The sequence below is a fragment of the Dermacentor andersoni genome, chromosome 4 (genome assembly GCF_023375885.2).
Source record: "Dermacentor andersoni chromosome 4, qqDerAnde1_hic_scaffold, whole genome shotgun sequence".
NCBI classification, from domain to species: domain Eukaryota; kingdom Metazoa; phylum Arthropoda; class Arachnida; order Ixodida; family Ixodidae; genus Dermacentor; species Dermacentor andersoni.
The window spans coordinates 154,311,731-154,383,819 of record NC_092817.1 but is presented as its reverse complement, the minus strand read 5'-3'; the positions used below and the strand labels follow the sequence as shown (position 1 = coordinate 154,383,819).

The 72,089-nt window shown below is 47.5% G+C and overlaps 1 protein-coding gene across 1 annotated transcript; it reads right to left on the bottom strand.

Annotated features, from left to right (window-relative positions):
• Window positions 1-49,049: 49,049 nt before the first annotated feature.
• Window positions 49,050-58,078, bottom strand: LOC140217389 (uncharacterized). Its single transcript, XM_072287960.1, has 5 exons — window positions 57,587-58,078; window positions 55,176-55,318; window positions 54,147-54,215; window positions 53,011-53,091; window positions 49,050-50,694 (listed from the first exon to the last, which is right to left on the bottom strand). The coding sequence occupies exons 2-5, from the start codon at window positions 55,222-55,224 to the stop codon at window positions 50,582-50,584; spliced, it is 312 nt and encodes a 103-aa protein (XP_072144061.1). The 5' UTR covers window positions 55,225-55,318; window positions 57,587-58,078; the 3' UTR covers window positions 49,050-50,581.
• Window positions 58,079-72,089: the final 14,011 nt, after the last annotated feature.

Here is a 72,089-nt window from a genome sequence, read left to right as displayed (position 1 = left end):
CTTTCACAGGCGAGTTCTCGCCGCCGCTGGTCGAACGTTGCCCGTTCCTCGAGCGAACGTACAACGCGTGGCCGTCCGATCCGTTTTCCGAGAGTGAACTGAACGGAAGTCGGCGCAGCGCGCGCGATAGCCTTTCCTGCCCTTTCGCTCCCCGTCAGAAGCGAAGCGGCTCTGATAGGCTGCGAACGTCGCGTGAGCGCGCGCCTGTGAAGCTGGAATTATAATGGCTCATGCTCCGGTCTCGGCGCAGCAGTTAACTCATCAAACCGCTTTTTCCCACAGATGATCTGCTCTGCTCTGGGGACTGGGTACTGGGAACTGGGACAACAACGCTACTTGTGAGCCAATACAAGCTTTGTACGAAAAAAGTTTTGCCTTTTTTTTTAATTGAGAGGGCAAATTTATAGACTACCCAACATGAAACATGCTTAGTCAATCACTAAGCGGCTGATAACTACGGTGCATCTGTGACCTCATCCGTGACGAATATAAGACAACTTCAAATGCGAAATTTACGGATTGAGTACGAATTGAATAGCAGTGGCTATTTCATTAGGTGTTTTTTTTTTTTTTTTTGACAAGCGCTGCTCCACCACGGTCCACACCCCGTTGTTCAGAAATGCTCACAGCCGTTAGGGGAGACAACCGTGCTGCGTGCGGCCATGACAGGATTTTGATGGCGCAGACTCTTTCGTCTTGCACAGACACGCAATTGCTCGCATGCTCATGATAGCGACGATAATGATGGCGGTTTCTTGGCATCTCCTGTGAAACGGGGCAGATTGCGTGCCCTTGGGGTGTCATATTTGTTGGGTTTCGTACAACTGCAGACTGTAGGCCTTCAGTGGCCGAGGCCTTCTCCGTACACGATGCTCGTAAATATCGATAAAACGTTTTTTCAACAGACGCCCACAGCAAACAGCTAATCAGGAGACCACTGGAACAATCTTTCAGACTGCCATGAATAAGATTGATGTAAAAAAATATTACTGAAACCTAAATAGCTTTGCTCTCACTATGTGACATTAGTTGCAGCTGAAGAAATGGCCTTGTTGGGAGGCCGCCGAGGCGGCAAATGAAAATGAGTGATAACATATTAAAAGCAACTGTGGTTATCGGCTTACACCCGGGACGCACACAGACAATGAACATATTCCAGAGGTCGCAAATAATGTTCCCTCTATCTCTGTCGCAAGGACTGACTAAAAATAAGTTTCAAGAGGAAATGGTATAGGACGCCCCAGGGAGTCAAACCGCAGCCTGCGACTCGGCGTGCTAAGAAAGGAATAAATGATAGGAATAAAATGACGATCATGATAATGGATACAGAAAAATGAAACGGCATGACTCACACAAACCATCGCCGCGCGCAGTCCACGTCCCCAAATCACGCTTTGCCTCAAACTCACGCCCGGTCACATTTGTCGCACATGATGTTAGTCAACGCGGGAGTGAGTGGCGATTGGTACCTTTTCTTACACGGAAGTCACTCTAGCGAGGGCACGGCGCACTATGCATCAGGAAACGCAACCACTGCAGCCGCAATTAAAGCACGATAGTGTGCCGACCGTTGGCTAGGTGGCTGCGTCGGCACACGTAGGGACAAGGTCTCCCGTGTTCGACTTAAGGCAGCGGAGAGTTCGGTCTTTTCCGGGGAATGCGCGCATTGGGCTCATGGGAGAAGCTCCCTCAAAATCGGGCGTTTGGCGAAGGTGCGACACAGAATTATTTAGTCAACTCCCTTCAGTGTTCCAAAACGTCGGCTACCTTTAGGTATTGACGAATGTGAGTCCAGCAGTCGTAGTGCAATCGGTCCAACTGCATGCCGCCGTCGTGCCGGACATTGCACTCGACCCGTGTCTTGACGACGCCAGTCAGGCGCATGTACTCGTGAACGTCGCCAACGGCCAGATACTGCACAACGCCTCCGACCATGGCAGCAGCATCGACCTCTCCTCCTAGAGACGCCCTGGTTCGAACATTGTCGACGAGTACAGGGTGCTCCGAGAGGAGTTCGAAGGGCCGCGCGCAGTAGGGGTCGCGGTCTCCCAACACGAATCTGGTTGCTCGTTCGACGAGACTGCAGTTACGTCGCACGATGTCTTGGGCAGCGAACATCTCGGCCTTGGGCTGTACGCAAGTGTGCATCTCCAGGCGAAGCAGGTTGTACTTCTGAGCCAGCCCTGGCAATAGACACCCCAGGAAGGCTGCGCAGAAAGTTTCGTCGAAGGCCCTAAGAAAGAGCTCGTAAAGACGGGGGTTAGTAGCAGCACGGGCAACCACCGAGTAGTCTTCGTCGCGCAATGGCACCGTTGACTCCAGCATGATCTTGCTAATACCGAGGTTTGAAGAGAAGGCTTCGCACAAGTCAGACATTGCACGATTGAAAGTATCGTCGTGAAAGCCGCTGACCAAGACACGGAGCTCAATTGCTTTCAGCGCGGACGCGCTTCTTATGTAAGCTGACAATGACGCATAAATGTCCCTGTGAAAGAAGTCGAGAAATACGCTAAGCGATGTGACGTGGTTGCAAGTAGCCAGGACATCCAAGGCACTTCGAAGGTCAGTCGTGTGCGGAAGGTATCCGTAACTGAGAACGACGGCCGTCACTTCGAGACAGCCCGAAAGTGTAGGCAGATCTCGTGGTCCAACGCAATGGTCCCCGATGCAGACCCTGAGGGCCAGTGCGCAATCTCGTATCGTGCAACAGACTTCGCGCAGGCCGCCCTCGTGGGGAAGGCTGTGCAAGGTCAATTTCTGGACGGAGCGGTTGTGCGCCAGTGCTCGCAGTAAGACGCAGCACTCTTCGGTTGTGGACCACGAAACGTCGAGGACCAGCTCCTCCAGAGTTGTATTTTCCTGCAACGCCGAGGCCCAAGCGTGAACGTTGACGGTGCCCACGCGTTGAGGTGGGTGAGCATTAATCAGTCCGTCGCCGAACTGCGTGAATCGCAGGCTTAACGTACGGATACTCCGGCTCTCGGCAATCACCCTCGTGAAGAGCCCGTAGTCTCGGCTGCTCGCGTGAAAGTGCACCGCCAACTCTTGCAGCGTCGTCATTGCGGAGATGGCCTGCACGACGATCTGACACCCGGGCATGGTATCGAAGTAGACTGCTCTCATAGTAAGTTTACGAAGCGTCGCTTGTTTCTTGCTCAGATACTGCGCAAACCGCTCTGCCGGTCGGTTCCGGGGGCCGCACGTAAGGACGCAGGCTCCGACGCCGAGTTCCGTGATAGTGTTGTTCTCGATGAGCCCGTCTATTAGCTTTCTGGCCGTGGCGCGGCTGATTACCATTTCGGCCACGTCCAACGACGTCAGCGTAGCACCGTCTCGAGTGAGCAGGCGGAGGGGGATCGTCATTCTGACAGCGGAATGCCCGTAAACAGGCTGGAACACGAATTCGTCAGTGTAGTGCAAGGGCCAGAACCTATCCGCGAACGGGTTGAGGACTTCCCGCTGGTCGCCCGTGGTTTCAAAGATTCTGAGCCTTCTCAGACTCGACGAAGACGCCAGGACTCCGACCAGTGGACCTGTGTTTACCACTGAGTAGTTCATCTCTGCAGACACAATGCACCGATGCTCTGTGAGTAGGCTTTTCAAAAGGACGCTCGCCGGCTGCTCGGTGTGGCTCAGTAATCGGTTGCAATTTCCCGGCACCATCGCGACGCTCACGTCTCCGAGCTCGTCTCTCTTGTCTTCTCTGAGCTGAAAGCCTGCGTGCCGCAAGACTTTGTTGCAGGCTGTCAGGTGTCGCAGCAGTTGACAGACGCGGTTCTTTCCTCGCGTGCACTTCAGACGAAGCCGCTTGGCAGAAATTAACTCGCCCTCCATGGGGATTCCGCGCTCCAGGCAGAGCTATCGAAGTGATCGCTGCGGTGCCGACGTGGCCACTGCGGCCACCATCTCTCGTGCGGACAGGTGTCGGCGATAGTCAGCCGAATGCCAGCTGCTTTTCACACGCCTGTAGAGCGCAGCCTAAATTTTGTCCACTCATATGACGCATAGGTAACAAGACCTTTAATACATGGACAACGTCAGGGGGGGGGGGGGGTGGAATTGATAAGGTATATCGTTTTGGCGGCTGTTACTCGCGATGGCTAAATATTTTGCACGGCGTTGATGTATCGATTCGAAAATACGCGTTCTGCACAAAAGAACTTTGGAAATTGCGAGGATGAAAAAAATAAAAACGAAGAAAAACGAAACGAAAAGAAAGTTGTAGTTGCTTCTGAATGGCGAGGCAGTGACAACGCTACAGCTCACTTTAAGATGTGACGTGAGCAACGTGCTTTCGCCTGGGGTAGGTTTGCCGTCATTGCGATTAAGTGTGCGCTCGGCGGTCTGGATTGTCAAAGATTCAAGAAAAGAGATGCTTACGTCACATCTTAAAGCCAACGTAAGCGGACGACGTCCGCCTTCAACTTTATTTTGAACCAGGCTTCTGATGCGGGTGCCGATACATCTTACTTTTATGAATTTTCGTTGATCGGTGACCATTTTTGTTTGTTCTCATATATTTTCCAGATGAGACGGGTATCCTTCCAATTCTCGATTTCAAGCAGACCTTGCCCCGAGCACGACAATGTGTTCGTAGTGCTAAGCAACCAACTGCGCACGCATATATAATAAAGTAGACCGGGAACGGCCTATACACAGATAAACCTTGGATGGTATCAGAGTCATTGAGTTTCATACAAATAATACTAGAGGGAGCTGTGGCGCTTGTGTCTACGGGAACTGCAAGCAGGGCATGCGAAAAAGCATGGGAATGGTGGGGAGTACTTGCATTGGGCACTTCGTCCTTCTGGCTTCGAACGGCTTCGTGACTTTGCAATGTGATCATTTTAACAGCGGAGCTGTTTAAGCTTTTAGTTCCGCCGTGGAGCATTACCAGAAAGCTCAGCCAAGCTGTGCGCCACCTTGCGTTGCCCAGCAAGGTGGCGCCTTGCGTTGCCTGCGAGAGCACCGAGCCACGCAACCTTCTTCGCACTCCACGCGCGTAGGGCGGAGTCGTGACGTCACAGGCGAGTAAAACCTCGGAACAGCCGGCAAGGCGACACACCTCTCGCCTCTTCTACTGCGCACCTACGTGCTGGTGCAGTGGGAAGTCCGGACACTCGAACATGACGCAGTTTACCAGGAAGAATGTCGTACTGCCAAGCGAGAAGCGATGCATCGCCGCCGAGCTGATCCGGAACACCGCATCGAAGCTTTGGCTGAGAAGAAGCGATGCCGAGTCGAGGATCCCGAGTTTCAGTGCAGGGAACATGAGAATCGGCGCCTGAATGCTCGAGGTCGTGGAAAAAGCCATCGCGGCCTGCAACTGTTCGAAAACTTCCAGCGCCAAGCCCTCCGAGACAACAAGCTAGCAAAGCCTAGCATAACCTCAAAAAACCTAGAAATATATCTTACCCAAGCCTACCATAACCTCGCAAAACCTAGAAACAACTTAGGCAAGCCACATAAAAGCTAGGTGACCACAAGCTCCGCTGTTGACTCCAGCCTTGCGCCACTAGTGCAAGCTGCACGCGTTTTCTTAAGTACTCTTTTATAAATAATTAGGTAACATATATAAATCTGTTCGACGGTAGGATTAGAAGTCGGGACCATTAGCACAACACCTATATTGCAAATATTGCGCCATGGAGGCATGATCGAGCCAGAATCTCATAACGTTCTGCATTAAAACTATATGCTGCTTTGAAATTTAGTCCAATTTAGGCCTGACGATAAAGCGTGATAAACGAAGCCGCAGGAACGTTGGAATCCACAAGCATGAAGATCAGACACATCTATGCACTAGCCATCATTCCCATTGTGGCTGAACAATCGGCACGCTAGAGTTCCCTCGAGTAATTGTTGCAGGAAACTCTAAGGTGGGAGGGGCTATATATATATATATATATATATATATATATATATATAAATATATATATATATATATATATATATATATATATATATATATATAGATAGATAGATAGATAGATAGATAGATAGATAGATAGATAGATAGATAGATAGATAGATAGATAGATAGATAGATAGATAGATAGATATACTTTTACATTAGTGTTAAGTGGTGCACAGTTTTTACCCTGATACATTATACAAGGGATGTCTGGCGGCCACCGTCCTTGCAATTCGAATAACGCCGTGTGTAATCATGGCAATTCGGCCTTTTGGTGTTTGGGTGTAGAGCAGTTTTGAGAGGTTATAGACGTGTTGACGTCGTCTTTCGTGAATATTTCTTGAAGCACGAGATTATCTTCTCAGCATAACTTTCACTGTGACATTATTTTAGCTTGAGTTGAGTGAATTCATTATTTGAATGCCTTAAGGTGAGTCTAAAAATATGTTTAGTGTATAACATTTTTTATCTATTTGCATAAGAGAACCAGAAGTGTATCCTTACATACGTTCTTTAGCATGAGAACGAAGACCCTTTATAAAAATCTAGAAATTATCTAGCAAAACCTTCATCCCATTTAGGGGAAAACTGGCTTCGATGGTTGGCAACACTCATGTCAGGTTTCCAAAATTTAGATTACATGGCTTTCAACACTGCACTGTAAAATAATTTAAACCCTTCAAAGTTAATACCGGCCTAAATTGGTCTATATCACGCACCTTCAGAGGAAAGATAGGTGTGAGGGTGGGAGTTACAGATTGATTATAGAATATGATTCTGGAAGTTCTGGAAGTTCCGTTACAAGATTTTATAGCACCTTTTTTGTGTTATCTTTACCTCGTGATAAGTACAGCGATCATACTGCCATTATCTTTTTTCTATCTAAACATTTACCGCAACAGCTTCTGAATTGGTTTTAAGCTTCACTTTGCGCACTGGGACTTCTTGGAGCAACCACTATAGCAACTCCACCGGATACGACTGAAGCCTGTTCCCTATCTTTGCGATAGATTCTATATCGACGCAGAGGTTGTTTATGCAAACCTTTTAAATGAGTTTCTTGCAAACGTAGAGCAGAAGCCTAAGCATATAGAAAAGATCGTAAACGTCATCAGTATTAGTTCCTAAACCACGGCAGTTGCATTGCACAATAGTAGCCATATTTGATGATGTGGCTTATTAAGTACTTCACGAAGAAATGCTATCTAGAAAGTCACAAAGGTGGCATATGTAAATGAGAAAAAAGCTTCCAAAAATGCCTTTCAGATCACGTCCGCTTTAGGGGGGCAGTGACAGGAAGTAAGCTACCTCTTTATGTTTTCCAGGGGGAATAGCTGAATTTTTTGTTTGCCTACCAGATGTAGACTCTTTTGTTTGATCCGTGTCTGGCGGAAACACTTTCATCATATCATCGCCCTTTGGGCGTTCATCGTTGCTGGTGCTTGGAGAAGGTGCCGTTTTCTTGGAAAGAAAGCCGTCCTTTGGCCGCGACGTTGAGATCTTTGTGGCCTCAAGCACGTGCTGGCTACCGCCAGCCCCAGCAGAAGCCACTGGGCCACTTGGAAGAGGGTAGCGACGTGCATCTGTTTTTTCTCTGGGTGAAGGCCGGAGCGCTGACACCTTTTCCAGCAGCTCCACCTGAATTCCAACTGACGCCATTGGCAGCGCACGCCCTCTATGCGCAGCATGTGCATAAGTGCCTCTGTCGGCAAACGCGACTCTATTTTTTGCTTCAGTGTATGAAATGTCCAGTAGCTTCAATGCAATCACATCTTCTTCTTTTTCCCCTCAGGGTCAGGGCAAAATCTGGAAAAGGCCGCATGCTGATCCCCGCGGTTTGCACAATACCGCTCGTTTGTGCCCGTTTCAACACCATGGTCTGTTTGACAGCATTTAGCACAAGTGGCTCTTCCGCGACATAATTAGGATCCCTGCCCATATTTCTGGCACCGAAAGTACCGGCTGCGATTGGGCAAAAATGGTTTCACTCTAAGGTACAGGTAGGTGGCCTTAACGGCACTTGGATGCGTTATAGTGTTGGAGGTCAGCACAACGTGTTTGGCTGTAATTGCATCGTTATTTTTTGTAAATTTTATATTTCTTGCAACTAGAACACCCGGATCACTCAAGGCTTCTTCTTTTCTCGTCTGTGCATTTTAGGAGTTCCGCATCTGAGACTACACTCTTAGTGTACACTCTTAGTGTGCACTCTTAGATTATACTCTTAGTTTAATGTACGATTTGGGGAGACCAACACAATGTTGTCGCCGATCTTCTCAAGTTTCTTAATCTGTCCGCTATGATCAACCGTCCTAAATTCAAGCAAGTGGTCTCCAGAATCCATTTTCTTTGAAGTTTGACCAATACACATTAAAGATCCGAAAACCCGGCATGGGCTCAACCCCCAGGATCCCCCTTTTTCTAGACACGGCTCGGCCACGCAAGGCTACACGCGGGAGGGTCCGACCCTCATGTGCTCGGGTACGTGGTGTCGCAACCCGCCAAACGCTTGCTTATGCAGACACCGCTGGGGTCATTAATCTCAGATGAAATTGGTGCTACCATAAAAAGTCGGCAGTTTCATCGCAAAGCCGAAGCATTGATAGCGCTAGCAAATTATACAGGATATATAGGATATTTTATAGGAGAGTAATTTCATCGGCTGGAAAAACTTGCAAACATACGATTACTAACTAAATTAGCAAGCGTGGTGTGAACCGCGCAGAAGCAAACATGAACGCACCTCACTCGATGGCCATGCACACTGGTTGTCAAAGTGTGGCCGGGGGAAAGCGTGGCAGTAGCAGCGAGCGAATTCACCTTCCTGCTGCATCTCGCTTCAACGCGAACTAAGCGGCGAGAACACAGCGCAGACGAAGCTATCAGCACTCGGTGCACCCTATTCACATCGCAAATCCCTTGAAGAGATGGGGCCCACGCAGCAGTGCCATGCGCTGCCGTTGTCGAGTAGGATGTTCCCGGTACCTTGAGCGCGTGAAATTGAGCCACTATTTTCGGCTCACCTCGCACGCTTTCACTTGCACATATAGTGTACGGCGCGTGAAGACGGCGTTATAGCACTTGGACTTGATACGGAACATGACGGTCAGGGCGGAAATGCGCCTGGAGTGTCCATATAATTGCTATTGTAATAAAACAGGTCAGATCTTTAGCTGCAGTGCGGCGGCCTTCAGACTTAAACCGAACGACGAAGACATATCGTATAGCTGCCTATCCTGAAGTAACGTGGACTGTGAGGAACAAACATCAATGCTTTGGAAGAAAAACGCATTGAGCAAACACCATTCAAGGTACCCCAAATAGAGATCTCCGGCATTTTTCAGAAGTAAACCAAGAAGGCGCCTACTATGGCATGTACGGATTAGGTATGGGTATGACTGTATCAGAAATGCGTTCGTACAATTTCATTCACAGCTGATGAAGTATTAAATGGGAGTATATTTGAGAGTCTTCTAGCGGCAACACTGAATGTGTAAAACTGTCTCCACAACGATATGCTAAGGTGCTATGTGATTTCACACACCACAGTAACCAGCCCCGCATCATTTTTCGTACAAAAGGCGCCCTAGGTTTGCTAGGAAGCCATGGGTAACGTATACTGTTTATCCTTCATAATATGACTGTTTTCGCTGCCCACTGCAGCGATATCGTGCCCTACGCCAGGAAATGAAAACACGAAGGGGAAGTTGCACATGGATAGTTTTTTTTTCAGCTGTGGCCGATTCACGTGTCCGTTAGAAATACGGTGTAAAGACCCTACAACTAACTGCTATCTCGTTTCTGGATTTACTTTCCACAGCATATCAAGCCACTCATGTCGCAGTTACCATCTTGAAAAGCGTACGTGGGCGTTGTTTCCAATACATGACCTTAGATTGGGTCTTCATCGTATCCATCGTTGTGGTCCTTGCTTTTGTCTAGCAGGAGACTAATAATGTTAGTGTCAAGTTTGCCTGTGTATCTTTGATCGCAGGTTCAATTGCAGTCTTTATATATATATATATATATATATATATATATATATATATATATATACAGGGTGTTTCAGCGAACACATTCAAAATTCTTTAAAGGTTAGTTGCCTCTGGCACATATCCCAATTGTAGTTCATGAGCTGGTCTACTCGAAGCAGCGGTCAATACTTGCACAAAAAATTGAGATGCCAAATCGACTAATTAATAAACATTCACTAATTAACTTTCAGCTAACTATCGCATGATCTATATTGCAATCTACAAATTCTCGCAGTGCACTTCGCAAGGCGGGTCCACTTGGAACGTATTCTCAGGACGACACCAGTTTCGAGATATAAATTCCCGAACTTTGCAGAGAAATGAATTGGTGTTCCAGTTAATTTGTTAAAAAAACGTCGTTTCATGCACTGAAGCACACAAGTAACTGGAAGGGATATGCATTTCTCCTTAAACTTCGGGAATTTATATCTCTAAAATGGCACGTCCTGAGAATTCGTTCAAAGGGGATCCGCCTTGCGAAGTACACTGCTAGGAATTGTAGATTGCAATATGGGTCATAGTATAATTAGCGAAAAAGTTAATTAGTGAATTATTGGTAAGTAATGGATTTCGCATTTTCAAATATTGTGCAAATAGTGTCCGCCGCTTCGAGTAGACCACCTCATGAACTAGAAATGAGCTATCTGCCACAGGCCACCTTTAACAATTTTCGAAAGTGTTCGCTGAAACACCCTGCATATATATATATATATATATATATATATATATATATATATATATATATATATATATATATATATATATATATATATATATACATATATATATTGTACTGTAAAATAGGGAGCAGTGGGGCTGTGGCTAGGAGAGAGGCAACGACGATGAGAAAACAACCTTGCTTCGGTGCTCGGTCGGCTACACTACCTCTCGCTGCTCCAACTTTCTAGTCGCGAACGCTTACTGCTCAAAGTGCTCCGCGACAATGTATATATATATATATATATATATATATATATATATATATTGTTATGTAGAGTTGTGAAGAAATGGTTTTATTTACAGGAGATGGACGATGATCGTAGCGTGATCGTAGCGCAGCCCGTACTCTCAAACTCCTCGTTCTCTTCGTCTTCTCTTCTCTCTTCTTGTCCGCGCCTTTCGTATCCGTTACATTCCCCCGCAAGCAGACGAAGCCCGTGGGGCGAGTCAGGATGGACAAGCAGGGTAGAAAGGCTTCAGGCGAACAATAGGAGTCAGCTGAGTTCTGCTTGATCGCCGACCATTGCACAGGAGGTGAGCTATGACGTAAGTGAGTTCGCTCAGGTGGTCCACGACTACAAATGGGCCTGAATACTGTGACAAGAACTTTTGGCACAATGCACGCTTGCGTTGCGGTGTCCAAAGAAGGACCAAGTCACCTTTTTCCAACGATACTTGTACGTGATGGACGTCGTATCGCTCTTTCGAACGACTTTGCCAGGCCAGAGTACGAAGACGAGCTATTCGACGGGCTACTTCAGCGAGACACAATGTCTTCGATACAGAATCGTCACTGAGCAGTACGAAGGGTAAGAAAGTGTCCAGAGGGCTCCGCGGTAACCTTGCATACAGGAGATAAAATGGACTATAGTTCGTGGTTTCGTGTTTCGCCGTGTTGCATGCGTAAGTGATGAACGGAAGCACGTCATCCCAGTTCTTATGATTGGAGGAGGCGTACATGGCAAGCATGTTGGTCAGCGTTCTGTTCGTCCTTTCAACGAGGCCATTGGTCTGTGGATGATACGGCGTGGAATGACGGAACTGTGAAGTGCACAAACGAAATAACTCTTCAACGGCATCAGCAGTGAACTCGCGACCACGGTCGCTGATGATGACACGAGGTGGGCCATGACGAAGGACCACGGAACGCAGCAGGAAGACCGCTACGCAAGCAGCGGTGGAAGACGGTATGGCTGCAGTTTCTGCATACCGTGTAAGATGGTCTACGCAGACAATTATCTAACGGTTCTTGTTGTTAGAAAACGGGAATTGACCCAAAAGGTCAATGCCTACTTGCTCGAACGGCGTACTGGGTGGTGTCAAAGGCCGAAGGGGAACCGGGGCTGCGGTGGTCGGTCGCTTGTGACGTTGGCACCTTTCGCAACTAGCGACATAGCGCTTGGTTGTTTCGTACATCTTGTGCCACTAAAAGTGCTCTTGCGTGCGGTGTAGCGTTCGTACGAAGCCGAAATGGCCGGAGGTCACACCGTCATCCATGGCGCGTAGAACGTCAGAGCGGAGACTCTCGGGGACAACAAGCAGAAAACGTGCCCCATGCCCGGTGTAATTAGTTTTGTAGCACAATTTATCACGGACAGTAAAGCGACCGCTGCCTTTAGAAGTACGGATGGCGACACTAAGCGGATCGAGGGTAACATTACATGCTGAAAGTCTGCCGCGTCAGGGAAGGTAGAAGTAACAGCAGCGAGACAGTCGTCAAAATTATCAGCATCGCAGTCGGTAGTCGCAAGAGGAATCCGAGAGAGGCAGTCTGCGTCAGCGTGACGACGGCCACTCTTGTACGATACCACAAATTCGTATTCCTGGAGGCGCAGCGCCCAACGTGCGAGGCGACCAGAGGGATCACGCAAAACGACCAGCCAGCATAAAGAATGATGGTCGGTGATAATCTTGAATGGTCTACCGTAAAGATAACACCGAAATTTTTGTATGGCAAAAACGGCTGCCAGGCATTCCTGTTCCATAACCGTATAACTGCGTTCAGATTTTCTCAGGCAACGGCTGGCATATGCGACAACATGTTCTGCGCCACTGTAACGTTGTACAAGCACCGCTCCTATTTTGATTCCACTAGCATAAGTGTGAACTTCAGTCGGGCAAGACCGATCGAAGTGACGCAGGATAGGTGCTGACGTTAGTATAAACTTCAGTTGAGAGAATGATGCGTCACACTTTAGTGTACAATTGAAGGATGAATTTTGTCGCAAAATACTTGTCAATGGGTAAACGATGTCGGCAAACCGGGGAACAAAACGACGAAAATACGAACATAGGCCAATGAAAGAGCGGACTTCTCGTGCTGACTGCCGTGGTTTGAAGGAGCTCACCGCTTGAATCTTACGAGGATCGGGTCTGACGCCATCCTTGTCGACTAAGTGCCCAGGACCAGTGTTTGACGTTCGCCGAACCGACACATTTTTGAGTTTAGAACCAGTCCAGCTTTCACAATGCAGTAAAGAACGAGGCTGAGGCGTTCGTTAAGTTCTGCAAACGTGCGGCCAAAGATTACAACATCATCGAGGTAACACATACATATCTCCCACTTTAGACCACGTAGTACTGTGTCCATGAATCTTTGAAAGGTGGCAGGAGCATTGCAAAGGCCAAAAGGCATAACATTAAATTTGAATAGGCCATCTGAAGTCACGAAAGAGTCTTTTCCTTGTCGGCAGGGTCCATAGGTATTTGCTAGTACCTCGATTGCAAATCAAGTGTTGAGAAGTAAGAAGCAGCGTGTAAGCAATCAATGACGTCATCGAGTCGCGGTAGTGGATAGACATCCTTCTTCGTCACTGCATTCAGATGTCTGTAATCCACGCAGAATCTCCAGGAGCCATCGTTTTTTTGGACCAGGATTACTGGGGCTGCCCATGGACTAGACGACTCTTGAACGACACCTTTGTTCATCATCTCCTTGACTTGCTCGGCAATAAATTTGCGCTCGGACGATGACGCTCGGTAGGGCTTCTGGCGGATGGGGTGTGCTGATCCGGTACCTGTTCTGTGACGAGCGCGGGACGACGGTAAATGAAGGGGTGCATCTCCATGCGTGAAGTCAAATGCAGCCTCATGCCTGGCAAGGACCTGTACTAGTGCTTGCCGTTCCGATGTACCGAGAGCCTTGCTGATCCTGCCAACCATTAGCTCTTCAGAATGGCGATTACGGCAAGGAGAGTAAGCTGTAGAGACTTCCGTAGTTAGTGCCGCTATTGAGCTACATGTGGCTTTATCGAAGAAGGCGATTTTCATACCGCGAGGAAGGACAACCGGCGTGGCGGAACAGTTCAGCGCCCACAACGTCGCGACTCCTTTCGTCATGCACACGACAGAGCAGGGCACAAGTATATCTTTTTAGCACAGTTTATGCGGAGAGGCCTAACTACAAGGTCAACACAATTAGCATCAACAGTAGTTGCCGTAACACGAACGGGCGTCAGGCACCACGATGGTGCAATCACTTCGTCAAGAACTCTGAGTGTGTCTATGTCCCTGTCTTCACCACCCGAGCTTTGTTCGGAATGTGCTGATATAAATAACTTGTTCAATGATATGTCGCCACAACCACAGTCCACGGAAGCGCCGCACTGATCAAGAAAATCGATACCAAGAATAACATCGTGCGAACAACGAGAAAGAACAAGGAATTCCGACACAAACACTTTCCCAGCCAACAAAACACTCACAGCACAAACAACAAGGGGATGAAGCCACTCGCCGCCTACCCCACGAAAGTAATACCGTCGTTCTAAGAAAACATAACTTTGTGGCCTAACCGTTTTTTGAAAGCGAGGCTCATCGCAGACACAGTCACCCCAGTATCAACTAACGCCATGGTCGGTATTCCGTCAATCGAGACATTCACTTTGTTTTTGAACATTACAATAGGCAGGGGTATTTCTTGCAAAGAACGTCCGGCGACCACACCTCCATTGGCCGCGGATGCTAGTTTCCTGGTGGCGGTGCGGAAGAACGTCGCCGAGGGGACGGAGAGCGACGGGGACGGTTATTTGGTGGCGTCAAACTCCGCTCAGATGCTGGCGAATCGTTGCGTCTGGTCTCGTGTGAGAAGTGGTCCATTGTGAGCAAATCGGTCGTCCGCAAGTCATATGAAGTACGGGTTCTGGATGGCGAGAGCAGCGGTGGTGTCCTACGTGATTGACGGCCTTGGCGACAATACCGAGCTATATGCCCTGTGGAACCGCAATTGTAGCACACGGGAGAGTCGCGGTTCACAGCGTGTTCCTCGAAACGATTGGTAGGCGGCTGCGGTCGGCGAGAAAGTTCGTTGTCATGTGGATAACGTGTCTCTGCTGCTTGCTGAAATTCGTTATACCGTTCATACGTCGCGTCGTGGTAGTAGGGTCGGTGCTGTTCTTGTCGCGGCCTGACAGAAGTCGCAGGGCCTCGGGGGTAAAAACGCGGCTGCTCTCGTTGCGGCCGAGCGTCATAAGTAGGGCCTCTGTCGTAGGGACGTGGCTGCTGTCGGGGCGTGAGTTCATAATCCTCAGTGCCCCTTGCCTCAGTATACGGGGAGAAGGATGCCACGTTTGACTCAAAATCTGGTGGTAGGCGGAAGCTATGAGTGCCTGGATGTGTCACTTGCGCGTGCAGGCTGAGTTCTTCCCGAGCAATTTGTCGGAACGTTGATGCAAGATCAAGGGGCTGGTTGCTGTCCACGCTTGCAACTGTCGTCACATTAGCTAGCCTGCCAAACTTCGGCGTTATGCGCCTCGTCTTTAGTTGCTCAAAGGTGCGACACTGCCGAATGATGTCAGCGAATGAAGCCAGGTTGTCTTTTGCGATGAGGAAATTGTAAACATCCTCGGCAATTCCTTTTAGGATGTGCCCGACTTTGTCCTCCTCGGACATTCCAGAGTCCACCATCCTACACAGTTTTATTACTGCCTCAATGTAGGTCGTGCAGGTTTCACCTGGCACTTGCGCACGTTGCAGTAGAGTCCGTTCTGCCCTTTTCTTTTTCGTCGCGGAGTCGCCGAATCGCTCTTTGATTTCCGAAACGAATCTTCCCCATGTTTTGAACGTTTCCTCGTGGTTGTCGAACCACAACAACGCAGTATCCGTTAGAAAAACACGACGTTCGAAAGTTGAGAAGCGCTGTTCCACTTGTTGGCGGCACTAATCCGATGATAATGGATGAGCCATTCCTCGACGTCTTCGTCCGATCTTCCGGCGAAGGGACGCGCATCTCTCAGTTGGAGAACAGAACTTGTCGGGGCAGCAGTTTAATTGGGCCGTTGTTTGTCTGCGTCGTGGGACATTTTCAGCTCCGGTGGATTCGATGGGAGTCCAGCAAGGCGACGGCTCCGTCGAAGAACTTGTGGTTCAGCCTCCGTCTTCGGGTGTCGATTACCCCGCACCTCCACCACAACTGTTACGAAGAGTTGCGAAGAAATGTTTTATTTACAGGAAATGGACGATGATCGTAGCGTAATCGTAGCGCAGCCCGGCCTCTAAAACTCCTCGTTCTCTTCGTCTTCACTTCTCTCTTCTTGTCGGTACCTTTTGTATCCGTTACAATATATATATACATATATATACAGCCTGTACTTAAGGCAAACGATAGGCAGCTCGGAAACAACGATTTCATGAAGGAGACTCATCACTTGTCAAGTTCTAGGCTCCGGCTTAAGGCGTCCGTTAGCCCATAGTATACCGCGATGATGTCCCTGACAGCACTTGACAACTGCTGGTGATACGTGATGCTAAAACCGCCTGCACCAACTCAACATTCGCTCTCTCATTCACTAAATGTCCCGTCGACCACAGTCAGATAGAAGAAGTGCGGATATGTAATACCTACACTTGTCAAATACGCAATGTGCGCGTAGAACAATGTTTCACTTTAAGCGTTTCAGGTCTATGGGCAACTACTTATCTTGTCTCCGCATTCTTTTTTTCTTCCTTTCTTTCCTAAATATGTATCTGCGACAACCCGAATTCTGCGTACAGTATGAACATAAACTACGACGCCATGTTCAAGTGCGCGATCACTTACGACCAAGCGGCGGGTTTCGCCATCACGTTTGAGAACCGAGTGTCGTTATGTGAGAAGGTGAGTACAACGACGCTGTTTGCAGTGACCATCAAAATGTGCTGCACGTCGTCGAAGAGTGGCACCAATATGTACTACAGTGTTCGTCGAAAGTATGGGGACTATTCGGCGCTTTGACTCTATATGTTCTTCGGCTTTTCGGCACCGTTCACGGGGCATTCACGCCACGCCCTAGATCTGGCTGTTTGAGAACGACAGTTGTTGACTGTTAATTTACGTGAAAGTTGTACATTATGGCTTACAGAGAATTTATCACAAACAGCCTGTACATATCCAGCTTACTTGGAAACGTACCAAATAGCGCTCCAAGCGGCCGCGGCACAAAGCTCGCGCGTTTTCAGTGGAATGAGGGGGCTTTTCGCGAATAACTAAAGCTGCAGATCGATTATTGAAAAAAGCAGGTAACAGGACGTGTTCTAGAAGAAGATCCACACGAGCCAAATGCAGTGATCACGCTGTAGCAAGCAAGAATTTTTTCCCAGGGTGGACCTACAACGAAGGACACAAGACGAGCCAGGGGTAAAGCTCTGCTCGCCGCTGCCCACTTGGACAAAGATCAAACATGCTTCGTAGACGCTGCTTCGTACGCTCAAGGAGAAGCCTTCTGCCCAGTGGTCATCGACTGTGATTCCGAAGTCCTCAGCTGCGCTACCATGCGCACTTCTAGTTCCAGCGTTGCAGAGAAGGTTGCAATTGTTCTTGCATTGACGAACAGTGTTTATGACACGATTTATTCAGACTACTATCAGCGCCTTTCAGATGGGAATGGTGGCTCCCCAGGCCCTACGTATCATCGAAAATGCTAGAGACCTCATAGATCACTCATTGACCTGGTTCCCTGCGCAGCTTGGAAACATTTAGGGCGTCTCGATCAACCCCAACGAGGAGGCGCAATCGGCTGCACGAGGCTTGGCTGACCGTGCGTCGGGTAACGGGTCTTCGTCTGGGCGACCCGAGCCTCTCTGCTCGTACAACAAAATTTGCAAGCATATTTATCTATCAAGAAGATTCCTGCCTTTGCCACACTCCTCGCTGTGCAAGGCCCAGGCAGTCACTCTCGGACTTCTACAAAGAAGCACTTACCCGGACCCCGCGGCACTGCACGCAATGTACCCCGAACGGTTCCCAAGCCCGGACTGCCCGCTGTGTGATGGTTATGCGGACTTCGAGCATGTCCTGTGGGGCTGCGCCTCTGCCGGTCCCCCTTTCACCCAAGAGGAAATGATGAAGCTTTTTAAGGTCCAGGACCAGACCTCTCGAATCCTTGCAGTCCAGGGCCCGCGAGAGGGCAGTCAGGCTTCACCTGATGTAGTGTTCCTGTATATGCTCCCGCAGGGAGCAGAGTTGCGCATACCTTTTCCGGCGCCGCTCGCACCGCTATTGGCCGAGCGCGAAAAATGACGTCAAATGATCCGCGCCGCTGCGAAGCCAACTTTACGGGCGCATCGCCGACTCATGCGAACTCGTCGTTTCCGTCAGTGCCATCGCCATTGCAATCAGCGTCCGGGACCGTCGATCGTGCGTTCAGAGGAGCAGCTGCGGGTTTCAGGTACGGTATTCGACGATGTGAAGTCAAGGACCTTAGTGAAGTGATACGAAACACATCGTAATGGCACTTGTATTCCAGCATGACGGGGTGCAGCGCACCACACTGCACAAACCGCACGGAAGGTGGTAAAGCGCTCTACGCGGTGCCAGGGGAACAAAACTTGTCGTTCAATTAAACATGCTGGAAATCTACGTTGTGCTCTGGTGAATGTTGTTTCCTGTGGGCGGGAGTGGAGTGAATGCACTGTTGAATGACGTAAAATTTCCTTGCCTCTGATGCGATAGGTCACAAAGCTTTGTAACCTGGCTTTTTGGCCAAAGCCTGCTTCAGTGATTTCATTGACTTGATACAGTGTCTTCAACTACTGGCTCTTCTCTAAACGGTAAGAGATCAAGAAAAATGTGTTGTCATATTACAGTCTGCACTGTGTGAATAATTACTCTGCAAGTTTGCCATCTTGATGTGATTAGTGCAATAAAAATAACCCGTTGTTACTCTTAATAGCTTATTGCCTTTCCAGGTTCTTTGAATTCTGCCCCCAAGGTTCCAAGAACCAGCACACTTGGCCTGCTGCCAGCAGCCGTTCATGCATTCCCTTGTATGAAATAAATTTGATCTAGAAGCTCTTAGATCTTGAATCTTTTTCTACTTGCAGATATGCTGCTACTAAATAGCTGATTAGTCTGCGGTATGAATGAATCGTAAAAGTAAGCTTTGCTTAAAATGTGAGCATGTGAACATTTGAAATGCGCTTAAATCTGTGTCTGCACCACATGTATCGAAAACGTGCAGCTGTTGTGAACGATGGTTAGTGATAAATGACGCTCTGTTAACGGTCACTGAGATAACTGCAGGCACGATAGCTCTCCTGGCGACGGTCATAAGTCGGCTGGTTTCGGCAGCCAAAATGCGCTAAGTGTCCACCTTACGTGTGTGAAGTTTTCCTTAAACACTCTTTCAAACATTTCTTGCCTTCTGACCATGATAAGACAACTTCATATGCATGCTGAAAATCATTTCACCGCTTTTTGTGGCAACGTATTGCGCGTTTGCGAGCGAACTTTGGAGCTGTTCTAGCCACGGGAGTATTTTATTTTGGGGAATCGAAAGCGGTCCTACCCCCTATTTGTGCGTTCGTTGTGTTTGTATATGCGTGTTTACATAGGTACATACAAAGTTTCGGTTAGTTGGAAGCCCACCCCCTCCCGCTGCACGAATGACACGTTCGAGTGAAGCCTGTATTAACAAGTGCCCTTTGCTAAGCGCCTGCGAACAATTGGCGCTTGTAGCTCGCGACCACTAGAGAAAAAGGCGGAACACCACGCAGCATTTGGCTCCTGCGCGCGCGAGGAGTGGCTTCGCTGCAGAGCTGGATCACGGCGGTGGACCTATGCGCAACTCTGCTCCCTGCGGGAGCATATACAGGAACACTAACCTGATGGTCCCCGAGTGGGCCCTAGCCAGGTGACGTTGAGTTTACTCACGTCTATTGTGGGCCGAATAAAGTTATTTCACTCACCCACTCACTCCCAGAGTGGTTAAAGATTCAACAATGGAAGCCTATGGAAACGACCAAAATTTGTACTTGATTTTTGAGACAAAAGCGATGGCTGTGATAACAATACGGCTGCTATCGTAATAGTCACTACAGTGTGTGTAGTCCCGAGACTCAGCTCCCAATTGATGCCTTTCTCGACTCTTTGTTCATGGCGCAACACTGTTCCCAAAACGAATTTTTGAAACACAGTCGTATATATTCACGTGTTGTCTATAAATATTCGAGTGTATCACTTGATGAAGCGTTCGAAACCGTGGCCGAGTGGTTTAATACCTCGCACCTGTCATTCCGGGTCACGCTGGCGGCGGTTTGATACCGTGCTGAGTGATACTTTTTTTAACGCCACATAGGACAGAGCTCAACAGTCTCCCACCAGATGGCTGCCACACAAAACTCAAGACGTGGTTTAGGTTTTTTCTGGAGGGGTTTTTCAGATATTATATTTCACATTTCTACTGCCTAAAACGTAACAATGGCTGGCTTATTGGTTAAGTCATCGTTTTTATTATCAGATGTTGTTCCTTCAACAACATAACGACAAGCATGCATGTCTTTGTGTTACGTTAAAAAAAAGGGAAACTACATGCCTTGTAGCATGCACATACTCAGGAATTCTGGACATTGCACCTTCTCCATTCTGTGGAACTTCACGGCAGTGCAAATGCGTAACTGAATTGCAACATTTTAAACAGCTTTATTTAACTATATCTACCGAGTATAAACAAGTTTCAACCGACTGCGCCAAGAGGGTAGTCCCCTGCAACAACATATGCATTTATGGCACCTAGTCGGAACATTGGTGGTTCGTTAAAGCAGTGTTTTGTCCGGGGATGCGCGGTGATGTCACACGACCGGAGCGAATGGTTTGACATCCTCTCGGCAGAGGGCGCATTCACTCGATGAAGCACCAAATTTAGAGCGTAAAGTGATTTATTACAGCTGGAGTTTCAACGGTAATTGCAGAGCGAGTGTCATTCAGTCTCTTTGCCCGTGCACGTTGTTGTGAGGCTGCGAGGAAGGAGAGAGTATGTATATGCCTGTGCATTTGCATGTGCATTTGCATTTGCGTGAACGCGCCTATTTGTGTCTGCGCATTTGAATATGCATGCGCACGAGTGCGTGTATCCGTGTGCGAGCATACGCGCGTTTCTGTGTGCGTACAGTTGCGTGTGCATGCGTGGGTACATTTTTGTGCGTGTGTGCATGCGGGTGAACATGTGTCGTATCTCTCTCTCCCTCTTTCTCTGTGAGAGAGAAAAAGAGCAAGCGAGCGAGCATTTCCCCGCTTACACCTACTCTCGCGGATGAATATGATAGAGTTTATTTAAGCCTATATTTGAATCTATGAGACAAGAACGAGGGACGCTGCATTTATCGCATTATCTTTTTCTGAAAGCGAAATCAAAGAAAAAAAACGCACCTGAGCCGTTAATATCGCCGCTACAGATTTCGTCACGATGGCACCGTCACCATTGACATGTATTTGTCAGCAGTTACCTACTGTACTGTATTGCGTGTCAACCAAGGTGGCCCATCACACTACTGCGCCCCATCAACTGTTCCTGCCTAAATACCAGGGCTTCGACCTTGTGCGTATCGACATAATTGGTCCATTTCTTCTTTCGCGTGGCTACCGTTACGTTTTGTCTGCAGTTGACCGTCTCACACGTTGGCTCAAGGCCGTCTCCATCACCGACATCATCACAGAGACAGTGGCACGCGTTTTCATTTCTTCACGGGTTTAACGTTTCGGATGCCCAGCCATTGTAACAACAGACGGAGGACGGCAGTTTGAATCCGCAATATTTCCTGCACTTGCCCGTATTCAGTGCGTGAAGCACTCCCTGACTACGGCCTACCATCCGTTTGCTAACGGCATGGTCGAGCGTCTTCATCGGCCCAGCTCAAGAAATACCTTACAACATACCGTCATCAAGAGCACTGGATCGACCGCTTGCCATTGGTAATGATTGGCCTTGGGGCTGTCGTTCGCCACGATCATGGGTCCTCTACGGAAAATTGTTTTACGACACCCCTCTACGTCTTCCCGAAGACCTTTTCACCACAGAAAACACAACTCCTCAACATCAACCTTATCTTCAACGCCTCAACGACTGCTTCCGTGACCTCCGGCCCCTCCAGCCTAGGTCAGTCAAGCAACACAAATTCGAACACCCGGGCCTCACGACCGACACACGTTTTCCGTAGGCGACATGGTAACAGGGCGCCTATGACGCTGGCCTACGACGGGCCCTTTCCGGTTCTGCACCGTTCCACCTAGACTTTTGAGATTGCGCAGCAAGGACGTGAGGCGACAGTCTCTATAAAAGCCTCAAGCCTGCCTACGTGGAGATACCTATCTGCATCAGCAGAGCACTGATTCCCCGGAGCCTTACCTTGCCTTACAACCTCAAGAAGGTCGGCATCGCGTCCATTTCATGCTTGCCGCCTAACCGGGGAGGGGGGGGGGGGGGAGGCTGTAGCAGGCACATCTGATAACATGCTGGGAGCGCCACTCACCCCAAAAACAACGAAAGAAATAAAGATGGTATTGCGGCGTAGGCTCCAGTGTCAGCTATACCGCTTACGTGTGGGTGATTTCTCTTTTCTCGCTCTAAAAGTACACCTATCAATGTTCCCCTCTTAAAAACCATCGTCTCGATGCTGCAAGCACAAGAGCATGTAGTAAAAACTACAAGAAAGCCCCAAAGAAATAAGGTTCCGACGTTCGTGAGCGGCCATAGAAAGGTTTATGATGCACTACGGGGACGATTTCAAATCGTGCGCAGCTCCGCTGTGATAGCGAAATACCGTTTTGCAGAATCTCCTGTCTAGTGCGCCAATACATCAGCTGATATTGTGGAGTCCATGATATGATCGCAAAAGCTTCTCACAAAGTACTCGTCGGCATGTAGAGGTCCAAACGAAAACCCGGTCGCCAAGCTGATATTAAACGTAGCGCTGTTGAAGATTGTACTGCCGGCTGTCCGTCCCTTACTGGCTCATGATGCGCAGGCGGGCCAGTTGTATTTCACCGACGCGCTACACATAGACGGTGCCGTCAAGATTCTCTTCGTCGTTAACGTGTGGCAGAATGGCGTCGAGAGTCGTCGTCGGCTTCCTTCCGTAAATTAGATAAAAATGAGATTTGCGTTGTTTCTTGCACCGCATTGTTATAAACGAGGGTTACGTAGAGAAGGATCGCAACCCAGGTCTTGTATTCGACGAATACGTACACGGATAACACGCAGGCAAGGGGCTTTTCCAGGTGCTTTGTAAGGTGCCCACGTTTGCGCGTTGTAGGCGGTTGCCCGGGGGTGACTTGTCTACGAGTATTGCAGGATGACTTGAGGAACATCCGCCTTAAAAGCAGTTCCTGTATCAGTGATCAGAAATTCTGGGTCAGCGTTTCGTAACAGAGTGTTCATGAGGAAAAATTTTGCCACTTCGGCGGCGGTTGCTTGGTGTAGGGTTTTCATTTCGGCATTGCGGATAACGTAGTCGTTGCGACGAGTATTCACGTATTCCCCCATGTTGCTTTCAAAAATGGCCCCAACAAGTTCGTTCGGGTCTGCGTAATGCTCGTCAAGGAGACTGGATTGACTGCAGCAATCCAGCTGGCATTGTTTGCGGTGTTTCCTGTCGCTAGAAATTTCGGCATGTCCTTATATAGTGGGCAACGTCAACGGTCAAGCGCGGCCAGTAGTACTTCTCTTGTATCCTGGATAACGTATGGGAGAATCCGAGGCGCCCAGCGATCGGATCGTCCCAAAATTTCCTCGATGTATGCGTTCATCTTGCCCTTGCTGAGGTGTTTGTACTCATGACTGATGCATGTGGGCATTACTTTTGCTTTTCCTCCTGCAGTCCAGTAATTTGTCCTGCGACATAAATTTCACAGGCTACCAGCAAATATTGGTCGCCCTTGATGACGCCTTCTACGTCTGCCGGTGTTATCCTGCCTACGGAAATGATGATGCCGGAGCGAGGCGTAATGCTGACTTCGTCTTCAAGCCCACTCAAAGATTGGTGATTCGGAGAGCTCTCCAGCAACATAACATGGTCTTCGGATAGCGTTATCGACTTGGACTTGAGGTCAATGATTACGCATGCTGGCTAAGGAAGTCTATGCTGAGACTTGAGTCTCGCGAATGCTGTTTGAGGACATCTAACGTCGCTGGGTGGATCTGGTCATGAACTGTAATTCCTGCCGTGCCGATTTCAGTCGGCCATATAAGGTGTCCTCCTGCTGTCCGATTTTGAGGATCTTCCTGTGTATCCTTAACTTTCTTCAACTGGGCCGCGAAGGGTCCACTGATCACTGAGTAGTCAGCTCCTGTGTTCACTAAAGCGGTGACTGCGCAGCCGTCGAGATGCATGTTGACGTCGGTGGTTCTTTACTTTGCGCTGCAGGCTTCGAAAACTTCTACGACTGAAATTGGAGTTGAAGTGTACATTGAATAGCGTAACATTCGACTGAATATTATAAAATATTGTATATTCCCTCAAGCCTGTAGATATCATACACAACACATTTTTTTCACATTCAACAAACTAGCGCACATGGCCTGCTCGGAATGATTTATTGATTATACTTTGGATTTTGTCCTTGTTCAATTGCCTTCACATTGTAGAGCGTCCTATGGGTGGAAAAGACTACTTCAACATTGTGTTTACTAGCGACCTTCTTCGGCTTGTGAGATACTCTATAAATGTATGGTACCACCATGGTCGTGACTAATTGTTTCTAATTTCCGGCTGTGTTGCTTTGCATTTGCGGTTAAACCTCTTAGCAGCTTTTTTGTGTTGTGTCATAAGAATATAGAAGTATCTTGCAAACAGCTCGATGACAAAAACAAGTAAAAAAACAACAAACAAAAATCAGTAATTGTCAGCAAAAAAAGTTCCACGAATAGCTTCTCATCTTTAGCGCTGGTTTGCATACAAGCTTTCCAACAGTGACAGGCAGCTATAATACCAGCTTTCAAAAAATCCCAAATAAATACTGGCCGAAAAATATATCACTTGTGGAAAAAGAAAAAAAAATACTGATGAAGTACTTGCGTGTCGTGCGCAAATGTAGAAAGGTCCTTTGCAAAGAAAGCATCACTAGACGTAGAGTAAAAGATAAAAAAGACTAGACTGTCAAAAGCACTACAGGATAGGCTACAGACAAAAATCACAAGTTGTCATGTAGGCTTCCGCCATGAAACCGCATAGGGAGCTTGAATCACTCGTTGTGTTTCTACACTGCTTCAAAAACTTTTGCCGTCGTTTCACTTCAGATAATCTGAGGCACTTTGTTTAGCGGACGAAGAACAGTAACCATACTTCTGTATCAATAGGCTGTTAAAAAAATATTGGGTCATTTTGATTACCCGAAAATACCGAATATTTCCTTTACGAATACAATTAAGAGCAGTTAGGGCCTAATGTTTCATTCGCACTCGTACATTCAAATAGTCGCGCTACCCTAATTTATGGTGATCGCGTTCTTCACCCATAGGTCAGCAAACTCACCCGTGAGCCGACTCACCCAGCCTCACTGTGCTGACTCACTCGGAATAATAGCAGCCAATGAGTCTGAGTTTGACTGCTTGGGTAGAATTTCGACGAGTCCAAGGGATCCGGGCTGAGTTGAATGTTGGGGAATCTAAACCCAAATGAGCCCGGTTCAATAGAATACTGGTGAGCCTGAGTCCTTGTGAGCATGGCTGTGTAAAATTTTGGCAAGTCGGAGTCAGAGTGGGCAATGCTGAGTAAGATAGTGCTGAGCGTGAGTCCTAGTGACCCAGGCTAAGTGACATTTCGGCGAGTCTAATTCCGAATGAGCCTGGCTGAGAGCCAGGCTCATTTATTAATATAATTATATCAGTGTTTTTGATAAAGCGTAGCCGCTCGTCGCTTGTAAATGACTTATCGTCCTAAGAGCGTTTAGCCGCGTCGGGCGATGAGTTATGTTTTTATGGGTTGCATATTGCAATCACTCAGTTCAGCCCTTGGGCGCGGCCGGGCAGCCACCATTGACCTTTAGCGCAACCACGTGACGTGACGTCACGACAGCCGGAGGAAAAGCTGGGCCCCAACTCGCGCGGTCGCGCGCGGCCGCAGCCACCACCTGACTCCCGCTCCTCCCGCTCCTCCCGAAAATCGAGTGGCGCCAAGCAGTACCTCACCCTCAAAAAAAAAAAAAGAACGCGCAATATGCAACGCATTCTTGGCTTAACCAAGCTGAGCCTGGCCATTTTTTTTCCTATTTGATGCGGCGGAGTAAACAAGCTAGGGTAACCGGGACAAGCAATCCTTGGCAGCCTTTCTTCGGTAGGTACACATTCTGCACGTCTGAACATCGCACAGCGTCTACGAGAGACGCCGTCGTCTACGGCTTTTTATTTTGACCTATCGATTTCGTTAAGGTGCTTCAATTAATTGCGACTTTGCTATCCGCATTCATGGGCTATCGCAGCAGCTACAAATATAGATGTGCTTAAGTGTTAAGACATATACACGGATATGTTGGTTTTGCACTTTGATGCAAAAGACAAGAATCGAGCAAACAGTCTCTGTGTCGTCGTCTGTTAGCATGCTATGACCGAAGCTACTCGCATCATTACATCACTATTACTGGGCGCCCGGCCAGCTACACCCTTGGGTGTGACATATGCAGTACTTGCAGTTAGTCCCCAAACTAGTCTCCTGTCATAGTTATGCACGTGCGTGAAGGAAGACCGCTATATAAAATTAGCGTGCAGTAATATATGCGGGATTTGTCTGTTCTCAGTCTTGTCTATCATGTTGCCGTTCCGCCTTTATAATATAGCCGCAATGTAGACTAATACATATCAAATGCCGTAAAGCCTATACACAAAGACCTCGCGCACAGCTCCTGACACGTACTTGTATTCAAGAGTTGTACGACTGCCACGACATCCTTAACGAATGTTTCGTAACACATTCTGGTGTTTTACGTGCCAAAAGCACCATCTCATTATGAGTTACACCGTAGTGGGCAATTTGGGAATAATTTAGAACACTTGGGGTTCTTTAACGTGCGCCTAACCCTGAGTACTCCGGGGTTCTCGCATTTCACACCCATCGAAATACGGCTGCCGTGGCTAGGGTTCAATCCCGAGACCTCGTGATTAGCAGCCGAGCCCAACAGAAACTAAGCAACTGGGAAGGGGAAGGAATGTTGGCAATTCGAGGAATGTGAGAGCCGGCACGAGAGAGAATTTGTTCACATCCTCATCGCGCGAGAATCGGTACCAGCCATCGAAGAATGACACCGTAGTATGCACTATATTTAAAGTGATCGAGTCGGCGTCCAATATTTCAGACCCGAATCACCATGTAACGACTGAAGACCAGGCATCTCGGCTATACGTGCCGTCGCCTGACTGTTTCCGGGCGCTGGCGTCGGCCACGGGACCTATGAACTTGACCTCTCTTCAACACTTGCCGAAATTATCACCCTATTTCGCACCATCGCGTTTCAGCTGAACTGCTTCAACAACCAATTTATTTGTGCCAAAATTTGGCCACTGCATCAACGTTATGCCTTCTCATTTTATGTCGTCTTTTATATTTATGCTAATGGTGTCGTCATATTTCCAGCGGTTTCATCTTTCCTAAAATTCCTGCAATTTTGTCGACCTCTGTCCATATGTTAGAGCAATTTTAATATACGCTGAAACCATAGCATGGGCCCCTTATAACGCTTATCAAGAAGTCAATTTTTTCCCCTGAGATCTTGCGCAAGCTTTTCCCTTATTGCCGTTCATCAACCTTCTGATTTCCCTGTAACTTGTATCCCATTTTGACGACCACAATCCCGGGCAAGTTGGCAACGGTATAATGGCCATGGGCTTGAAGCCATTTAAACCAATTCTACTGTGGACGCGACAACCGCATTTGCTCACTGCGAATGCAATATTGCATAATTGAGCGCCGTTATTACGCATATAAATTCATAGTCTAAAAAATTATGCTGATCCCACGCACTGCGCGAATCAATGTAAGCGAAGCTTTCTCTGTTGTTTGTTTTCACTGACGTTAATTAGCGGCAATGCTAACTTCGAATGCATGATATCTTCAATGCATAGTGCCGCAGCAGTGAGTTGACAAATGTTACCGTGCGTGCACTACTGCTTTTTGTCTGCGTAGTACACAACATACAGCGAGCCGTGTTTGCTTGAGGCGCTGTTGAGCGGAAGGGTTAAAATTCGGGCCAGTTGGTACATACTTTAAGGGAAAAAAACATTCAAAAAACACAAAGGACAAGAGGGGATCTTCACACCACCACGACTGAGAGGTTCACACCAGTCGTTGTGGTGTGAAACTCCTCTTGTATTTTATGTTTTTTGACTGTTTTTTTCTTAACATTGTTGACCGCTATTGTTAGTAACTTGTGAGAGGGTTGACAATTGTCATTGTTTCACATGGCACATCGCAACGAGGCAGACGTGTTGGCAGAATTATTGTGCTCCACGTGCCAAAACACTATCGGATTATGAGGCACGCCGTAGTGGCGTACTCCAGATGGACTTTGATACCCTGGTGTTTTTTAACCTGCTCCAATGTCAAATTGCACGACTGCTTTTGCATTTGGCTCTCGTCGCAATCCGGCTGCCGCGGTCGGGATCGAACCCGCTACCTCGAGCAATGCCACAGCAGTCAAGCTACCGCAGCGGCCAGAGAAGTGTTGATCTGACATGCGACCGCTTCGGCAGCGCAAAGCCGCAATTAATTACCCTATGGTAATAATTGCGGCATTGCGTCTGCATGGCCTTCGTCAGTAGTGCACTTGACAAATGGCAGAAACTTACTATACCGTGCCTTCAGTTTACCCGCAACCGCTGTCGTGTCTATAGTAGCAGAGTTTCGTTATCTTCTCGCGTCGTGTTTCCCCTGTTCAGTACTTCACCCCTGTATGATAACTCGGAGCGAACAATGGCAAGGGTGTTATTCGCTGTTTCGCGAATAGCCCGGTTCTACCCATTGTTCACTTCTTCTTTCTGCCTCCTCTCTTCCATTCTGTCTACCTCCCTTCATGGCTCTCAAGTTATAAGTGTAAGCGCTGCAGTTTCTGCAATGCTTTCTGCGGGGGGTTACGGATAATTACAGCTGTCAAGAGGCTAATGTTGCGTCGCCCATGGAGTTCCAGAGGGCGCTGTGCGCGTGTGACGAGATGGGAAGGTCCAACGGTGTTTCTTGCCCCGCCTTCCCTCTTTTCGACGTTCCTTCCATGCATATACACGCTCTGAACCTCCCTTTGACACGGCGTGCGAGACAGCAACAGCATCAGTGGAAAAGTCGAAGGATGATGCAAAGAAAGCTTCATTTTTAAAAAGCACAGTAGCGTACAGTGGCGTGTCATCGTGGCGTCATCGCGTCCTTTGCGGCATTTTCAAGCAGGGAGAGCCAACAGGCCGACTTATTCGCCCATTAGACTTTCGGCCTTCAGGAACAACCTTATCCTGTTGCCAAGGCGCGAACGGTGTATCCAGTTTACTGCAGACGTACAAGCCTGTTTTTTAGCCTCTTCATTATTTGCGCCATCCACAGCTATAATGTGATGAACTTCTTTTCTACTACACTGCATTAATAAGTGAACTTGCTTTCGAATTATATTCTCTAATAATGTATTCTTGTTATCAATGTCGTACGTAATCTCCACAGAGTACTAAAGCACGCTCTAATGAAATGCTTTCAATTTGTGCCTGATTAAGCCCGCCATTGTGATGCAAATAAACGTAACCTATACTAATTTTCTCAGAAACAAACCCTGAACGAAACGCTGACGTCATCCTGAGTATAAGGACGCAATATTTCAAGGTCAAGTCTCTGCCAATATGGGCCGACACCACGTATCGAAGAAAGGGCTACACACTGCCAATGCACGCGGCAGGTTACAGAATGATGAAAACAGGATATACGACTGTTCAGTTCTAGAAACTTAGAAACACAAGGTACCCGTCACTACGGCACTTGTTTGACAACAGCGACAAACAACGGTGGACTGATATACTTCTTAAAGGAATTAATTTACGTTTCATGGCAGAGCCGCAAGCGCCGGGAGCGCCGCGCGTATACCGCGGCAACGTACTGTTATAGCCCTGCTCCTTCTCATCTAGCAATATGACCGCCGCCGGCTTCACGCGCTGCCGTAGGCGGCGACTGGGACTGGTAATCGAGAAGTTTAAGTTTATGTATATAACCTCCTTGTATGTTTGGCACGAGGCCCAAGACGGCACCCTGTCTTCTAACACGTTCTTATGTTTGCGTCTATGTCTCAGCCTTGAAGGGACGGGCACCGTAACATGCTGCACTGGTGCGCTCCTTGAGCGTGTGTAAGGCGAGAAACGCTATTCTAAAATGTCTGTTCCCCAACTTTTGCAGCAAGCCCATGTTTATAGTACTCCCACATTAGTATGGCCACGAGTATGGTCATGAGTATTGCAACCGTCACCGGTGCAAGCGGAACAAAAATCTGCTTCCTTCGTGTTCAAATATTATGATTGAACGTAAATTTCTCAGCGATGTCTCCCTTTTCGAGGCCCATATGTCGACTTTCTAGCATCTCGGCTTGCCTTCTTTATTGGCTACGGACGGCGCCTGCCGCGCAAACTTGTGTGATTCCGCTGTTAGGCCATGCTTGGTCTTGAAAGTGCAATGTTCTTGTAATGTCGTGGGTTACACGACACGCTTTGTTGTAGGTTGTTCGGCTCCTAAACGAGCAAGAGCATTCCAATCTGATGAACCAATGCGTTGATCCGTAGATCAAATTCAGAGGAAGCACTACTATGCGGGCTGCCACCGTTGTGCTTCGTGTGTTATGTTCTTCCCCAGCGCATGCTCACCTCATAATGAGGTATATTCGTGACTCACTTTTGCAACTGCCGTGTTCTTCACATTACTACAACGTGAGAGTATAGACGTGCTCCATCTACATGGGGTGAATACTGGGAAACGGACTAGGCCTTTTGTTGCGTCTGCGCTTACACATTTATCGCAACAAGTTATTTTTCATAACTTACGTCTTAATATAGGAGGCTGTAAAAGACAGCGGCCTTATATTGACAGGAGGTCTTAATAACATAGAAAATTTAAATGCTTATGAGTGGGCTCTCACCTCATGGTAAGGAATTTCAATAAAGATGTCCTTATGATAATTAGAAGCCTATCGCTTGACAACATTTCATCTGAGTTCCCCTTTGCAAGCTGATACCCACTTGCAGCTGGCTCGTGCAAACTCACCTGCGAGAAGAGATTCCCCGCCTATCGCCGACCAGACTCAGTGCATGTCATGTAACGTTGACGTGAGCAAGGTCCCGCCTACAATTTTAGTGGGCCTATTTAAGGGGCCCCGCAATGTAGTTTTTCAATTCATTCTTTCCTTCTTATCCTTCACCAACGATTCAATAAACACTGCAAGTTTCGCACTAGAAATCGTCTCGGCCTTCCCTGGTCGCCATGTTCTACCGGACGCCTGGTGCCCGCCGTCAACGCTACGCTACCGAATAGTAGAGTGTTTTAGTTGAGCGTGTTTACGCTCCGCTAAGCAGCTAAGCGGAGCGGAAGCGCGAATGCGCATGCGCCATCCGCTTAGTCGTAAACGGGCTAGCCGAGCGTGGAACACGGTCCGCTTAGAAGCTACTTGAGCGGAGCGTGCCACGCAGCCCTTTGGCTAGCGTTGGCGTCAGAAAGGGTTGGATTGGATGCAGAAAGCTAGCGCACTGGCTATCACGTGGCGTCCCCCAAGACGGCAACTTATTTTCAATTGGATAAAAAGGACTGGTAACGCATTAGAAGCCCACGTCTACATACTTCATGGAGAAATAAGTTATATAATATATATATATATATATATATATATATATATATATATATATACGTTTTTCTCTACAAGAGTGACCAATAGGTGTATTTATTTTCTTTCTTTACCCTGAATTTCGTCAGCCGGCGCTGCAACTACGAAAGGTCCCCTCCACTACGCTAAACGTATAACTAAAACGTGAAAATCACCCGCCGCTCCACTGTGGCTTAGCGGGGCACCTCGGAGCGGAGCGAACCGTAAAGACGCTCAACTAAAACACTCTAGTAACGCTTGTCTAGGTTTGAGAAACCGGACCCCTGGAGCACGCCGACAACGCCACGCTGCCGAATAGTAACGCTGGTCGAGGTTTGAGAAACAGGCGTCGCAAAAGCGCCGCGCTGATCGCCAGCGGAGGGATACACTACCCTGGTGACCCCAACTTTGGACGACATCTAAGAGATCGTCTCCTTTTCGTCCTGGTGACAACTTTCGGAAGGAAGGTGTCAGGTGAAGGAAGGTGTCATATGATGAGTACATGGCTTCCTCTTCACTAAGATACCGCTTGCTTCACCTATTTTTGGGGAAGTACAGAGCAGTGATTTATTTAACCGTTGACAGAATTTTTGAATACGTCGAGGTTGTTATGAAGTGAAGAGTTAGCAGCACTAAGGGCAGCCATGAACTTGAAGGCACTAAAGAAGCAGGAGTTGTTTAGCTTGGCCAGAGAATTGGTCCTCCAAATTGCCGAATCAAAGAGAAAGCCACCGATCATTGGGGCGATCGCAACGAATGGGGCAGACGACGATGAACTAAGGGAATGCCCCGAGAGAATCGCGGATGAGGATGATGATGATGTTTGATGTTTAATGGTGCAAGGGCCAGATGTGGCCAAAGAGCGCCATACTAATGTTAATGAGTTGGCAGTGGACAGATGGGTTCTGTGATCTTAAGGTGCCGTGGCTGTAAAGGGGCCTAAAAGAGTTGATGCAAATTCCATAAAATGTAGAGGTAATAAAATTATGGGAATGACTATTGACGTGTACTATGAACATTAGAAGGCATTGAGAAAGAATGATGCAATATATAAAATACGTGAGATGCTAAAATGTCTGGAGCACTTCTGCCTCACCAGAGCCCTTAAAGCCAAGGACCTGGAGGTATGTGCTATACAAAGAACACTATCGTAGATGTATCCTCTGGAAAGAGGATGCACTACGGAATAATTGGGCTTGTCACGTGTAGCACATCTTTCAAGTAAGCGAGGACTGCTTTGGTCTTAAAAATCGGTTCTACACCAAGAAACACGGCCGGATGCAGAGGGACGTGATGGCTGTATGCAAAAGGAAAATGTTTCCTCCTGTCTCTTTCGGCTTCCCGGCACTCCAAGAAGACGCGTGGAGGACAGAAAGCCTGTCACCGCATATACCACACGTTGGAGGCTCGTTACCGTTCAGGAGAAAGTTATGAGTGCCGAACGTGTGTCCTATTCTTAGTCTAGTCAACAGGACGTCTGTTCTTCGTGTTTTCGTTGTTGGGTTCCAGAAACCTAACTTAGGCTTAATTACGTTAAACTAATTACTCGTTTCTGCGTCCCACAAGCGTTGCCAGTGGCTTCGCAGTTTGTTCCTGCGGAAAGGCTTCATGTCTCTGGCAGGGTCTGCAGCAGAACGAGCACTCTGCGATGCCATTGATTTGACCATCTCGTCAGCAAGCACATTTCCCTCGATTCCTCTATGGTCAGGAACCCAGCATATTACTACAGGTCTATTTGATAAGTAGATGTTACATAAGTGTGTGTAGAGTTTATTGAAGACAGGATTTGTATGCTTTTGTAAAGAAATGAGTGCTTTTACAAGACTTAACGTGTCAGTGAATATTATTGCTGTCAAGTTTCAGTGTCTTTATATGTTTTACTGCAGACAGTAAGGCTTCTGCAGTGAAGATACTTGTTAGGGGGTTCAACACGTCAGATTCAGAAAGAGAGGGACCAACAGCAGCGTAGGATACGCCAGCATGGGATTTGGCCGCGTCTGTGTAAAATTCGTAGCAGGAGTACTTCGACTGAAGCTCTCGGAAGTGCATGGCAATTTCAAGCTCAGGAGCGGGCTTCCAGACCTCTGCAAAGGATATGTCACATTCTATCTCCTGCCACTCCCAGGGCGGTAATAGATTAGCAGGAGCCATTAGGCGATGTTCGAGTATCGGGACATCCATTTCTTCACTAAGTTCTTTTACACGCAGTGACAAAGGAAGTCTCATGGAGGGTCTGTTACGGAAAAGTGTTTCACACGTCAGGTCGTTTACTGTCGTGAAACATGGATGTTCCTTATTAAAGCGCACTTTGGGAAAGTAGGTGAAGCTGATGTATGTTCTCTGAAAATGGAGGGACCACTCATCTGACTCTACGTATAGGCTTTCGACAGGGCTTGTTCTAAAGGCGCCAGTGGCCAGGCGGATACCCAGGTGGTGGACGGGGTCTAACATTTTTAGCGCGCTCGGGGCGGCAGAGAGGTAAACCACGGTACCATAGTCCAGTCGTGATCGAACTAGGCTAGGCACCAAGAAGAAATTGAAGAGCGTAAGCGCCTAGCGCGAGCGGGCAGCACGTGAGGCCCAAGAAGAGCGTGACCTCGAAATGAGGCACCTAGATATTGAGTTTTTGAAGGCTCAAAATACTGAAAACCTAGCACACAGTTACGAGAAAGGGATCGCAGACTGACAGGGTTGATTGCATCTTACGCAGTAGGAGGGGACATAGATCTTTTTCTGGTGCAGTTTGAGAGCACGAGTGAGAAGTCAAAATTCGCGAGAAGCACGTGACTGCAATGCTTGCTTACGTTGCTGCCACGTGAGGTAGCTGATATCGTTGCCAGGATGGGGAAAGAACAAGCAGAAGACTTCGATATAGTCAAAGCGAGTCTGCTTGAAAAGTATAGATTATCAGCAGAAATATTCAGGTGAAAATTCAGGGAGCTCGAGAAGACCAAAAGTAACCCGCCGTGGTTGCTCAGTGGCTATGGTGTTAGGCTGCTGAGCACGAGCTCGCGGGATCAAATCCCCACCATGGCAGCCGCATTTCGATGGGGGCGAAATGCGAAAACACCCGTTTACTTAGATTTAGGCGCACATTAAAGAACCCCAGGTAGTCGAAATTTCCGGAGTCCTCCACTACGGCGTGCCTCGTAATCAGAAAGTGGTTTTGGCACTTAAAACCCCATAAATTAAGACCAAAAGTGAGTCATACTCAGATTTCGCATACACCTTGGAGGTAAACCTGAAAGAATAGCTCGGAGAAAAGGGTACACTCGGCGACGCCGAAAAGACAATGTAATGCGTTGTTTTGGAACAGTTCTACCAACGGCTGCTAGAAAACAAGTATTGGGTTCAGTATAGGCCAGGCGTGGACACTATCACGAGAGCGGCCGATCTCGATGAGGAGTACGCAACTCGCCGTGCGTTCGAAGGCAACGAAGCTCCTAAGAAGGAGATAAATAAACACAGACCCAACAAGCCAGCGCGATGGTCACAGTCGAGTCAGTATAAATCCAAGTAACGGTCAGATTCAGTGAAAACTAGTGAAGAGAACAACAAGGGAAAGGAGAAGTCACCCGAGGAGAGGGCAGAAAGGCAAAATAAAAAATGCTTTCAAGGCAAAGGAACCAGTAGTTTGCTAGAACTGCCAGCAAACGGGGCATATCTCCGTGCGGTGCAAAAATCCCAAACTGGTGTTGAGGTCACTAACTTGCAACGAAGAAAATCTAAAATTGCTAGAACCGTACATCCGAGACCTCGTCGTAACCGGCAAACCGTGTCCGGTGCCTCGCGACTCGGAAGCCACAATGGACGTGGTGCACCCGTCGTACGTGGAGGAAGGCCAGTTCACGGGAGAATGTGACTGGATGAGGCAAGCCGTAGAGGCCTCCAGTGTTTGTCTCCCTGTGGCAAAGATTCGCATTGAAGGTCCTTTTGGAGCACTGGACACTGAAGCCGCCGTCTCGGCACATCTCCCGCCACAGTATCCATATTTGTTTTCTAATAAATCCGAATCGGATTTAGTGAAGGAATAGTGCAAGTCCGTACTAGTTCCAAGGGAAACGAGCTCGCGGCTAAGGCAGTGTACGAGTATCCAGTGGTGGAAGAAACAGGTTTGACGGAGGATTCGTCAACCAGCACCAAACAGTATAGCCCTATAGGGGATAATGCGGAAAGTGCACCGGCTAATGAAGTGGTCAGGAAAGCAGCGGAGCCTGAAATGTCTTGCGAGGCAGAATGCAGACAAAAGTTATTGAATGTAAGCCCTTCCACATTTATTGCTGAGCAGGAAAAATATTCCGCCCTGCGTAACCTAAGGCCAGACGCTAAAGAAGGTGTGGCCAAACAAAACGTAGCGTTCTGCAAGATGGCAGGCGTCCTCTATAGGAAGTACACCAGTCGAAAGGGAGTGCAATTCGACCAACTCGTGGTGCCGCATCCCTAGTGAGCAGCTCCTGCGCCTGGTTCACGAGGGCTTTTGGACAGGGCATATTGCCATTCGTAATACAAAGGACCGCTTACTTCAAGAATTTTACTGGCACGGCTGCTTTTGAGAAGTAGAAGCATTCGTAAGAAGCCGCGACACATGTCAACACATAGGAAAACCCGGAGATAAGGCTAAAGCGCCAATGAAGCTTGTTCCCGTTATCACGGAGCCATTTCGCCTGCTCATACTAGAAACAGTGGCACAACTTCCTGCAATGCACTGTGACTATTGACATATTCCTAATGTACTATGCCCCGCAACGAAATTTCCAGAGGCAGTGCCCCTCAAAGAACTAAGCTCGGTGGAGATCGTTAACGCGCTTTTGTCTATCTTCGCGCGAGTAGGGTTTCCGCAGAAATCCAGTCAGATCCATGATCCGTCTTTACGAGCGCACTGACATCCACGTTTCTGGAAAGGTGCGGTATTAATATCATTCAAAGCTCAGTGTACCACCCCCAGTCAAGAGCGGTAGAGAAACTCCACTCAGTGATGAAACGGCTTTTGCGAGCCCTTTGTTTTGAACACGGAGCCGATTGGGAGGTTTGCTTGCCTGCAGCAATGTTCCCGCTTCGAACTGCACTGCACGAATTAACATGTTTTTCACCTTCAGAGCTCGTTTACGGTGGCTGCCTGCGGTCCCCTCTTCGCATTTTTCGAGAAGCCTGGGAAGGCCGGGCGGGCGATCCTTCAGTTGTGGCCTACGTGCTAGAGCTGTTAGACCCACTGCACACATCTAAAGAATTAGCAGTACAGAAAATGCGCAGGACCCTAAGCATTGCTAAGGTATACTATGACAGGACGGCTCGAACGCGACGCTTAGAAGATGGGGAAAAGGTAATGATCCTGAAACCCTCATTGAAAAACAAACTACAGGTTCAGTCGGAAGGACCCGTCGACGTAATTCATAAATTACCTGCAACAAACTACGCAATCACAGTAACGGGAAAGCGAAGGACACCACAAGTGTACCACAGCAATTTCCTTAAACCCTACCGGCAGAGGGAGGCTATTGTGAACATGTACCTTAACCAACCTGAGGAGATGCCTGTCGAACATCAATATCAGGGGAAAAAGACCTTCACGAGACCATTGACAAGCTAGTAGAGCAGGCACAGTTGAATCCCAATCAAAGGGCCGTACTGAGGGAACTCGTGTTTGAATTTAAAGATATATTGTTACGGAAGGATGAACGAAGACAGAGGAAGAAGACCACGAGACGCTGGCTGCTGCATGTTGTCGGTGGTCAGCTATCTTGTCTACGCTGACTCATCCTGTATATATATTGTAAATACAGTCTTTATATACTCCTAACATCCCCGTAACATACTGGTGGCAGGTGTGGGGTACTACGCCTGGAAACGGAGCTCCGCAGTGCACGTCGCATCACCGTCCGCACCATGAATGTCGGTGTGCACGCGCGATCAACGTTGTTGCCGCCTCCAACGTTACCTAGGCAGTGAAGGGGACACCCGTAGCAGATCAATCGAGGTCGAGCCATGTCGGATGGACAGTGGATAAAACCGTACGAGATTGGAGAGGATATTGCCTTATTCTTGGTTCGTTTCAAGAGAACCCTTGAAAGGTGTAATTTCGCTCAGGGCACCTGGTCACAACGATTGCTGGATTTGTTGCTTTGTGAGGCAGCGAACGCAATCTCAAGATTAACGGCGAATGACGCGGAAGACTACGGGAAAGTAGAAGCAGCGCTATTGAAAAGGTACCGAATTTCCCCGGAAGTATTCAGGCAACGATTCAGGGAAGCGAGCGAAAAGAGCGACGAAGGCTACTCAGAGTTTGCATATGGTTTGAAAACAAACCTTGTTGAATGGCTTAAGGGTATCGAAGTCTACGAAAGTCGAGAAAAAATTATAGAGTGTATTTGTCTCGAACAATTCTACCGCAGCATTTCACAATCAGTAATGTTTTGGGTGCAGGATAGAGATGCCACAGACACGGTAGATAAGGCAGCTCGGCTAGCTGAGGAGTACGCGACGCGACGGAAACTCATTACCGATGACGAGCGTTCAAATGGTAGGGATAATCTGAGAAGATATGCCTACCACAAAAAACAGACAGGTAAAAGCTACCGAGAGTGCCGAGTCGATGAAAAAAACTCAGGAAGAGAGCAACGATAAAGGAGTTAGCAGCCCTCCCAAGGAGGGGACAAAGAACGTTGATACTACAGAGTTCGAGAAGAGGCGACCGGTCCGATGTTATCAGTGCCAGGGCCTAGATCACTGTGATGCAAGGTTCGTGTACTCAAAGGTTTTTAACCGTTCTCCTAGGCCGAGCCTCTGAAAAATCAATTGAGGACAAAGCCGTTGGTTTGAAAAACACACACACACAAAGACTTTTAATCAAACTAGAAGCGTAAAATAAATGATAGAAAGAAATAGAAAGAATTAAATAAACACTCAAATAGACATCACGGCAGTAAGACACACATTTGGGGCTAGTATGAAGCTAACTAGTGCGCGAGTCCGGGCTTGCCACGATGGCAGGGACACGTAACAGTCGCGACGCGGCGACAAGCTGACGAAAGGAGTTTCGCCGGTCTCACCAAAGGTGGTGGTGTAAGTTGGTTGACCGGGCGATCGGAGCGCGCCAGCTCTGGCTTGGAGGGGTAAAGCAGGCGGCTGGTGGCACGAGCAGACGGCGGCGGCGTTCTGGCCGGGCAGCTGGGTGTAGAGCTCGGGCCCGTAGCCCGACTGCTCTCGTCCTGCCCAGGGGCACAGAAGCTCGAACGCCGGCCTCGGGCAGCAGGCGGCTCGACAGACGGGGTCGGCGTTCTGGCTGGGCAGCTGGCGTAGAACTCGGGTCCGTAGCCAGACTGGTCTCGTCCTGCCAACGGGCGCAGAAGCTCACCGGCCTTGAGCAGCTGGTGGCACGCTAGGGTAGACGGGCGACGCACAGGAACGGGCTGGCAGGAGGCCCCGGTCGGGTAAGTCCTGGTGGCTCGGTTCCGGAACCCGACGGCCCGTCTTCAACTCCCTGTCCGGTGGCCGACCTTCTCCTGGCGTCGCTTCCTGGAACTCTCCCGGCGTCTCCCCCGGCGTCTCCCCGTTCTGCCAGCGCACCACGCGTTTTCTTCTTTCTGGCCGATTCGTCGTTCTCTCATTGGTTGGTTGACGCTCCGTGGATTTTCTTAATTGGTTGGCTTTTCTTCTTTTAGGTGCTTTTCTTGCGCCGCGCGTTCACGTGCTGGACGCTCCTCGGCGTTGTCGTTTTTCTCCTTCCAACACGGAATTCGCCTCGGCGCGCGCACTACTTGTCATCTGCTTCTGACCGTCCCGACACCGTACCATGTCGCGCACCACACATTACAGTTACTATGCCTCGGATGGCAAAAAAAAAAAAAAAAAAGAAACGCCGGTAGTCTTTCCTACGTGGGCTGAAGCGACGAAAGCTTGGAGCTTCTCCATCCATACATCCAGCAGCTACGGATTAGCGGAAACATTTGTAAGGCATTAAGGCAAAGTGGACCATTCATGGACCTAGATCACCCTTCTTTTGTAAACGCCAGGGACTATACAGGGAAGGTAATTTGGATCAAATCATTGCTATAGGAACACAGCGTGTGTCTGCCAATAGCACGAGTGACAATTTCTAGTCCTTTCGGAGAACTAGAGACAGAGGCAGGCGTTTTCAATGCGCTACCAATGGACTACCCGTATCGCTTTTCAAACTATTCGAAGCGTTTGTTACTGTATCGCGGTCAGGAGTTCGAGGAAGGCAGGGTGCAGGTGTTAACCCGCTCGCAAGCATGCCAAGTCACCGCTCAACTAACCGAGCACCCCAGTGCAGCGGTGGCGGAACGCCAGGAAGTGCCTTCCCTAGTAGAACCTCGGACAACGGAGGAAAAAAAAACAGCATGACAGCAGAGGTGCCAATTAAAATGATCTCGCTAGAAAATTCGCGTAGCGAAGAACGGTCGTCAGTGGAAGTAACAGAAAGGGAGAGCAGCTCTGTACATTCACCTGCCTCTGGGGGCCTTGACAGGCTTCTCCAGGTGGACAGGGAGTCGCTCAGCGTGGAGCATGAGAGAGACCAGACTGACACGTTTACACTACAACGCGAAAGAGGTTATAGCTAGGCGCAGCGTTACCATCCACGAAAAGGGAGGACTGCTGTACAGACACTACCGAGATCGTAGGGGCCGTATCCTCGTTCAGTTAATCGTTCCGAAGAGGTATCGAGCGGACCTCCTGACTTTTTGTCACGGAAATAGCTGGTCGGGCCATTTAGGAATCAACAAAACGAAGGCGGAGCTCTTGTTAGTATGTAACTGGCCAGGATGCTTTAAGTATGTGGAAAATTATGTAACGTCCTGTGACGCGTGTCAGCAAGCTGGGAAGCCGGGAGATGCAAGGCAAGGCACCTTTAAAGTTGGTTCCTTTAATCACGGAGCCATTCCGTCAGTTGCTGATCGACACAGTCTGTTCTTTGCCACCGAGCCGAACAGGGTTCAAGTACCTTTGATCATGCTCTGTCCCACGACAAAGTTTCCTGAAGCGATTCCTTTGCAGGAACTCAGTTCCACCGAGATAGTCGACCCTCTATTGTCGGCGTTTGCGCGAATCGGTTTTCCTGCAGACATTCACACTGACTAGGGGATAGTATATACAAGTGGTTTAACCACGACGTTCCTAGAAAGGTGTGGTGCGCTGCTGATACGTAGCTCCGTGTACCATCTAAAATCAAACAGCGTTGAGAAGATGCACTCGGTGCTTAAGAGAGTGTTACGTGCATTGTACCATGACCACAAAGCAGACTGGGAAGACTGTTGACCCGCAACCCTGTTCGCGTTGAGAACTGTCTCACATAAGGTAACGGGGTTCACTCCTTCCTACCTGGTGTACGGTCGGACGATCCGTCCCCCATCAGAGAAATGTGGGAAGGAACAGATGAAAGCTAGATTGTGGTGAGTTACGTTTTAACATTTCTGGATCGCTTAAGTGTCTCGCGAGGACTGGTTGAAAAAAAACAAAAAGAGGCCCAGGAAACCGAGTAGGCGTACTATGACAGAAATGCACGTAGGCCAATATTTAAGGTAGGCGACAGAGTCATGATTCTAAGGCCATTACGAAAAAACAAACTTGAGGTACAGTGGGACGGACCCGTAAAGGTTACGCAGAACATATCGGACACTAACTACACCCGAAACTTCCCGGAAAAAGGAATAAAGGTATGATTTACCACTGAAATTCAATCAAACCTTATTGTGGAAGGGAAGAGGTTGTTAACATGGTGGTAAACGCGTCTGAAGAAGTAGAGATCAAACCAATGCTTGAGTTTGGAACCATTGAGCCAGTAGACATTGATTACACTTCCCCGAGGATTCTCGTAGAGGAGAGCGGGAAAGAGCCGCGTCCATGTGTGCACTATAAGAAATTGAATTCGATTACAAGGAACCAACCTGACCATATGCCTAACATAGAAGAAGGAGTTGAACGGGTGAGCGGAGCCCAGTACATTTCAACATTCGACTTAGTTAGGGGGTACTGGCAGATGCCCATGTCACAAAGGTCAAGATCGCTACGCAGCATTCACGTTCCCGCTTGGCACATTTCGACCACTAATATAAAGTTTCGGGCTTAAGAACGCACCGTTTAGCTTTTCCAAGCTGATGGATATTGTTTTGAAAGACCTACAAGATTACGCAATCCTCTTCTTAGATGATGTAGCCATCTTTTCTAACAGCAGGAAGATCACATGGACCTCTTAAGGAAGGTGCTGGGACGTCTACGAGACGCGGGTCTCACGGTACTGGCGAAAAAGTGCAAATTCGGGTGTTCGTAAGTTATCTACCTAGGGGATGTCGTAGGACAAGGAACGCGGTGGCCCTCCGAACTAAAGATAGGGCATTATCAGTATCTTTCCTGAACCACGAACTAAGACGGATGTCAGAGCCTCTCTGGGGTTCATGGGATATTACCAGCGGTACATTCCAAATTTCTTACCACGTTACCGGACCCGTCAGACAGGCTGGCAACCCCCACCCCACGACAGACGGGCTCTCTTTGATGGAATGAGGCCAAAGAAAGCGCATTTAAGCACTTGAAAGGGGTTCTGATCTCAGGACCAGTGCGTTGGACCCCCAATTATTTATTCTAAGGAATTTATCGTGCAGTACGACGCTAGTGACAGAGGGTTGGCAGGAGTCCTGAGCCAGCTGGGCAAAGACGCGGAGGAGCATTCGGTACTGTATGCTAGCTGAAAATTAACGTGCAGAGAAGAGGCGTACACTGCTTCCGAAAAAGAATGCGCCTGCTTAGTTTGGGCGGTACAGAAATTATCTTGTTATCTGTACGGAGCGAAATTCCCTTTTGAGACCGACCACTGTCCTTTGACCTGGCTAAGACATGTCATCCAAGAACGGACGCTTGCTTAGATGAAGTGACAAAAGGGACAGGTTAAATGGGAACGCAGATGGTTTGAGCCGGTTGTTTCGGTAAACCGACGTATTACCTTCCTTCCTTTTACTAACGAGGAGGAAGTGTTATTATGGGCTGGAATTCACACTTGTAGTTTCAAAACTTTGCTTGTGTATATTTATGATATTTGTTTTCATTATTTGTTTAACTTTCTCGTGTTTGTTTTGCAACGACAATATCCCTCTGGCCATGTCGGCATTCAGGGAGATATGGGAAGCTGTTTAGAAAACTCGTTCGAACGGATTTATCAAAATTGGGAAAAGGAAAAAAACCCGGGGTTGATTTGGACATTATAATAGTCTGGCGAGTCAGGGGTGAAGAGCCTGCGCTTGCACATGGTGCAGCGCTACGTTGTTTCGTTTGTTTCACGTATGTTCTCCAGGGCCTGGGATCCAAAAATTCGTCACACGAGGCTCGTCACCAGTACACTACATGTAACATCAGCGTTCCTCATGGCCAGCGAATTGAGTTCACCGGCCCTTTCGAACTTCCGGGGCGAGGAGGAGCTGTTGGATATGGACGCTTTTCTTGGCATCTCAAGTTACCTGACCACAGCCAATCGCCGTCGCATTCCGGTTATGGTACCCCGAGGCGCGTCTACCGCGTTACCGGACCCGTCAGACAGGCTGGCGACCTCCACCTCATGCGACGCACGTAGAGCTATTGTCTCCCCCCCCCCCTGCTTGACTCTCCCCGAAAGCGCAACGGGAGGTTGGCACGGTTCCAAGTAGTTGATCTTGGTCCCGAGCAAAGCTGTTTCGCGGCTCTGGAATGTCGTTCGGGAACCACCCGTCTCCTCCAGAAGACGGCTTCCAGGCGAGGAGGCGACGCCGAAGGCAAGTCAGCCATCGGACAATGGAGCCCTTGGAGCGTCCCCATTCGCAGATTGCGACGGCACTTGCACGGGCGCCTACCATCGGTGGAAAATCATGACACCTGAGCTGGCTCGACGATTGGCCGAAAATAACGTGACCCCGAGAGACCGAAGGGGTTAAAAGCGAGAGACAGGGAGAAGAGTTTTTTCGTTCTTCTTCCCACGGACCACAGGGTCCGATTTGCTGCCGGCCGTCCATGACTTTATGACTGTTGATTATTTTGTGTTATTACTGTAAATGATGTAAATAAACCTTCTTTTCTCAAAACCTTCCTCAACGTCGGCCAACTCCCGCACTGAACGGCAAGATCTAATTGCAGGTGGAGACGGAGCAAATGTAACCGCCGCCTGCACAAACTCATCTCCCTGCTCAATGATAAAATTGCGACTTAGTAGGACTCTTTTGCACGGGAGCAGTGGTACAGCATTTGCGATAAACTCAGTGACACCCTGCACCTTGCGTCGGTGTGGCGTCTAGTCCGTGGACTACTTAATCCTTCTCAAACTAAAACCGCCGCTCGAATGACCCTAAGCAAAATTCTGGTCGAATACGCATCACGCGACCACCTTTACCGGGCCCTGCGGGCACAATATATCGCCACTCCCACGAAACCCGCGTACAAAGACTACACTGGGCACTAACCTAATGAGACCTCCCTGGCTGCGAAGATCACGTTAGCCGAATTCAAACATACTGTGGCTACATCTACGTCTTGCATGGCAGGTATACGCTCGGCGGTAGTTTATGGTGTTTGCTTTCGCGCTCGTGTTGTTCATTTAGTATGACGTAATGTCTCCTACGTGGCAAACGGTTCTTTGAGAGGCACTGAAGTGGTTTAAGTCGGCATGGCCGGACTTTCTGCTGGCGTTGAGGCGGACGGAACGCGCAGCGCGATACGTGCGCGCATGTTCAAGCCTACAAACAGCCTCCAAGATCAGTTGTGCACATCTGCATGTTCCATTCACTAATGTGACCTTATTGCAGTATTATGCCCTAGTTCTAATCTGCGGTTTAGGGATGATGAAACATACGGTACGATAGTAACAGCGTGGGTACCCTTCTGTTACGATAGGAGCTGTGCTGTTATACTTTGACAAGCATTCAAACTGTTAGCTGCAGATTACCCTCCGTGGTTTCTTGGTTCGGTGAATGACCTTTCCACCCATCAATAAAACAGTTTTGGTTAGTACTAATAGCATACCTTACAGCATACAACTATACTTGTCAAGCAAAGCAACCGTTTACGAACTGCGCGAGCGTGCTGAGCAGTGGTAGGTGCTGGATTATATATGTTTCTGCTATATAGCGCATGGTCCAAGCGCGCGGCGTAAACGTTTATAGATCTATAAATGTTGTGTGGCGTGACTCATCATCCTCATCATCATCAATCTGGTTACGCCCACTGCAGGGCAAAGGCCTCTCCCATACTTCAACAACCTCGGTCATGTACTAATTGTGGCCATGTCGTCCCTGCAAACTTCTTAATCTCATTCGCCCACCTAACTTTCTGCCGCCCCCTGCTACGCTTCCTTTCCCTTGGAATCCAGTCCGTAAACCTTAATGACCATCGGTTATCTTCCCTCCTCATTACATGTCCTGCCCATGCTCATTTCTTTTTCTTGATTTCAACTAAGATGTCATTAACTCGCGTTTGTTCCCTCAACCAATCTGCTCTTTTCTTATCCCTTAACGTTACACCAATCATTCTTCTTTCCATAGCTCGTTGCGTCGTCCTCAATTTAAGTAGAGCCCTTTTCGTAAGCCTCCAGGTTTCTGCCCCGTAGGTGAGTACTGGTAAGACACAGCTATTCTACACTTTTCTTTTGAGCGATAATGGCAACCTGCTGTTCATCATCCGAGAATGCCTGCCAAACGCACCCCAGCCCATTCTTATTCTTCTGATTATTTCCGTCTCCTGATCCGGATCCGCCGTCACTACCTGCCCTAAGTAGATGTATTCCCTTACCACTTCCAGTGCCTCGCTACCTATTGTAAACTGCTGTTGTCTTCCGAGACTGTTAAACATTACTTTAGTTTTCTGTAGACTAATTTTTAGAAGCACTTTTATGCTTTGTCTCTCCAGGTCAGTGAGCATGAATTGCAATTGATCCCTGAGTTACTAAGCAATGCAATATCATCAGCGAATCGCAAGTTACTAAGGTATTCTCCATTAACTTTTATGCCCAATTCTTCGCAATCCAGGTCTCTGAATACCTCCTGTAAACACGCTGTGAATAGCATTGGAGAGATTGTATCTCCATGCCTGACGGATTTATTTATTGGGACTTTGTTGCTTTCTTTATGGAAGACTACGGTGGCTGTGGCGCCGCTATAGATATCTTTCAGTATTTTAACATACGGCTCGTCTACACCCTGATTCCGTAGTGCCTGCATGACTGCTGAGGTTTCGACAGAATCAAACGCTTTCTCGTAATCAATGAAAGCTATATATAAGGGTTCGTTATATTCCGCACATTTCTCTATCACCTGATTGATAGTGTGAATATGGTCTATTGTTGTGTAGCCTTTACGGAATCGTGCCTGGTCCTTTGCTTGGCAGAAGTCTAAAGTGTTCCTGCTTCTATTTGCGATTACCTTAGTAAATAGTTCGTTGGCAACTGACAGTAAGCCGATCGGTCTATAATTTTTCAAGTCTTTGGCGTCCCCTTTCTTATGGATTAGGATTATGTAAGCGTTCTGCCAAGATTCCGGTACGCTCGAGGTCACCGGTCTCCAAAATACGCGGATACAAAGTATTGCGCCAACCATCCACGTATGTGAATTTAATTCACGCGTATACTGGTGAGCAACTGCGACGCCAGTACCAGGCATTTCGACGTGCCTCACGCTGCCGTGTAGGCGTTCTTTTCAAGTGCATTAGTTTAGAGTTTGGTTCAGTCCGCTGTGAGCTGTTGTCCTGCATTAGCAGCGGATCGTTAGCGTTTTGAAGCGCATGCATTCCAGCATTTGGAGACTGCTTATGCCGATAGCCGCGTCAAATGCATTGGCACGCATGTTTAAATGACTAATGTGTCCACTTGTTACGCGTGCACTGCTCGTATCCTGTGGCAGTGCTCGTTCTAAAAGCTTCGAAGACCATCTACACTCATGCGTGTGTTCAATTTATATATGCACAGGATGGACTTGCCGGCTAGTTGGTTGAGCATTTTAGAAGAAACAGCGCAACACAAGGACGACGCAAAAACATGCCACACCACGAAGCGCTGGTGTGGTTGATGCTTTTTTTCGTCCTTGTGTTTGCGCTGTTTCTTCTTCCACGATTCACGCACACCACAGGTACGCGAAAGTTTAGGAGCATAAGTGGTTAACTCTGTTTTCCCCGTTTTCTCTCAGTGTCAATGGCACAGTGCGTTGCCCGGAATTGTGCACGCTTACCCCCATATGCAGAAATGCATCATAAATTGAAGCCCATGCTTGACGATCTAAACGACGCAAGTCGTGAACGCACCAAAAGAAAGGCAGTGAGCGTCTTGGGGGACGTTCGCACCAGGCGTCGTTTATATCTAGTCAAGCATGAGCTTTGTATTAAGATACATTTCTGAATACGGGGGCTAGACATCTGCTTCTTCCAGAAAATGTCGAAGAAACGCCCGCCAAAACCAGGCACATTCGTAAACTTAACTAGGCAATACGAAGCTCCATAGAAAAAAAGAAGAGTGGTATTAAAAGCTTTCAGTATTTTTCTTTACTCCAAAGTAGTTGCGCTCTCGTGGCTTCATTGTACAGAGATAGTGCAACGTTAGCTAGAAAGCATGAATTTCCTAACTCCATGCCAAAATAAGCTTGTAAAATTTAGGTGCTAGAATCCAGGGTTTGTAGCGATCCTTGAAAATCTTTTATTTCTAAAATGCCATTTTCAAGGCGTTGAAAACCCTTGTATTTTTAGAAGTACTGCAAAGTCCTGTACACTTGGCTAGACTTAGCAGACATTGCCAAGCGCTTTTTTCCCTTCTGTGACACTCTTTCGCATGTCACAGAAAATTGTCTCTGGAGGTAATAGAAGGAAAGCGACATCCTTAAAGTTGATATTACAAAGGAGCTGCAGATACCACTTTTATGCACATGGAACCGGCGACAAATGTGCTTGGAGGAGCAGAAGCAGGAAGCTCAAGAGTTGAGGCATTCGAAGAGAAGCCGTGAAGAGTAAATTGAGAGCGACAGACACAATAAAAAGAACTTAGAAATGACTATTGCTTATTTGATGGTGAAAAAAGCTGAGGCAACAGATGACATCACGTACACTGTCAAACCAAACCAAACAGTATTCAAAAACTGCAAATGTTGCAGGTCCAAGTAGTTAATTGTGCTATTGCAGAAAAAATTTGAGCGCTTTCTTGAAATGCTTCCTTGTGTGCGTTTAGTGGTGGGCGGTGAAAGGCAAATTAGCAGTCTTTCAAATGTTTGAAATCACTGAAATGCGATTTGTTTTGTTTTCTTTTGTTTGCATTAAAGTTAACCGTGTTCTTGAACAAGTTATTGCCTGTCCAAACTACTACACACATTGCACGAGGTCCTTGAAGTTACTGTGTCGGGGCCTCGAAAGTCCTTGAAAACCATTGAATTTTTTTCTTCAATATTGCTACAAACCCAGTAGAACAACTGTCATGGAGTAAAAACCTTGGCTGAACAGGGGCTTATACGCAGAGCACAGGAAGACTAGAAATGCAGTAGTAGGCATGGAGGGCCCTGAAAAAAATGTGCCACATCCGCTCGTCTGCCTTATGTTTCTGCACAGACTGTCGCATTTTTAATAGAAGTGCACTTTCTGTTCTACTCCAATAAACGCAACATTACGAACTCCATTGTGGGGCAGTCCTTCAGCCAGTGCAGAACTTTTTCTGTACATCCGAGTCAGCTCTGTCATTTTTCCAGCATTGTAGTACAAGATTTGTTAAACTGGTTTAGCAGAATATGAGCAGTATACTCTTTAATTAGCTGTTTATTTGTATGCACAAGTTCAGGTCCTCAGTTTGGTTGCATGACAAATTGCCATACCTCAATAGATACAAGAAACAATTTTATTACAGTTTAATAAAATCCAAACAGTAATAATCACAACAATATAATGACATACATTTCTTTTGGTACGTATACAGCCCATGTCTTGGCAGTGTATAAATTCAACTATACACCGCAAGTACTGTGTCCTGACCACTATTATTCACATGTGTAAAACCATCACAGCAATTCAACAAATATCACAGTAATTAGTGACATACACTTTGTAACTGCTTTACATGAGCATAATGTATACAAATGGTCCCTGTGTACCTACACATGACTAGTGCCACCCGAGTACTATTACTCACAGGTGTAAAACCAACAAAGCAGTTCTTTAAGAAATATCACAGTGCTTAGTGACGTACATGCTGTAACTCCCTTGTAGAAACTTAATACAAACACGTGAGGACACAGAAAGCTAGCAGTGGGCATACATGGGAATACCACCGCCTCAATACTAATTCACAAGTGTAAAACCAACCAAGCAGTTCTTGCTTGGTTGGTTAGTGACAATGCTTAGTGACATACATTTTCTAACTAGCTTATATAAGCTTTATACAAACATGAGAACATACACAAAGCTAGCGGTGCACCCGCATAGAAGTGCGGCCATCTGAACACGATTATTTGCAAGTGTAAGCTCAACAGAACAGTTTGTTATAGTGACGCACATTTTGTAACTGCCTTATACAAGCTTAGTGCAAGCACAAGAATGCAGAAAAATATAAATTTAAAACTTGCTCTATGCATACACAAACAGATCAACACAAATGGTAAACACCGCTTGGAAGACAAATGTGACTGTGGCAAAGCGCAGTGCTGTGCCGGTTGAAATTGCCACCCACAAAAGTATTGAGCAATGCTTAAACCACAGGCAATAAAGTGCTGAAAGACTGCGTCTCTAACGTAACTATTTTAATTCAAATTTCCTGAATATAGGGCTCGCTTGCAGATAAGGCATCTGATCCAACTGACCCGATTTTACACCTGCTACATGCATACAATGCCCTCAGATATAACTGGTAATAATAATTATAAAAGGCATTTAAAAACTTGATGGTATGATGAAGATGCACGACTAGAAAAGTTCTGTCCCCCTCGTACTTGTTAAAAAGGTGTAAGTACGACACATGTTCTTTTTTTCCTCAATTTTTGCATTAATGGACAGCCGGGAACCTCGAACCGACACACAAAAAAAAAATATACTGCTATGTTAATAGTGTTATGAATAATTTTTTGTGAAAGCTTTTTTACAGACAAGTTGCAGTCTCGTTTCTGGAGGTTGAGCTGTATCTTGCAAAATAACTTGAAAAGTGGTCACATGGGAGCATGATATCATAATGTTAGTTTCAGTTGACTCTCTTGCCCTACAAGTCGCTGCTCACTGTGGCCAGTGATGCAACAGCAGTGTCTGTGTGATTTCCATCACACTTCTGTCCTATGCCATTCTTACCAGAGTTGGCGGCACATAGATACCCAAATTTCGATAGTGTTGCTTTATCAGGTGGTTGCTTTTGAGTTGCTCAATATCAGTTGGCACTTCAGCTGCATCAAACTTCTTTTTTACCTCTTCAACAACATCAACAACAATCTTATGACACCTGTGTTGTCCTTCTAGTTGCCTACAAAGACCAGTCAATCTAGCAACAACACTGACAGTCTCTACTATCTTGTAATGGGGGAGAGGTGTGTCCCACCATGTGTTCCACATTGTTGTCACTATGTGGGCTGGCTGGGGAGGCAACAACTGTAATATGTTTGCATTTGCATATATTAAAGTGATGCTTGTACTGTGTTATAACACCTAACTTAGTCTTGCACTTGCTGCACAATAACACTGGCTCACAGTCGCGGTGAAAAGCTTTTGTATGTTGAGCAAATGAGTTGTATCCACTACAAAAAAAGTCAGTGATAGCACACATGTTGCTCTACCAGGCCTGGTGTGGTTCCTTCTGACACTGCTGCTGATGCTGACGCACTGCTGCTTGCCTCGTACACTGTTGCAGCTGCAGTAGACATGGCAGTCTCTGTATCTACTGCTGCCGTGTCATCTGTCATGGTAACTTCCAAGTGGTATCGGGCTCACTTCTGCAACAGAGATGTTGTTTGCCCCTTGAGGGCTCTCATGATCAGGGCCAATAATTTCGTAGGCATTGTCTCCTGCATCAAAGAACCAATAAGAACAGCATGAATTAATAAACATAGCTCTAAAAAGTACGGACATCAAGACTTAATCACAAGCTTTGCACATAAGTGACCGGGCTTAATGAATAATACTTGCAGGAGGAGTTACACAATTGTTTGTGTATATTACAGTAAAGCCTCATCAGAAGATATTCAAGAGACACGGGAAACATGTCTCTCGAAACCAAAAATTTTGAGACACTGAGGAGCCAGACTAGATCACTTTATTATGCATCATCACTAAAGTATGTTTTGATATATCTGAAGGAATAAATGCTCAGGGTGGCTTAAAGGGCCCCTAAACCACTTCTCGACATTTTTTGAACATTTCAAGTAAACACGCGTATCGAAATCAGAATGCCGTCACGATCGACGAAGCCAAATGCCAGAGTGCGTAGCACTGCCGGAGCACCACAATATGAAGAAAATGACCGCGTGCGCCTCTCTGGACCTATCCTGCACCCCCCAGTTTGTCCTGACGTCACCAGGCTGTCTCTGATGATGTCACCAGTTTCCGGTGCTGTCGATTGGTCGAACGAAAGTGTACGACTGCCGGCAAGGCCTGCAAGCAAATACACACACTCCTTCTTCCTCGTCGTGTTGCGCGCGATGCCATTGTGGGCAGCCAATGGGGGCAAAGAACAGAAACGCCAACAGAAGGGTCTCCCTATGAGGCTCTTCAACACGAGTCACCATACAGTTCCGTTGTATTAGCGCCACCCCTCGCAGGACGACGGGCCAGCGCAACAGCAACAGAGCTCGTTGGTGTTGGCCTGTCCCGTAACATTTGGAGGTGTACTAGGCAAGGAAAAGACGATACTGTCCATATGGCGTGTACCAGATGAAAGAGTAAAATGAGTGGGGACTACTTTTCGATAATCAAACACACGTAGCTCCACTATTACTGCACCGTTTCGAAAAATTCTCGTGGCTACCTGTTCATTGCCTTATTGTGTAGAACTGCAACACCGCAACTAAATTTCAACCTCGGTGGTTTAGGGGCCCTTTAAAGAAGACATTCACAGCTTTTTAGTGACTGTAGATTGTGTTAGCTTCCTTCCCAACTTCTGGAACTTAAACACTTCACTTTGCAAGCCTTGTTGCTCGCAGTACCTTTGAGGTGCTCTTAGACGCTCGTCAGCTTCAACTGCCGACACTTTCTGCCCTGCACTGTCCACGTTTCCCTCCTTTTCTGGTTCATGCTAAAAGAGACATGCGCGGTTGACTTGTGTAAGGATTGCGTGATCTTTACGCCCTTCGGAGCACACAAGGTGCACAAAGTGAATGTGTCTGGGTTGTGTCCCTTCGAAGTAGTGAATACTTAAAAAGTCATCCTTAGTAACAAAGGTGTCTCTTGTATACAGTATTGTTAACGTGGCAAACATCGGAAAACCAACCAAACCATTTTCAGATGTCTCTTACAACCAAGTGCATCTTGTAATGAGATTCTACTGTACTGAATATTTTTCAACTATGGATCATCTGCATGTACCTATAGTCACAAAGACATGTTGTGTGGAATGGTGAATAGGGAAACAGTTCGTACTCTTACTTTTTGTCCCTAACATAAGCAGCTGATAACAATATGATAAAAAAGCAGGCAATGAGGCTAGAATAGAACATAATCCTTCAGCTCTAAACAGTTTTTTGGGCCCACATCATTCCCTCATATGACATAAGGAAACAACTTGATTGCAGTAATGGCTGCATGTGATCTGAGTTGATTGAAACAAACTATACGTAAGGTTGTCCTGTATGTAATTTTATCAGAGTGCTTTTTAGATGTCCTGTTGGTGATCCTGGCTGCGCGATGCTTCTCATGCTTTTTGGCACGATTCCTTTTTTTCCACTCCACTTTTTTTTCAGATTTTCTCCCCTTTCCCTTCCCCCTTGTGTAAAATAGCACACTTGAAGTATCAAATCTGTTGAACTAACGTGTGTATCAAACCTGTTAACATGTGTGCTTCTCTGTGGTCTGTGTTGTATTTTTGCGCTGCAGAATTCAATTCAAGATGAAAGATGGAACGTCCCTGCTTTTAGTTTGTGTGTGTGTGTGTGTGTGTGTGTATGTCTCTCTCATGTTTTGAAATATATGTACATTCAGGAGTGCCTGCATGCCCTTCTCTCCTGCTCCAGTGACGAAAAGGAGAGCCTGTTTATGTACCATAGTAAAAAATTCAAAGGTTTTCGCTGTGCCCATAACATCCCTTATCATATGGATCTGTCACAATACAGAGTAGCAGTGGTCCATAATACTAGCCCATCCCAACATAATTATAAATTAACACATACCGACATGCTGCGAAACAGCTGTTGCAAAGCCGCTGGTGAAGGCAATTTCCGCAGCACTGCAGTGGTACAGCCGAGTTCCACCTGTATAGTGACAAATCCATATGCGTGTTAGCAACTCACTAGTTGCTGATGGTTTCATAAGCTTTACACTACACAATAAAGCAATCTAGACAACTTTGTTGGAAGAAATGCACATAATTAGGACACCACTTAAACACTAACACGATTATTTGCCCCCAATCTCTCACTCACTAAGGGATAATACTACTGAAACATCGGTGGAGAGCTCAGATTAACACAGCCCATAAAGGACAAGCGTTCTTTGAGGAAAACAGCTATAACAGCGGTTAGTTTTCTTGATCATTTTATGTGGTAGCTTTGATTTAAATGTCATGCAGTACTATAAGATACGAAGTGCCGCATTTCTAGCAGCAGAAGGCGTCATCAGGCTCATGGTACAACAGATTTTTGCACTGTTTGTCAGTGAGCCGACACATACAAAGAAAACCGAATTCACACATACATATACAGTGCCAAGTGCACTTCTCCTTCTGAAAACGCAGCCACCAGTTCCAATGTTGCTGAAAGGAAAGGTTATATAAAGTGCGAGACTGCATGGAACTGCCACTTATGACTGTAAATGTATGGTCTGCTGATTGCAGAGGTAGTCACATACTATTTCTAGTCTCTTTTAGAAGCATCACTAAAGAATAAATTAAAATCTATTCATAAGTCACGAATTTCATGAACCCACAGTTTGGCTAAATAACCTGTGAGAAAAAGACATGTTTACCTGGAATAGCAACCTTTTTTCCTGCTGCAAAACTTTCCTTCGAATTAATGAAATAACTTCACAGCGTCATAATGCGTTTCTCGCAACTACTTGCCGGCAGTGGCGAGTTAGTGTTTATATCAGACTCATTGGGCGACAATACTGCCAAACACAAATGCTTCACGAACACGAGAACACGTCCCTGGCAGAGAATAGCAACCATATATGCCTCTGTGAGACATGATCGCACCTTTGTGGTCAAAATGTACATTAGAACGACATCACCATCTCATTAAAAAAAAAAGCCTCCGTACAAAGCAGCCACCAACTGCATAATGTGAAATTGCAACTGATGTCCACTTACTGGTGGCCTGTGTTTGAGTCACATTTAGCAGTTGACTGGGTGCTGAGAAATGCACGTCCTGGGTTGTCCCTGCAAAATATACAGGGTTATGTCAAATGTTGAAAATATATATATGCCGGCATTTCATCAGTCGCAAAACAAACGAGTAAACTAATAAACAACTGTAATGTAAACAGAGTACACATCATAAGATAGGCTGTCAACTGTTAATGCATTACGCAAAAAACCTAATGCATAGGAAAGACTATATGTATACACACGAAGCTGACACACAATTTAATTCGCTCTAGGTTTTTCCGTGCAGTATATTCAAATTATTGTCTCGTGGTTAAGCAAAATTAGTGTAAATTACGAACTAAATTATCTACCCTGGAAACTTTTCTTCAATATGCACCTGTGCGCGCTTCGAACGAGTAGCGTTGTAAAATTTACGTACATGGCATTTAACATAGTTGCTGAACACGGATTTCCTTTGCCCTGGGTCGTGTACAGTGAGCTACATATATCTGCCCCCCCCCCTTTTTTTGTACTAGCCATACTGCGTGCCACTGCACCTATACGCACGTCAATAAACCTCACGACACAGAAATAAACAAAGCGCCAATCACCCATGCCTGCATGTTGTAGTGGGCCTAACCTAACCAAGCATGGGCTGTTGCTTTTTATAGTAAACACAGGCACCGTGCTCATTGCAAGTATGTATCATGTCGCTAAGCAAATATGCAATTTCATTGTACCACTATTTTTTTATCACATGGATATATCTGTTGAGAGGCAAGACAAAAAGCAGTCACTTCTCAGAACTAATCAGCTTTCTTAAAACACATTTTTAACTTTTCAATGACACTTGCTGCTATGTGTGTCTCCAGAGAGCATACTTGATTTGACTTTCCAATCAGAGACATTACATAAATATACCATGTTAAGATGACTGCCTGGAGCACGTGAAAATTTTCATCTTCGTGTAACATACTGTATCTTGATTTTGTTGACATTTGGTCAAATGGTACACCCAATATACCCACATACTAGTTTTCTTGTCCAAATAACATGCCAATGTATTTTGATTTTTTGGCATTGGCTCCTCTGCACTACGTGAAGTCGCGCTGCACTGGCTCTTTCACATCCTCGTGTCCTTGCAGCTGCCTTCTTGCGTTATATAAAGCGGGTGCCTGAAAAATATCGTATGCAAAAGTCAACACAAGGGCATGGTGCAAAACAACATCAAGACAGTCAAGGCCATGGCAATAAAAAAGTCTTAGCTCTTAGTCTTCCTAGTGAAATGCATGCAAAACATCCAAATGACTGCAACAGTCAACTGCTAAACTAACTTCAATTTTTAGATTTAAGCAAGAAAACAAATAAACCACAGTTCATCCTTGTTTTTCATGAATGTTAGAATACTCCTGCTAATGAATAGAATATTGGTCATTTTCAGACGTCATAGTTCTGTCATGAGTCTGGTGTATCGCAAACACCACTTGTGACACATCCTAAGCACGTGCACAGTGTGCCCCCCCCCCCAGCACCATACCGGGTTGTGCCACTGCTGAAGCCATAATTTGAGGATTATAGCTGCAAACATGATGCTCAGTAGGGATGAAATTATTGTCCTTCAGCTCAATGGATATATGGATGTGCTTATAAAAAAGGGCAACAAGGCTTGTTATGGCAAGCTTACCCACATTTCAATACTAACAAGTTCACTGCGGCCTGCATCTAAGCTTACTAAAAGGCATGAACTTATTTTCATGCATGAGGTGCGCAGTGGAGTTCATTTTTGACAGACCAGACTACTGCTGCAGTTTGAAATCTAGCATTTTAGATTCTTGTAGGCATGTAAAAGTTGCAGTTAAACCGCAGTTATTAGTTTATTACACCAACCTATTGTTCTGCGTACGACAGAGTGGTAACACGGAATTAAAGCAACATTTTATTTTGATATTTTATTTCTCTACTAAAAATATTCAAGCGATAAACACATCTTGATCTGCCATGCTATAGCAAAATGCACACATTACGTTTGTAACCCCCAGAGGAAGGCTGATTTAGCTGTTCATATGACATAACTCTGACACGCCAACTCATATTAGCAAATGCACAGGCATGTCCAAAACAATAAGCGCATGCAAAGCGCCCCTGCAATTGTAATTCCACACAGCAGCCGTTATATTCGATGCCGATGCGTAACTAGCTGCTCGACAATTCACCGAGTTCGTAGACATAAGCATCCTTTCAGTTTGGCACCGTGCACGAAAACCGCAACAGGAGACAAAACCAGACCTATAATCACACCATTTCAACATGAGCAAAAACAGTTCAGTCTTAGGGATAAACACTGTGAGAGCGATTTAGTGCGCGACGGCGACGAGCGACGGCTTCGAGCGACAAAACGGGCCGTCGCTTGAACAAATGGCTCGGTTCTGGAAATCTAGAAATCGTCGCTCGTCGCCCAGAAGTGCTATGAGCGACTAGCCAATAGCGCGAAGCCGGAACTGGATGTACATACATCGCTCAAATACTACCGATTGTCGCGCGGAACGAGCAAATGATTCAATTTTTATACGTGCAAGGATAAGAACGTACTGCAAGACCTCCGGAAATATTTTATGCTACTTTTTATAGTAAAATACATCAACGTAAATTACTAAAGCACGCGTCACGCGTGACTGCAGCCCTCATGCCGGCAACACCGGGGAGGCGTCGCTCAAAATCGTCGCTCGCACGGAGTACGACTTGTAGGCGACGAGCGAACGCGACAGCCATCTCCGTCGCGTCGCTTGTAGCTGCCGCGCGCAAGATCGCTTATATGGGGTTTATACTTTTTTCAGCATAAAACATGGATTCCTCATGCGTTTTCAGTAAGTTCAAGATAACGCGCCCAACTGACCTCTTGCAGCATGCAGCTGAATGCCTGCGGCAAAGTTTCTAACTAGCACTGGTGCTGCACGTAACTTCAGTGGTCGCAGATTCCCCCTGCGCGAGACACCGTCAAGCGCGCGGTTTATTTATAAAAAAAAGCATGCTGCCAGCAAAATGACGCCTTCTGTTATGTGATTCCTTAGTTCAACAGCGTTCCGTACACAGTATACTGCCAAACTGAATAAATTCAAACACACAAAACCCACGCTAATCACGCTCCGCATAGGCTCGGAATCACAGGCTGGTGAGCGAACCATTTTAAGCGTCCTCTCGCCTGGCGTCTTATTGAACATACCATAGTTCAGGCAGCGTTTGCGATCTTTAAAGCTCTTACGGACAACGGCAAAGTGATAAAATCACATGCAGTTATCGCGACGACTGGCTTTTTCGATTGACATCGAGAGACACAGCGCGTATGCCTAGGCCTTTGTCAATCGCGTCGGCTAAGCGCAGCGACGACTTCCTGGCGATAGCATGACATATACGGACAATGTGCACCTAAGTTAGAATTCACTTACCGTGGAGGATTTGCTGTTATATCCAAGGCATGACGAACGACTGTCGTGTTTTCGTGGCGACGCGAGATGGCTGACATACGATCTCCCTTGGCTGGCCTTTGCTGCTGCTGTGCTGCTCGGCGGAGGGATCACCTTTCGGTGCTGTGTTGTTCCGCGATCTTGAGCGCGCGCGCGCGCGGTGGAGCAACTCCGAGTGAAAAAGTAGAGCGCTCGCTACGCGTTCCTTTGAACTGCGGCGGCCTGTTCTCTTAGAAGCAAAACGATGTGTTCTTTGCTCAGCGTGCATGAATGATACATTGCCATGTTAGGGGCCAGCCACCTACAGTTGAAGCAGAAGATTACGCTACGTTTTGTTTTCTATTGCCGCAAGAGTCTCTCTTTTCTATTGTCGCAAGAGTCTTTTCACTCTCTCTCTCTGAAGGGGAGAGTGAAAAGCACATTTCACTCTCTCCTTGGTGACAGAGTGAACAATGCATTTCACTCTCCTCGACATTTTGCGAGAGTAAAACGACGCTTTGAAGAGTGAACCGGCAGCTTCACTCCTGCGATACCCTTCCTAGTTTTTAGAGTGTAGCCTAGCTCGCCGCTATCGACCTCGCTGCCGACCTTCTCGAGCGTCGCGACGTCATGTCGGCGGCTATCATCAGTGACTCTCGTGCGGCGCTCTGCATGCTGGCCAGGGACAACGTCGCAGTGCCCCTTGTTCTTCGAGTGAGCTGCAAGCTGCGACACCTCATTAACCAAGGCTGCGACTTGGTTCTCCAGTGGGTGCCGGCACACCATGGAATGGCACACATTCCACTACCAGGCAACGAGTAGGCTGACTCGCCAAGAAGGCGCAACCTGAGCGCTTCCCCCTCACCCACTTGGGGACAAGTTTAGACGCCGCCAAAACGGCCGTTACGCGCAGCATCACTGTGCGACCCCAGACTATCGCGTCGCGGCAGGAACGCCCATCGATGGAAACGGCCATCGAGAACGGCACCATCGATGGAAACTTTCTTGGCCGCACGGACCCCGACTTCACAACAGTGCTAAGAAGCGGTGAGATTCACCTCACGGAACTTGGCACGTGCTGAAAACACAACAGTGTCTTCCTTTTGTGCGTGTTTTAACTTGCGGCAAAAAACACGTCTTTTAGCGTCACTTAGGGGCTTCATGCCTGCGGCCGAGGCCTGTCGTTTTGGGTCGCACGTCGGCCGCGTTTCTGTGACGCCCTACTAAATTTAGCAATTATAAATTAAACATAGAACAACGTTCGGACCCATATTATTAGAAAATGAGCGCTACTGACACAGAAAAGAGATTGGTACACATACCGTATGTGTCCCCATCTCGTTTTTTTTGTGTGTGTGTCGGTAGCGCTGTTTCTTAAATGATACGAAAAACCACCAATTCACCCAATTTGCCGTTCCTCTTTAGTTCGGACCCAGTTCAGTGCTTTCGCAATCGCGGCACCAATTCTGTTCCTATTTCTTGCCGTATTCTTTAACGAATGCGTCCTTCTCCGTAAAACTGACGCTTCAGTGGTACTTGGCAGCAGTCTATGACATTAAAAGCAGTTAATGTGTTCCTTCAGAATCCCTGCTCTTTAATAGGGATTCGATGTGCCAGACTACAAGGAAGCCTACGTAAGTCTTCATCTTTACTGCAACAATATGTGACCCCATGCAGTTTCTGTGCTTACCGTGACCACGCCTTACGTAATGACAAGCTATGAAGCACCGCCGATGAATCACATTGGGCGGCGCTCATTTCTGGCAGCCATGTTCTTCCTAATGCTGTTTCTCCCCGCAGTCGTTAAAGTTACTGCGGGGACAGTCAACTGCACGCAGCGAGCCATGTTTCTGTGCGCGATTACCTTTTTGTCTTTTCCTTGTGCGAAGAATTATCTGCGACGGCGCGACCGTAGAAACGCGGCCAGACGTTTTCGAGGCCATAACACAACGCGGCTGGCGACTCCGTAAAGTGGGTTGAGATGGGTTTCCTTACTTCTAGCCTTCTAGCGTCAACTTCTTAGGTTCTAACGCAACGTTCCGCATTGCGAGGTGGTGCGATACGAGCGGTGGTGAACTGTTTGAAGATTTTGTGCGCTTATAAGTGCACGTGTGTCCCACGAAGGCTTCTTCGCGGCGGTGATAACTGCATCGTGTTCCGCGCAAGTTCTACACGCTCATTCACACACTGCGGTACCGTTTCTGTTCATATTTCTCTGGCGGTCTTCCTTTTCGCATATCTCGCGTATGTATGCGGCGATATTCTATTTCTGATGTTAGCCAAGACGTTGCAGATAGCCCGTGTTCGCTCTGTCTCTCCGCCGTATGCTTGGGCTGCAGCTTGAAATCGATGTTTCCGAAGTGCAAGCCGTTGACGTTAAGAATGCGCTGGTTGATTAATAGGCACACGTAGTACATTAGGTACATGTGCATTAGCTTATTGCTCTCATGATCGCGACAAATATTGTTTTTCGTGTGAAACATTTCGCTGGTCACAGAGGCGGCGTGCATGTTCATGCGGCACCTCATCCCCAGTTCCGTAGGGCCAGAATGAGAAGCACCATCAGCCGAAACAAACGTTCTCAAATGCAAGCCCAAGCATGTTGGCACGATATTTTATACGCATAAAGTCGTACCCGATATCCTTCTTTTGCATGTCTAGTCAAGTGACGACGTAACGCCAACTCATCAATGTCACCCGTGGGCGACGTGATCGCTGCGAGCGGGGATACTTGAGCGATCGCTTTCGGGGATACGATCGCTTATGCGCGATTTCGCGTGTTGACTTCATACGCGTTGAAGGCCGTCTGTTGCACTGTGCAAGGGGAGGTTGAACAAGTGCGCATGTTGTGCCGACTCGCGCGCAATCTCGCGAAAGTTATCTTATCCCTAAATGCAACTGTATATTTTAAATCTGGCAATGCATAAATGGGCCAACTCCGCCGAGCGCGCGCCGGCCTCGCCGGGCGTGGCCACGCTGGTAACCTGTTTGCATTTGGGTAGCTGTCCCGGCATTCGATTTTGCCAACTTCAGGCAGCTTTGCGTTGTCTTGGAATTCCAGGCCACGTGACTTCCTATCAAGACCGGAACTAGCTGGCTGTCGTCTGGCTGCCACCGGGCTGCCAGAACTCCGAAAATTGAAGAGGCCCATTAAGTACGGGTCACAAATGTGGCGAGAAATTTCGCGTTCGGCCTCACCAGTGCAGTACCAAGCAGCTTTTGGGTTCGTATTTGACTGTCTGGCACCATGACTGAAACTTATATTTGACTCATGCGGTGCATCAGCGGCCGTTGACGGTCGGGTGTTATCTACGCGGGCGTGCCGCTTCAGGAAGTTAGGAACAACACGGCGGCCGACTCCGGATGCGTGTGAGAGGCGATGTCGTTACTTAAGCACGAGCTGGAAATCTGGGGATTTTACTACAAATAAGATGGTGGCAAATTAGTGGCATTGGACTTACCTTGCTTGGTGAAGGGGACGGTGGAAGGCGAGGCGACAGCAGGCCGAGACGACAGCAGCCGGAAGCAGCGGAAGGCGAGACGACAGGGACGCAAGCAGGCCGAGACCCAAACCGCACGGGAACGAGCACCGAGAGAACGAGCGCACGAGGCTCGTGACCTCTTTTAATGATGGTGATGATGACTGCAGCCAAAAATGCTACTAACCGAATATCGGTAGTAAGCTTAAAAGTTAAAGCTTTTATGACTGATTCTCTCTAATTGTCGAGATCAGTGAGTATTACGAGAGCAAGACGATCCGAATTTGAAGGAAAAGAATAAGCAAAACAAAGGAACGCCCGGTAAAGAAATGAAGAAAATAATCAATAAGTGGAAATGGGAAATATATGGCAAACTAAATCGAAATTTGAGGGCAAGTTATAACGCTTTGGCGGGAGCAGGGGGGAAGGGAGGGAGAGGGAAATATTCAAATTTTCTATATTTATGAAGAAGAAAGCCTACCGACGCAAGAGGGAACTCCGTGCGTGTGTGCCCTCAGACCCAGACCCATTTGCCGCGGGTCTTCCCAGGTTGGGGCAGGTGCTGCTGCATAGACTCCGTTCCGGCTTCGTCCGCACACCTGATTTGCAGGAGCGGCGGCGGCAGTAGTGGCCACGCCAGGAAAGGCACCCTCCATCTCCCTCTCCGAACTCCCTTTCATCGCAGGAACCTGGCCCTCCCACAGCCTCCGCGGAACAACAAGCACCCCAGGCGCCACACAGGTGCCCTGACTGTGACATGGCCACGCGGCCATCCGCAGCCCATCTCTTCTGGAAGTGCCAGCGACCGCTCAGCAGCGGGACCACCACCTGAGGGCGGTGCGAGTGTCGTCCTACGAGGAGTGGATTAGACCGGCAACTGGCTCGATGCATTCCGACAGGGTCATTCTGGACTCGCTCTTGGCTTTCGCCAAGGACGCGCAGCTCCTAGGACTGCTCTGAATACGCCTCACCCCTCCTCTTCCTATTCCCCATCATAGACCTTCGAGCCATTCCTCAATAAATACATCTTGTCATCATCAAGAAGCAGAAAAAAAATGATATAATGAAATGGAAAGAGAGTAAAATAGCGTTGTGATATTTTTTCGTTGAAGGAGGAAATGGTCCGGAAAGATTAATATATGCATACATGGACATACAGTCCATCCTGGGAGATGGTGGCAGAACTGTGTTATCAAGCTATTTGCTTAACTAAGTATTTATAGAAAGCCACATAGCTCACGCCGCAAAAAAGTAGCGGCGTGCGACAAGCTGTAGTACTCGGCGCAGTTCTGACAGGAAGGCGCGGCCACAACCGGGATGACGTGGATGCCCAATGTTTCTATACTCTGTCTCAGTAGTTCCTGGCAGTATTGTAGGATCTGTACGAGTTCTTAGTGAATAGGAAGGGTGAATGCCTCTCGATACGTGTTCATTCGCGCCGCCTCGTCTGCTTAGCGTCTGCTTGCCATCCGGTCGGTATGTGGTCCATGGTTGGTAGGCTGATGAAAAAAATTTTGACGCCATAAGCATAAACTTCGTTCATATGGATGCGACAGCGGAACTTCGCTTCAGCTTTACGCTTTCCGTGCAATTAATGTGCAGCCTCCTTAGAAAGTAGTAAGGGCGAAGGAACTCATAAAGTTTCACCAGCGGCAAGGCGCCTGCTCGGCGTCTAGTGGGCGTTTGATCGCTACCGTCATCACGTACATACCATACTAGAGCGGGGTAGTAAATAAATGATGCAGTAAACAATTAAGCCTTTATAGCATTGCGCATCGTCAACGCATAACCAGTGTTAATGGTGTGGCGCCATCTGCTAGCTAGAAATCAAACCAGTTTTAGGAGTCGGCGCCGTGTCTGTAGTCCTAGCAGCGTAAAAACAAGCAGCCAATCTCAATAATTACGGCAAAACATACCTAACGCTTTGACCACAACTTGAGGTGAGACTTAGCCCCTTTTTCAGAAATGCATCTTAACTTGAAGCCCGCGCATGGCTTGATGTAAATGATGCCTGGCGTGAATGTGCCCACGACGGTCATAGCGTTTTCTTTGGCGCACTCATGACAGGCGTCCTTTACATCAAATCAAGCTTGGGCTTTAAGTTAAGCTGCATTTCTGAATACGGGGATTTCACCACTTCTTTCTTGCTGTTAGGGCGGAAGTAGAAGAGGGTAGTCGGTGCTGTAAGGGCGCTGCCATGTTGCTATGGTTGATCACGGTTAAGGTGTCACATGTAAGAGGGAGGCTAAAATAAATTTATAAACGAAGAAAGGTTTCAAGAAGACGACGAGGATGGCGTTAAGAATGACGTGGATTAACCGAAGACGAAAGAAGATGAAGAAGTACTCAGTGAGGTGGCATGAGATGATTGGTGGAGCAGAGAAGACGAAGAGAAGGATTGCGTGGACTAACGTCAAGGCGCCCTTCGTTTCTTTAGATCACTATCATCATCATCATCATCATCATCATCATCATCAAGGCTATAAAAGGGCGAGACAACAGGGGAAGAAAAAGCAGCGGCATATAGAAAGAAAAAAAGTTGTCTATGCAGCGGGGGCTGGTAAGCGCCAAACTCATCAAGGACATCATCATCATCATCGGCGGGTCAGGGCGGTTCGGCCGGAAGAGAGCGACGCCGGCTACAGCTCCGTGAGCTCGCGCACTCGCGTTCCACGGCTTCGCACCGCAGATTTCCTGCCGTTCCTGAGCCCGTTCCGGGGAGTCCACGGAGAACGCAACCACCTGCTACGGCCAGGGGCGTCTCCAGCGCTGTTACCACTCTGCCGAGTGGTGCCCCAACGCCAGCATCATCGGCAACACTTCCACGGGCGTTTGGACCGGGAGCGTGTACGACGCAGCCCACAACGCCGCCAGTGATGCCAGATCTAGAACGTCGAACGCCACTTCGACGCCGGCAACGGGACCCACACCACGCCACATCGGCACCGAACCAGACGTGAGCACGAACGCCAACCACTAACAGTTGAACGCTAGTAGCAGTTTTACCGGGTCATGTGTACTGATAGCCTTTGTATTTTGTGTTAGTTTTGTTAGGTTTGTGTGCTGGTGCTTGTGTCGCGTAGGTTGTATTAAATGTGCATCTGTGTGGGTACACCTGTCGCCTGGTCCATTCTTTCGGTCAGTGTTCTCCGGAGGAGATACGTGACATAAGGTGACTATTACTGTTGGCGGCGGTAACTGCTACAGTAATTCTTGGTATACGACGGCTATACGCAATTGCAATTACACGTCACGTATCACCGTGCCGTATCATGTAGCGAGCAAAAATAAAACCCTAGTGTAGCCAATAACCAGCAGTTACGTCCGCAACTATGTACCGCTGCGCAACGATATTGCCTGTGTACGCCTCGTACCTTCGGTACAGCTGCAAGATGGTTGTGAGATAGAGTGACGGAGGAAGAATATTTAGGAGGTGAAACTCCAGTCAGCACGGGCGCGCAAGGGCGACCAGATAGTCACAAAAGCAGCATGCACTGAAGGGGGCGCATGAGCGGAACGCGATAGCGTTGAAAGACCCTTACTGCTTTTTATGCTTCCCGACAACTGCAGCTTAGGTAACCGTAATGTTGAGCGGGAAGCGTATTTGGAGTATCCAGAAAGTACAGCGGAAGCAAACGCAGCGCCACACTATTGGCTTACACGCCTGCAGGCCGTCATGATGTCGCTTCTGGCAACGGCGCCAAGCGATAACTTTTGTTATCGGTCATGGAGGAAGGAAAATCTCAGAAATGACCCTGAAGTCAGTTTTTGTGAAGCAGTCGTGGAGGAAGGAAAGAAACTGAGGAGGGGCCCTGACAACACTCTTTGTGAAGCTAATTCAAGCCGGAAGTTGGTCTGGCTCCGCTATCATGCCGGGCCAGTACTCCTCTTTGCATTTCTCGCGAAACCAAGCCGCGCTGCGCGCAACCGGGTTGCTCGGACGCGCACGTCTCGCAGCAATGCTAAACAAAAGGATACAATCGCGATGTTTCATCGCATTACCGTTTTTTCAGACATGTTGAAAGAAGTTCATAAGGAACTTCGCAAATTGGGCCGTCAAATTCAATCAAGCTCAACTGGCGAACGCCAGTTGAGCTTGTTGGTTGAGCTTCTCCTCTTGTCGTCAGTGTTCATTTGTGCGCTGGAGCGATGTTTCATAGTGCCAAATGGAGTCCGCTGTTGTTACCGCCTTTATAGAAAAAAGACATGCTTTATCAGCCAAAGAAGCTGAACTGTTCTCATGTACCACAGGTACAGGCAGCTGAACAGTTCTTACGCCTTTTTAAAAAAGATCCCCTTTATCGCACCTTTCTATGTGCTTTTCTCTGCTTGCCTGGTATTCCTGGGGCTCTAATACGGGCTTGAGAGCTAGAAGTCTGGCGATACTATGCTATGCTATGCAAGAATGCACTGGACACACCGATCTATTTGCGATCCATCTGGAGTTCGTGAGCACAAACACATATTCTCGCTCTTGCTTGAGAAATCGTCGTGCTCGTTTACACACACACACACACACGCACACACACACGCACGCACGCGCACACACACACACACACACACACACACACACACACACACACACACACACACACACACACACACACACACACACACACACACACACACACACACACACACACACACGCACGCACACACGCTCACGCACACACGCTCACGCACACACGCACACGCGCACACGCACACGCACACGCACACACGCACACGCACACACACATTTGACCCGTGTGCTTCCCTGTGTGGTGCGCTGTTGCATGAATGCGCGCTTTCAGCGCTACTGTACACATCGACGTGCCAACCTAGGTCATAAAACACTACACGTGGGTAACCAGGCGTACAGCTTGTGAAAATGTCGAGGTCATGCTTGGCAAAACGCACATCTTCTGCGTAAGGCTCTATCAGCACGTGTAATCTGGTACACATCTCCAGGTGTGTATGACTCTCGAATGCGCTCTCCTTAAAAGACTTCGAAAGCACATTTAGTGCCAGCTGACAAGGATAGAAGAGAGACGACATCACAATACGCTATGGTGGTGTAGCGCACTGTGGTGTCGTCTCTCTTCCGTCCTTGTCAGCTGGCGCTAAATATGTTTTTAAAATCAGTTTACCAACAGGTCCAACAAATGGCAATGCTGGTTAAATGAGTACGTCCTCTCACGAGTACTGCGACAAACAAGCAACAGCTGAGGAACATGTGTTTTAATATGCAGAAAAGTAAGTTGTTCCTGACGACGAAGCATAGAGAAAGAAAAAGACTAAGAGCGGACACTCCGAGAAATCTGGCCTCAGGAACTGCGTCACGGCTACGTAACGAACTAGTGCTCTCACTAAACGCCAGAGGACGCAGGCGCAAAAAGGAAAATGTAATGAATTCTGCGCAATCGCTTTATAAAATAATAATTACACGCCCTAATTTGGCGTGTTTCTTATACATAAAAACATAATTTATCGAAGACACCTACTGTCATAATTTATCGAAGACATTCGTACTGTCGTCAACACCAATCACCATTCGTCCATCGAGAAGAAATCAACGATTCGTGTACCAGCGGGAAGGTTTCGTGAACGTCGCCTGCGGCGGTGTTTTCGTGAGTGAGACAGGTGAGTCACGTTCTCAAGCGTAGCTTGGAGTAACTGAATTGTGAGGGCAATGAGGTTTGCTACAAAAAAAAAAAAAAAAAAACAGTTTGCGGCTCTATATGAGGCGGCTAGACGCGAACAATGCGAAAAGCATGCCCCCTCAAGAAACGCGTAGCGAGAGGGCTGTACAATGTGCTTTCTTGTTACCCCCACTGAAAACGGAATAATCTTGGTTGCGTTCCGTGACAATCGTCAAACAACGCGAAAGTGCCGCTAACTTGCACCGCATCACGGCTGTACACTACACTGCGACTCGCACTTTGCCAGATGCCATCGAGACGCTGCGTCTCGGTTTGCGAGGGTAAACCGATCTTGCCCATCGCTGTTTGCGATAACCATGGTATCGCCGATCCATTGAAATAGTTCGTGTTGGCGGACTAAAAACGATCTGCTGGACAACGCTTAAGGTCAATATCAGGAATGGTACATTTCAGCAAAATTCCAGTCTCGAGAAAAATGAATTCCTAACCCGGGTTTACATGATCGCGTGACGTTTGATGGTCGCTTCGTTGGCCCGTTCTAGAGGCTGACGAACGCTGGAAAGACCGTAAAAGACGCCACGCCGATTCAGACCGAGAACGGCGTTCCGGGGACGGACGCGACCTAAATAAAAAAAAGCAGGACGTTAGGCACGCTGTAGCCAAGCTTTGCTTGCTCGTTTCCCCTATAGAGTAAGGGCTCCTGAATATTTTAATAATATTGCTTGCAAACAATGGCATGTGACATAAACAGCGAGCGTAGCTTGTTGCGTTTTGTACTGCGGCGAGGCGTCTATCTACGGCGCACGCACGGACGGTGGTGTATACGTCCGTACGGTTTGTTTATACAGAAAAGTAACGGTGACCCGCCGTGGTTGCTCAGTGGCTATGGTGTTAGGCTGCTGAGCACGAGGTCGCGGGATTGAATCCCGGCCACGGCGGCCGCATTTAAATGGGGGCGAAATGCGAAAACACCCGTGTAACTTAGATTTAGGTGCACGTTAACGATCCCAAGGTGGTCGAAATTTCCGGAGTCCTCTACTACGGCGTGCCTCATAATCAGAAAGTGGTTTTGGCACGTAAAACCTCATAATTTAATTTTATTTTGAAAAGTAACGGTGGGCAAAAGACCCCAATAACTACTGCATGTACTTATTGCGGCGGCCGTGTTGAGAAGTACTGCGCATTCTAGTAACTTTCGGTTCCTTACAATTTTTTTCGTGGCGGAAATCATTGCACAACGTATTGTCGCGTAGGCATGGCGTGGCGCGCATTTGAACAAAGGCGTCGTATTTGGACGTTTCGGATTTATCTTTACCACGCTTATGTGAACTGCTATTTTGCCTACCAATGTACTCCTTATACTGAGTACGTACAGGTGTGTCCAAAAGTTCACAGGCCGCGATGCCATGGGATTACATAGGATGGCGGCCTGGGAACTTTTTAACATCCCTGTACGGGGTCTTAACATTTGTCCTTGTAAGTCCGAGTTTTATGGGTCAGACGTCAGAATGTGTCGATGGTTTTATGTTGTGCGTCGGTTCGCTATTCATTCAAGGCGGTTTCCTGGTACAGTTGGGACGTGTACATGTGTTTTTGGCAATTAACGAAGCGTGAATTTATTGACATTTTCAGACCGTGCTGATGCCATGCCGTCCGGCTGTCCAAGCTACGGCAGCTACTGCTGTGTATCGTGGTGCTTTAACAACGGCAGAACCCAGACGAAGCCTATCTTGCCTTGGAATGAAAACATTGCGGAAACTCTGTCCCTTTGATACATATGACCGCTCGTACCAAAACACAGAAGACAAGCGCGATGGATAAAGCGGTAGTGAATTATGATTACATCCATCTCCATCTGTTATAATTTAACCGAAATAAAAATTGCGTCACGACCTCAATTCACACCAAATATTGAACTAGACAAAATAGGGGATCGCTAAACCAAAACGACAAATAATATCGTTGCCATTTGGGTGACGAAAAGTGGTCGGAAATGACAAGCTTCCGCTACAGCCTAACGTCGTTTACGCGGGGTAATCCAAATTTTGCGCCAGGAAACCGAAACAGGAAGTGCAGGGCAGTTGCTCTGACCAACCGCCAGGCGCGCTAGGGTCGATCGGGCCGCTGGGGTGTATGGGAGTGTCCACTCAACTTTTTTTTCTTTCTCTATGGACGAAGTTCTAAAACCACGATTATGCATTCTTGAATAACGTACGTTCTACGTGCCGCAAATGCACCATGCGCTGTCAAAAGCAGTAATCACTGACCTGCAAGGTGTTCATTGTAGAGGCTCTGGAACCCATTGGTTTTGACCTGCGATGGCACGTTAGCATGATTCCACCGGGGAGAGAAATATTTTCCGCGGATAGTCCTTCGTCCATTGCGATTTCCGTGCTGGTACATTGCGTACAACGTTCCATGCGCGTTCATTTCATGAGCTTTAGTTCTTGTCCCACCTGGCCGCAGCAACATCCGGGAGAGCACGGTGCAGATAACACAGCGCAACAAAACGCGGAGACTACCGCAAACCTGCCCACACGACGTCTTTCTCACGAATCGAAACCAACGGAGCAACACGACATAATAAAGAACACGTGTGAGCGCTAGAGGGGCGCGCCGAGGCGTCGGCGTGCCCCTGGCGCCGCCGCCGACGGTCCTTGCTGCGCCGCATTCGCCGTTTTTTCTCGGCGAGGTCGGCGCGTTATTTAAATAGGAATAAATATTTTTTAAAAAACGTAAATCCAGCTTCGTTCGAGATTTTGTGTTGCTTTGTTTGTTTTGTCCTATTCTCAGGGATAGAATCATGTCAAATAGTGAGGGGTGCAATGAAGCAGCAATAAACAAACAAAAGCAACCCTGCTCTTCGCGTATCTGCGCATGCGTGTCGTGACGAATAAGTGCAACTTGGGATTCCCAAACTTCTCCTTCCAAAACGCCATATTTCTCAACGAGAAGAAACAGCGGCCATAGAATAAAGTACCAGCAGCGGCCTCGAAATGTCGGAATCACGGATCGGCGATATGTCTGATTGTTGTGTTCATATAGGAGGTTGTGGCCAAGTACTGCACCAGGGTGGCCAATCCTGCTCTGGTGAGGGAGTGCCTTACCGGTTCTGGTCACCGGGATCAGGCCACACTCCAGGCCTGTTCGTGCAATTTGTATCAACACGCGGATTTTTTTTTTAATCCGGTGGAAAACTGCCGGCATCGGGATTCGAACCACGGACCTCTTGCACGCGAGGCGGGTGTTCTACCTCTACGCCACCGTATGGAAATCGGTGGCAACTCCGTTAGGCAGGATACCCGCAAACTATCGCAGGAGACGAAAGATCTGATCAAGAAACGCCAATGTATGAAAGCCTCTAACCCTACAGCTAGAATAGAACTGGCAGAACTTTCGAAGTTAATCAACAAGCGTAAGACAGCTGGCATAAGGAAGTATAATATGGACAGAATTGAACATGCTCTCAGGAACGGAGGAAGCCTAAAAACAGTGAAGAAGAAACTAGGAATTGGCAAGAATCAGATGTATGCGTTAAGAGACAAAGCCGGCAATATCATTACTAATATGGATGAGATAGTTCAAGTGGCTGAGGAGTTCTATAGAGATTTATACAGTATGAGTGGAACCCACGATGATAATGGAAAAGAGAATAGTCTAGAGGATTTCGAAATCCCACAAGTAACGCCGGAAGAAGTAAGGAAAGCCTTGGGAGCTATGCAAAGGGGGAAGGCAGTTGGGGAGGATCAGGTAACAGCAGATTTGTTGAAGGATGGTGGGCAGATTGTTCTAGAAAAACTGGCCACCCTGTATACGCAATGCCTCATGACCTCGAGCGTACCGGAATCTTGGAAGAACGCTAACATAATCCTAATCCATAAGAAAGGGGACGCCAAAGACTTGAAAAATTATAGACCGATCAGCTTACTGTCCGTTGCCTACAAAGTATTTACTAAGGTAATTGCAAATAGAATCAGGAACACCTTAGACTTCCGTCAACCAAAGGACCAGGCAGGATTCCGTAAAGGCTACTCAACAATAGACCGTATTCACACTATCAATCAGGTGATAGAGAAATGTGCGGAATATAACCAACCATTATATATAGCTTGCATTGATTATGAGAAAGCGTTTGATTCAGTCGAAACCTCAGCAGTCATGGACGCATTGCGGAATCAGGGTGTAGACGAGCCGTACGTAAAAATACTGAAGAATATCTATAGCGGCTCCACAGCCACTGTAGTCCTCCATAAAGAAAGCAACAAAATCCCTATAAAGAAAGGCGTCAGGCAGGGAGATACGATCTCTCCAATGCTATTCACAGCGTGTTTACAGGAGGTATTCAGAGACCTGGATTGGGAAGAACTGGGGATAAGAGTAAATGGAGAATATCTTAGTAACTTGCGCTTCGATGATGATATTGCCTTGCTTAGTAACTCAGGGGACCGACTGCAATGCATGCTCACTGACCTGGAGAGGCAAAGCCGAAGGGTGGGTCTAAAAATTAATCTGCAGAAAACTAAAGTAATGTTTAACAGTCTCGGAAGGGAACAGCAGTTTACAATAGGTAGTGAGGCACTGGAAGTGGTAAGGGAATACATCTACTTAGGACAGGTAGTGACTACTGATCCGGATCATGAGAGTGAAATAATCAGAAGAATAAGAAAGGGCTGGGGTGCGTTTGGCAGGCATTCTGAGATCATGAACAGCAGGTTGCGATTATCTCTCAAGAGAAAAGTTTATAACAGCTGTGTCTTACCAGTACTCACGTACGGGGCAGAAACCTGGAGGCTTACGAAAAGGGTTCTACTTAAATTGAGGACGACGCAACGAGCTATGGAAAGAAGAATGATAGGTGTAACGTTAAGGGATAAGAAAAGAGCAGATTGGGTGAGGGAACAAACGCGCGTAAATGACATCTTAGTTGAAATCAAGAAAAAGAAATGGGCATGGGCAGGACATGTAATGAGGAGGGAAGATAACCGATGGTCATTAAGGGTTACGGACTGGATTCCGAGGGAAGGGAAGCGTAGCAGGGGGCGACAGAAAGTTAGGTGGGCAGATGAGATTAGGAAGTTTGGAGGGTCAACATGGCCACAATTAGTACATGACCGGGGCAGTTGGAGAAGTATGGGAGAGGCCTTTGCCCTGCAGTGGGCGTAATCAGGCTGATGATGATTATGATGATAAAATTCTCTCATCATGTCGCAACATATATGTTGGCCAGACTGGCCGCTGCATTAATGAGCAACTGGAAGAGCATCTGAGCAGTCTTTACTGACACGAACCACCTGGCACCTAACAGGGCATTGCAAAATGTACATCTGGCAAGCTCTACTCAAAGGTACATCGATATGGAGCCAGGGTACTCCTGCCCAACAATTA

Excerpts from the sequence above, each read along its gene's own strand:
- LOC140217389 (XM_072287960.1), bottom strand. The coding sequence starts at position 55,224 with ATGCCAAAAAATCAAAATACATTGGCATGTTATTTGGACAAGAAAACT. Across the intron at positions 53,092-54,146 it reads GACTCAAACACAGGCCACCA|GTGGAACTCGGCTGTACCAC; the intron begins GTAAGTGGACAT and ends GTCACTATACAG. Across the intron at positions 50,695-53,010 it reads AGCTGTTTCGCAGCATGTCG|GAGACAATGCCTACGAAATT; the intron begins GTATGTGTTAAT and ends TCTTTGATGCAG.